The sequence below is a fragment of the Bufo gargarizans genome, chromosome 6 (assembly GCF_014858855.1).
Source record: "Bufo gargarizans isolate SCDJY-AF-19 chromosome 6, ASM1485885v1, whole genome shotgun sequence".
Taxonomy (NCBI): Eukaryota; Metazoa; Chordata; class Amphibia; order Anura; family Bufonidae; genus Bufo; species Bufo gargarizans.
The window spans coordinates 51,444,107-51,502,104 of record NC_058085.1 but is presented as its reverse complement, the minus strand read 5'-3'; the positions used below and the strand labels follow the sequence as shown (position 1 = coordinate 51,502,104).

The window sequence follows — 57,998 nt, the reverse complement described above, 5'->3', positions numbered from 1 at the left end:
TCACTCTACTAAGTTGTGTTTTATGGAAGCAGAGAGGCCAAAATAGGTATTTGAAACAGTTATATAATATTACTACTGTTAATATAGTGATTAGAACTGTATACTGAACCAGTTATGTGTGTTTACTTACAGTTCCACTTATTGCAAACTACAAAGTTCACAATTCAAATTCCATATAGTTACTGCTAACTGCCTACTGCAAATTGTGACTAAATTCAGCAAGCAAACTATTAGTTAGACCTCAGATATACCTCTCAGAGAGATCATAAAGTACTTAAATAACTTAAAGTGAGAGTACAGATGCTCAAGAGAGAAATATATCCACCATTTTATGTTGAATCACAAGATTAAACAGTTGAACCACCATTTTATGCATAACCCCATTTTGTGATATCTTTTCAACACGTGTTATGTACATGGACTATCTGCTGCGGAGGTGGCAGTGTTATATGAAGAAAAGTTGAAGTTAATAAAGAAGTTATTTCAAGCATTTGGTGTGCTCTTTAAACCTACTGTTTACATAGACCGGCGCTAGAGAAATTACAGAGTAACAGACAGTCTGGTTAGACTGAAAGTCAGAGATATCGGAATTCTTCTAATGCCATAGCGCAAAAGGCACTTCATAGTGCTGCGCCGGCCACAAGTTTGCCTTTTGGGAATACTTATTTAAGGTTCCAATGTCTTGTTTTGGCCTCATGCCGAACCATCTAGGTTCTTTACAGACAACCACGGAAAGATAAGTATGAAAAACTGGACCTCAAGCAGTAGCTTGTTGACTTAAAGGGACCAATAGAAAAGGCGAGGCTACAAAATGAACCACAACCATACAACCTAATACAATGATGATGTGTCAGATGTTGTCTCCAGAAATCCAACCCCCTGGATTGCTCAGAGAGACCCCACTGACAATGAGTAGGCTCTGGTGAGGTGGTTAAACTCTCCTGAAATTAATGTAAGAAATGGAAATGTACTGGTAAGGACTCTTGTCTATTTCTTTGACTTTACGCACGTTAATATAGAAGAACAATGTCCACTTCAACAGTTGAACCAAGGATGGAAATCTCCTGATATCAAAATTGGATTGGGACCCCCTAGTCATAAATGGGAAATTCTAGAGATGCAGTTCCTTAATAAGCACCTTATGTGAACTTAAGACAACCAAAACTTCATTGGTGGTTTAGGTACAAACTAAGACCTAAGAGATGTTGGCGCATCTTCTAGGCTATTCGTCCTTCCACCCTTTTGTTGCCTTAGACCTTCCTATAGATGACTGCTTATATGGTAGGTGACTATTTCATTGTTTGATTTTACTCCATACATTTATTGAGAACGGGTAAACAATAGTCTAGATATGTTATAATGTGCCCAGTGTTTTCAGTTGCACCCCATGTGTAACAAGGCAGTGTATCTGCTCAGTCTTATCCAGAGGAGTTCTCCACACGTGATCCTGACGACACAATGGTTTTATAAGATAAAGGATTAGATGAGCAGATTACAGGTGATTTATTCAGACAGAAGCAAGGACAGGGGAATATGTACAAGATTATATCACCCAGCAGGCAGGAAGCTAAAGGCTTATCTAGAGAACCAGTATTATAATGGCAAGGAACCTTATGACTACAGGATCAGTGAAAAAGTGCTGAAACCTCCTCATTACCCTAAATATCCATCTACATTAATAAAGGAAACTGAAGACAGGGAGGAGGGAGGTGAAGCTGCATTTGTCCTCAGACTCCATACTGTGAGAAGGGGAAGAGGAGCTGAAGTAAAATGACATCAGCATTAGAATCAAGGGTGGTTTTAGACCATACGTGGCCCTCAACCAAATTTTAAGTGGCGCCCAAAATAAAAAATATTGTAACACGCATAGAGTTAATATTTAGTTTTAAAAGATTAGGGGCAAATGGTTGATATGGTGGGGGGGGGGGAGAAACAGGCCCGTCTAGTCCAATCTTAATACTGAAATTGAACAAAACGTACCGTAGAAAGGACAATATTGCCAATGATACCACTAAACGTCCAATCCCTACACCTCTTCAACCTCTTCCTCTGCTTCTGAGTGAAGGCTGTAAAAGGCTCTTGGATGCCTGAGCGGTAGGTAGAGGTTGTGAAGCGCTTACTTTGGAGAGTTGAGGGCACTTCAGTTAGAGGGCCTGCTTTCATTGGAAGAAGACCGGGACCCATAGGTTCTCTGCTGCCTGAGGAGAAAATAGAAATGGCCCCCACCCCCCCTCGGGCCAAATTCTCATTCCATCTACCCTCCCCAGCCCTTCTGCTAAAGTCATATTTTTATGAACATTACATTCTGCTCTACCAAACATACAGGAGAATACAGCACCACATATGAATTACATCCAGTGATGTTTTCTCTGATGTACAGTAGAAGTCCTCTTTATTCTTTTTCTCTATTCAGACCAGACCGCCATGATGATTTATGTCAGCTGCATCTCGTCTCTGCAGAGTATGCCACACAGACATCTTCAGTTTCTCATTTTACCATTATCCTCCCCATCCTGGTGCCCCAACAGTGTTATCCTGGTGCTACCCCCAATACTGTGTCTGCTGTCCTCCCCAATGCCCTCAAATAATATACTGCAAAAATAAAAGTAGCATACAGATAGATCCCCCATAGTAATAGTGCTCCCAAAAGACCCACCAGTAGTAATAATTTTCTCATTAGTAATTGTGTACACAGAGAGTTATAATGCAGTGTCCCTTGTATTATGACTTCTGTAGTGCCAGCATACTGTATATAATGCTCCTCCACCCCCCCCCCACTGCCAGTATCTAATGCCCCCTACAGTTATAACGCCCCCTGTATAGTATAATGTCCCCTATAGTGACTCCATCCCCCCCATATTGCCAGTATATAATGCTCCCCCCACCCTGTAGTGCCAGTATATAATGCTCCCCCCATCCTGTAGTGCCAGTATATAATGATCTCCCACCCTGTAGTGCTAGTATACATATTGTTCCCCCACCCTGTAGTGCCAGTATACATAGTGTTCCCCCATCCTGTAGTGCCAATATATAATACTCGCCCCACCCTGTTATGTCGGTATATAATGCTCTCCCACCCTGTACTGCCATTATACAATGATCCCTCACCCTGTAAAGCCAGCGAGTATATAATGCTTTCCCACCCTGTAGTGCCAGTATACATAGTGTTCCCCCATCCTGTAGTGTCGGTATATAATATTCCCCCACCCTTACCCTGTAGTGCCAGTGTATAATACTCCCCCCCCCCCCCTGTAGTGAAAGTATATAGTACTCCCCCCACACCCTGAAGTGCCAGTATATAATGCTCTTCCACCCTGTACTGCCATTATACAATGCTCCCTCACCCTGTAGTGCCAGTATATAATGCTTCCCCACCCTATAGTGCCAGTATATATAGTGTTCCCCCATCCTGTAGTAATACTCCTCCCACCCTGTACTGCCATTATACAATGCTCCCTCACCCTGTAAAGCCAGTATATAATGCTTACCCACCCTGTAGTGCCAGTATACATAGTGTTCCCCCATCCTGTAGTGTCGGTATATAATATTCCCCCACCCCCACCCTGTAGTGCCAGTGTATAATACTCCCCCCCCCCCCCCCTCTGTAGTGAAAGTATATAGTACTCCCCCCACACCCTGAAGTGCCAGTATATAATGCTCTCCCACCCTGTACTGCCATTATACAATGCTCCCTCACCCTGTAGTGCCAGTATATAATGCTTCCCCACCCTATAGTGCCAGTATATATAGTGTTCCCCCATCCTGTAGTAATACTCCTCCCACCCTGTACTACCATTATACAATGCTCCCTCACCCTGTAAAGCCAGTATATAATGCTTACCCACCCTGTAGTGCCAGTATACATAGTGTTCCCCAACCCTGTAGTGCCGGTATATAATACTCCCCCACCCTAAAGAGCCAGTATATGATGCTCTCCCACCCTGTACTGCCAGTATACAATGCTCCCTCACCCTGTAGTGCCAGTATATAATGCTCCCTCCCCTGTAGTGACAGTATACTGTAGAATACCCCCTCACCTGTAGTGCCAGAATATGATGCTCCCCCACCCTGTAGAAGCAATATATGATGCTCTCCCATACTGTAGTGCCAGTATAGAATGCTTTCCCATCCTGTAGTGCCAGTATATAATGCCCCATCCCCTGTAGGCGCCAGTATATAATGCTCCCCCTATAGTGCAAATATATAACGCTCCTTCATCCCCCTACCCCATAAAAAAATAAAAAATACCTGAATCCTATTTGCCGCCACCAGCTGCGATGCAGACCTCTTCCGGCATGTGCCCAGATTTGTTCTGTCTCAGTGCAGGTGGTTACAATGTTATCACGGCGGCCCCCTGTGCCACGTCTCATGTGATTACGAACGCCTCGTGATCACGTGAGACCCAGCACAGGAGGCCATGGTGATATTATCACCACCTCCTTCACTCTGCTGTTTCATAGGCACTAGGCCTAGTTGTCTGTGGCCTATAAGGCTGAATGGCAGGGACGGGCCCTCCCCCATACAGAAGGGGACCACTTTAGGAATGGTTTGCAAATGTAGGCGTATTTCTGTTAATAAATTACCCCCTAAGTGTCTCATCAGTGGGGGGGGGGGGGGGCACCTCTGAGCATGAGAACAGGGCCCTATTATCGTTTCAATGGAGCGGCGGTCACACATGTACGCTGCTGCACCATTCAACTTTATGTGGCTGCCAGAGATGGGATCTGAATCGTTTGGTAACTGCATATAATAAAAAAAATTGTATAGCCACTGTAAAATGTATCTGTATAGTGCCATCTGCTGTTTGTTCTTTTCCTTACATTTCTGTCCAACTCACGAACATTCACCAACTGAGGTGGCCGCACATGTTCAGTTCCATCCTTCAGCTGTAATCAGTCCTATATTTTGTTAGAAGCTGTTACAGGAAGAGAGCTGTAGCAGAACGGCCACACCTCCAGAGAAAAGGCACACCCCTTGACAAAGGAAACGCCCCTGAGGTGCCAGCCTAAAGAAAATCTAGCAGAGCAATGAGATCTCTGGATCCATATGAGGTACAGGGCTGGATGTACCTTTATTAGAAAGAGATTGTCACGTACTCTGATGTCTGATTTTTCATTTTTTTATCATAAGATAACTCCTTTAATGCTTCCTCGTAGACATAACATAGACTTTATTGTATAGTTCACCATTTGAATTATGTGACAGAACCAAATGCTTAACTGGTGGGTGACATGGACAATGGAAACAGTTGACTCATTACGGATTTATTTTGCATCTCCATATCCCTCTTCCCCCAGTAAAAAAAATAAAGGAATTTTCACCTTATTTACTTGTTTCTCAATGTAATCAGTAGGGTACGACCAAAAACATGGGAGAAAGCTCCTCCCAGGCTTTCCAAGACTTTTATACTGATATCAAGCTTTCAATAGACTCTTTAAATACATTCTGGATTTTGTGTTCTATTCGAAGACCTGCTGGGAAGGACACTGTCAATGCTGAATGAAGATGGATGACTGTCAGAGTCGTAGGTGACCCAAAATGCAAAGGGGAGAGATTTGACACAAATCTAGGAGAGAATATCATTTGTTTCCAGACATTGTCTGTTGTAGCTATCACACCTTAATGACACTAGGAGAGGTAGCAGATGTACAATCTGGTGGTTGAGAAATTTGGTGGAAAAAAACAAAACAAAAATTGGCAAAATAACGACATACAGGAGAGAGTAAAAATTAGAGAAATGCTCATTCTCCCAAGCTGCCATGACGGGTTTCTATTGGTTGGGGTGGTTGCAGTGTGTGTGTGCAAGCTTTTGGTTTTGGCAGGGGAGAATGCCAACAGTTCAGCACAGAGACCTCAGAGAAGAAGAGTTGGGCGACCTTGTCCTGTAGCAATTCCTACGCACACTACATTTCTCTGTAGCGACCAGACAGGAAATAAAAACAGGCTTGGGCAAGGGGGCAACTGGGGTCTCTAGATGATGCCATACTGGGCCAATTCGTGCAGCTCCAAGTGGCTGAAGGCCTCCCAGGGGCAGATGACGGTGATGTCTGTAAAGACAAAATACACAATAGTCAGAAAAAATAACAGACGCCTATATTGTTTCACAAACTAATCTCATGTCTGGCCAGTAGAAAGAATTTTCTTTTTGAGCCCTACATTTTCAGGTTACTTTCTGCATTTAAGGGCACATGCATACCTAAAACATAGGTGTGCGAGGATGAAAAGAGCTGAACCTGGACATACCTCCATTTTCACCCTGGGAGCCCCCCTGACAGGACCATTGGAGCAGTTCATGCTCCGATGCTCTCCTTTGCCCTGCACTATCGCACTGGGCAAAGGCATTTTTTGGAGATCTGGTGACGTACCGGGGCTCTCTATGGGGCTGCCAGGAAGCCCGGTGACGTCACCGGCACTGATGGGAGGGAGTTATCAGTGCCCTAGCAAGCAAAAACGGCTAGGGCAGCGCTAAAGCCCGCCCCTTCAGAGCCGGTGACGTCACTGAACACACTGCCGGGCGGAAGTTACCGCCCGGCAGTGTGATTGAAAAAAAAGAGCCTGTGTCCTGCGCGATCTAGCGCAGGGCAAGGGAGCGCATCAGAGCATGAGATGCTCCGATGCTAGCCTCAGGGAGGCTGCATGGGTGAAAATAAGGGTATGTCTGGGTTCAGCTCTGAACCCAGACAACCCCTTTAAGTGTTTTGCTCAGATTTATTTTTATTTTTATATCCTCTGCCTGATCTCAAAACAAGGAAAACGCAGATGTGACTTGAATGGAGCCACGGATCGTTATTTGCGGGCAATAATAGGACATGTTCTATGTTTGAATGGAAATACGGAAACGGAAAGCATACGGAGTACCTTCCGTTACTTTTTGCGGATCCATTGAAATGAATGGTCCCGTATACGGAATGCAAAAAACAGAACGGGCAGGAAGCCTTAATCATTGTAATTGAAAAGTTCAGCACCTTTCTAATTTACCTTGTCTTCTAAATAACCAGTGAACGATAACTAAAATATCTGACAGACTTTCTCTTAATACCCTTTGATGTTAGAATAAATCAAGGCAAAGGCAAAGATTGTAATACCTGTTCCAAGACCTTCCATTCCAGGGATATCATCACCAAATCTGTAAGGAAAGTACGGAGGAGATATTTAGGGTGAAGAAACTCGTGTCTATTGCAGTTGATGGAACTAGTCACATAGACATAGATATTGATTCAATGCACACAGTGTAATACTCCGTTTCTCCTGTGAAGGCACTGCAGGGAAATTAAACACTTCCTTCCTGGTTCCTCCACAGGTTCTAGCGGACATCTACAGGTCCCTGCATAGAATACCTTGTGGAGCAAATGTATCTATGATCAAACTGTCACAGAGAAGTCGCAAATGTAGGTGCAAGTCCCCTTTTGCGCCCAGATGTGTGACTCTTCCCCTTTCCAACACCCTTGATACTTTTTCAAAAAATGGGTGGTCTATAGGGGGAACACGTATCTCACAGCGGTTTTTCATTTTGAATCCTGCAATCCCACTTTTGGTTGAGCTCCATTGAATGGTGATAAAAAGCGAGCAGGCTCTTGCTGCAGTTTCCCATAGTGCGCGTACTACATGTCCATTCTTGGTGTGGTCTGGGAAAACTGCAGAAGATAAATCTTCAGCTGCGTTAACTGCGACACGACCTCTGAAAAATAAGAGGTGGTTTCAGCATGCCCCAGGGTTTTCAGCATGGAATCCGCACAGAAAACCTTGCCAAAAATCTGACATGAACCTACCCTAAGGCCAGGTTCAAATGTGAATGAAAATATATAGCGGAAAAATCAGCTGTGGATTTTGCTAGGATTCCACTGCAAAAAAACACAACAGAACCGCATGTATTACAGGGTAACAGCACACGATGCAGATTACATGTGGTTTTTCATGCAGAAAAACCGTATAGTAATTCAGTACAAGCAAAGTAAATGAGATTTGACATCTCATGTTATTTTTTCCGTATCATTTACGTGCAGAAATTGACCTGCCATGAGGATTTTAAAATCCGAAGAATGTCAATTGTTTGTGTGAATCCAGTGGTTTCCCCATAGACTTCAATGAGGTTATCATAAATAGAAAATCCACAACATAAAAACCGCTGCAAAACAAAACTGCAATAGTGTGGATTTAATGTGTGTGTTTTAATGCAGTTTTCAGGAATATTTTCTGCATACAAATCTGAACCGTGTGCAGATAGCCTGATAGTCCTTGAAGTATCCTTGGTGGAATATATGCCCGTGATGCCAAGTACTAGCTAGGTATGTTTTCTTACCCCTGAACTCCTTTCTTCGGAGGTTTACTCTTAAACTGCCTGGTCTGTCGCTGCTTGAATTTTGGTGGTCCTTTCCGTGGGGTGGCAGGTCCCCCTGTCACACGTGTGGCAGATTTAATGTCAGGCTTTGCCGGCTCAAGATTCATGGCGAGTTTGGAACCTCTTTGGCTCCAGTGGACTCACAGGCAAAGTGGATAAAATCTGGGTGACTCCAGGTGAAGGATGGAATTCTAGGACCACCTGGAAGGGAGAACATTCTGTAAGCACTCAAGTGTCATCTTAAACAAATGTAGGTCAATAGTATGCAGTGTCTGGTGACCGTAATACATATGGTAGAGTAGACTAGATGTCTACGATGGAATGCATAATAGGCATTATCAGGTTTGTATTTATACATGTGAACCTCATTCTCTACCTACCCTTAAATTATTCTGGCAGGAAGCAATTATCACTCAGTAAAAAACGTGAAAATGGTGGGCGTCCAACTCTGTGCTTGGCTACTTTCATCAGAGCCATAGACTTGAATACTGCGGCACTTGTTGTTTGAACTTATTCCTCCAAAATGGCCATGGCTTCAATGATCTTGGACCATAGCAAAACACATCCCCATGCCCTGTCAGAAGGACCTGTTTCTTCATCCCCCATCTTATAAGACAGAAGGCTATATGAATTTTGGGTTGGTTCCCCTTCCCTTGTTTGCTACCTCATCATACCTCTGAAATCGCAGAATAGGGTCAAATGGAGGTGGGTCTTGCCTGTGATCAGTAGAAGCCACATGGACTATGGTGTGTGTTTCCTAGCATGTCCTTTGTTTTTTACTAGGACTTATTTAACATTTGAGATCTGCTCCTATCTGATGAACAGGGCCCAGAGTGGACAGAGAACACAATGTGAATGCCTAGCGTCCTTTCCGTTGACTTCTATGGGACTTCTGGCTGTTTTGGGAGATGGCAGTGAAAGGAAAGGACACAGCACTTGTGTGGCCACTCCTCGATAGCCAAGCCAGCACTAGTATATTTTCATCCCCTTGCAGTTAATGGAGGAAACCACGCATGAGCAGCTTGTTCTTTATTCACTTTGAGACCTGTTCTTGAAATAAGAGCAGGTCTTAGGTGCGAATCCCACCTCTAGTGGACATTTATGGCATATCCTATCAACATGTCATAAATGTCCAGATGGGAATACCCCTTAAAGCCTAGATTACAGTGGTTTTTGACAATTGGTAGACTGAGAACATTTTGACAGGATGAAAATTGATGTCCACGGTGTACCATGTGTGGAACAGTCAGGAGGTCCTCATATACATTGTTGGTGATGCCACCATAATTGAAAGGTTCAACTGACTTTTAAATAATAAATATGGCAAACGGTGCAGCTTCATAGCCTGTAGGAGCCTCACTAATATTATTAATATTATAGTGCACACTTCCACCAGTGGTGTACATAGAAGAAAGGAGGTTTCATAACAAACATAAAACTGGACCCTAATTTTGGTGACTGCTTTTGCTACTCATGTTCTTTTCTAAACCTTTGGGCCAGTTCCTCATACCCTTTTTTTTGCCAGCAATGCAGTTCCTCTTCAGAGGGGAGTCCTCTAGATGTACTGGAAAGGTTTATTGGAAATAGGGCTGGACTAGGCCCCTCTCTTCAGGACTCAAGGCAGTCTATGGAGCATACTCCTTTATGTCAACTCAACAACAAAAAAGGTAGAAGATAAGAAACCTCAGGTTGGTTCTTCTCCATCATTGGTTTGAGGCTATTGTATAGACCAGAATCCCTGCGCAGGTTTGGAGTGCCCAAGTGGAGGGCATTCATATATTTAATCTTCTGAACCAAGGTGATTACATAAAGTAACGAAAAATCCTAACACTTCAGAAATACCTGAGGAACACTCTTTTTAGATGACCTTGCTCAATTTAGACCACACTATTATGAGAATTCTTCTATTTAAGTTACATTTAATCATGTAAGGTTAGCATTGCCCCATACCGCATGGCATAGTGATTGCCATTTCTTGCTACACTTTGGTCCTACATTTCTTAAGAACCAAGGCAACCAATCAGACTCCTTCCTTTTTGTGACCCATTTTTTTTCTGGTGCAGTTTTAATGGGAAATTGTAATCTGCGTTGACCTGTGTATTATCTTGGCTCAAGGCTGATCCTCTTAACTCAAGGACGTGAGAGGCAATTATGAGAATGTGATGTGTAATAACAACAAAAATACTGCAAGAGTCAGAGAGGAGACACTCCAGGAACGCAGCACACAATAAACATCAATGGACGGCATCTCAAGTGTCATTCTACACATAGTGTTATAGCAATAGTCCTCTCCCCACAGCAGAGATGATGGCACAGGTCGTAGCATGTTCTTGTACATAGGAGATAACCTATGTGTGAAGCTATTACTGCCATTTTTCTGGAATTTTGCTTTTGTAGTGGCATTTTTTTGCACCTGTGTTTTCTTGGTGTGTTTGTTACCTAAAGGTCTGTGGGTTATTAAATACACACTTTTTACTATTTTGTCCATTAGATGGCTCAGCATGCTAGAGCTGTTGGCATTTTTGTTTTTCAGGTGGTTTCACATTACCTTCACTATAGGGGAAACATGGCTATTAAAATGCTGGTGGGCAAACGCATTGCTTGCAAAAATAAAAAGCGGCAAAAAATAAATGGTGCCCTAAAAACGCCAGGCAAAATCTGTGTGTGTGGGCCCCTATAATAGTTTTATTCTTGTACATAGGAGGCATTATTGGGGTCCATTGACTTGTCCGCAGAATGGGTCCGAATCCGTTCCGTAAATTGCGGAACGGGTACGGACCCATTCATTCTCTATGGGGCAGCAATGGATGCAGACAGCACACAGTGTGCTGTCTGCATCCACGTTTCCGGAGCGCGCCCCCTGATCTTCCGGTCCACGGCTCCGGAAAAAAATAGAACATGTCTTATTCTTGTCCGCAATTGCGGACAAGAATAGGCAGTTCTATGGGGGTGCCGGCCAGGTGTACTGCAGATTCGCAATACACTACGGACGTGTGAATGAACCCTTATATTAGTTATATTCTTGTACATAGGAGCAGTATTATAGTAGTTATATTCTTGTACATAGGAGCAGTATTATAGTAGTTATATTCTTGTACATAGGAGCAGTATTATAGCAGTTATATTCTTGTACATAGGAGCAGTATTATAGTAGTCATATTCCGGTACATAGGAGCAGTATGATAGTAGATATATTCTTGTACATAGGAGGCAGTATTATAGTAGTTATATTCTTGTACATCGGAGCAGTATTATTGTAGTTATATTCTTGTACACAGGAGCTGTATTATAGTAGTTATATTCTTGTACATAGAAGCAGTATTATAGTAGTTATATTCTTGTACATAGGAGGCAGTATTATAGCAGTTATATTCTTGTACATAGGAGCAGTATTATAGTAGTTATATCTTTGTACATAGGAGGCAGTATGATAGTAGTTATATTCTTGTACATAGGCGCAGTATTATTGTAGTTATATTCTTGTACATAGGAGCAGTATTATAGTAGATATGTTCTTGTACATAAGAGCAGTATTATAGTAGTTATATCTTTGTACATAGGAGGCAGTATGATAGTAGTTATATTCTTGTACATAGGCGCAGTATTATTGTAGTTATATTCTTGTACATAGGAGCAGTATTATAGTAGATATGTTCTTGTACACAGGAGCAGTATTATAGTAGTTATAGTTTCGTACATAGAGGCAGTATTATAGTAGTTATACTGTTTAACATAGAAGTAGTATTATTAGTATTCTTGTATATAGGGGGTGGTATTATAGCAATTATTTTCATGTAGATGGAGCCGTATTATAGCAGTTATACAAAGGAGGTAGTATTATAGTACTTCTAACAAAAACATATTTGCATAGAGACTTCTCCACCAGGAGCCAGGACAGGATTTGGATCTCTAGTCATCTGAAGACTAATCCGTTTTGGTGGAAAATTTATTGGACATTATTATATTGGACTGGGACCCTCAAACTCTTAAATGAAGCAAGCTCTCCTCCAATAATGGGGATCCATTGTTTTCCTCATATGTGGTGGTCTATTCGATCCTCACCAGTATAATTTTATGTTGTGTTTTGTTTTTATGGAAATACCATAACCTCTCTTTTTAAATCTGACCAAAATTCACCTGACCTACCTAACATATTAAAATAAAAAAGATCTTCCTCTTATCTAATCTACCCATCCATATGTGAGAGCAGATAGAATATGGAGATGATCATGTTACTCAACCCCAGTGTTAATGGGTCAGTATTGACTGATTAAGTAGGGATGGTTTATAATTTAAATAATTCAAACCTAATTCATAGTAGCGCATATACAGTATATGGGAAAAGTATTGGGACACACGTCTTAATCATTGGCTTCAGGTTGTTTTATTCACTGCCATTGCCACAGGTGTATAAAATCCAGCCCCTAGCCATGCAGTCTGCCATTAATACAGATGCATAAATTCCAGCCTCTAGTCATGCATTTTGCCTTTACAAACATTTGTGAAAGAGTGGCTGGTTATAAAAAGCTCATTGACCTCCAGCATGTCCTGTAATAGGATGTCCCTACTGCTACAAGTCACTTCCTGGAATTTCTTTCATCCTAGATATTTTACCATTAACTGTGAGTGGAATTATTGTAAAGTGGAAGGAACCACAGCCACTCAGCCACAAAGTAGAGACTACAACGCCTATATGGGAACACCCAAGCACCCGCATACAGAAATAACCACCAAAAATGGATCAAAACATAATGTTATTCAAATATTAAGACAAAGGTATAAAATACACATGAATTGGCAAAAACAAACACACAAAGGAGTGTGCCATCAAAAAAAGTGGGTCAAAAGTAATTGTACATAATAAAGTGATAAATACAAACAGAAAGGTTAAAGGTATATCACCATGTGGTTAACCTTCCTGAACAAGAAAGCTATCAGAATCACAAGACTGAAGTACAGATCCGATTGATGGCACCTGCAAAACCCCAACACGTGTTTCGCGTCAGCTTCCTCAGGGTGGTTATTTCTCTATGCGGGTGCTTGGGTGTTCCCATATAGGCGTTGTCTGTTATAGGCACCTGTGATTTCAAATTTTTGGTTGATATTTGGCTCCTCATTTGAGGGGTCGCCAAATGCATAAAAGCCACCAAAGCTCTGCTCAAACAATAAATGCAGAGTCCAAACTTCCTCTGGTACTAACATCAGCACAAAAACTGTGCTATGCTGGGAGCTTCATGGCATGGTTTTCCAATGCCGAGCAGTGGCATGCAAGCTGTAAGGCCCGTCAATCACCTGCTCGTTAGAGGAGAATACAGCTGCTATTACATGCAGCGATCTCCTCCTCAGAATAGGGACGAGCGATGCATTAAAGCTCGCTCGTCCATATACTGTCACATTGTTTGCCGGCAACACAACATTGCTTGCTCGTTCATCGGATAATTGGCGGCAGTATTACACTGCCAGATGATCGCTAACGAACATTCATACGAACACTCGTTAATGATTATCTTAACAATAATCTGCCCGCATAAAAGGTCCTTTACATCACTAAGCACAATACTATTAGGCTATGGAGTAGTGTATGGGTGCACTCGCACAAGGTGGAAGTTTCCGCCAGAAAATCCACAGGTGCAGATTTTTTGGGGTGAGGATTTTGTTGCAGATTTTTCCACAGTGTTTTCCACTACAGAATCAGTTTCTCATTGAATTGAATGGAGAGATTCTCATACAGGAAATCGGCAACACAACATTTTATTTATGCTTCGGAATGTAAATTCTGCAGCCGAACACAACGCAAGAATAGACAATTTTCTGCTTTATAGATAACGTGGGGGAAGTCTTGATGTTGGGGATTTTCTGGCGGAAAATTATGCCACATTTGAGTGCATCCTTAACGTGTTCTGTGGAGTGATGAATCACACTTTTCAATATGGACAAGTCTTATGGATAAGTCTGGGCGTGGTGAATGCTAGAACATTACTTGCTTGACTGCATTTTGCCAGCTGTTTGGTGTAGGAGGTATGATGCTATGGGGAAGGGGGGAAGGGGGGGGGGGGTGGTTCAGAGGTTGGCCTAAGTCCCTTAGTTCGCCTCAAGGGAAACTAAGACATTTTGGACAATTGTACAATTCCAACTTTGCTGGAACAGTTTGGAGAACTACCTTCTCTGTTCTAGCGCTCCAGTGCACAAAGCTAGATCCATAAAGGCATGGTTTGGTGACTTTGGTGTGAAAAAACAGCCACACATAGTCCTGACCTCAAGCTCATCCAACACCTTTGGGATGAACTAGAACAGAGAGAGTCATCCTGGCCCCCTCCACCAATGTGAAAGATGTTTTAGCTGCAAAGGGGGGACCAAATCCATATTAATGTCTATGGATTTAGAGTGGTTATAAAAGCTCATGTAGGTATAATATGTAGGTATCTCAACACTCTTTTCTCCATATAGTGCATCAAGAGTACTGTACACATTCTATGCCTAATATCTCCTCATAAGTGAAGATGAAGAAGGTCACGGCACTCCAAAAGCTTGTTCAATGTTCTTTAATACACCAAAGGTTCAGCAGCAACGTTTCGACAACAGTCTTTATCAAGCTACATACATGTTTACAAGTGACTCATAATATATAAGGGTACTAATTCATACTAATTACTCAGTGGGTGTGCTCCAACAATAATCCCGCCCCCTCTCAGGTACCAACAATCATATGATTAATTCATCCTATCAACCACAGTGCATATTAATATAAGGCTTACCAGGCGTTCATATGAGGGCTATTACTCTGCATTGTGTCCATGGTGTGCGGCGTCTTCCGCATACAACTGCGGCTGCGCGAGTATTCAAACGGGATTCTCATGTATCACATCGTCAACTGAATAGTCACATGATCAGTGACGCTATCATCGGTCACCTGACTGGTGACGCGTCAAGGCGTCTAATCGCTGTCATGGTGACCACAGGTCCTATAGAGAAAATATATCCTTCCGTGTGAAGCTCTTCTTTTGGTATTATTTCAAATGCGTATAACTAGCTGTAAAGACGCCGGTCACCACGGACACATCAGAGAGGTGACATTATTTAATGACAATATAGGTTTGTTTGACAGTGACATAGGAATCGATCCCAGCAGGATATCTCAAAAAACCAAATCATATCTATATTGCGGTTCAGTACCTAACTGGGTATATGTAAAGCGGAAATGTATAACACCACACATAAATATAGCCAAAACAAGTGGATCCTTCCAAAAAAGCTCGGGGCTGTTCAAAAAATGTGGTCCTCCTGACGCTCACTTATAAAAGAATGTGTTCAGAAGTGGCAAGAATGGCATATAGGGTGAGATCCCGTGCTTTGCACGGTACAGAGTACTCAAACCCACCCAATAATAATATCTTCTCATAAGAGATGGGTGTGACTGCAAGTCTTTGAGGGATGAGAGTGGTGAAGTAGATACACATGCAAGTTCCTTTGAAGGAGCCAATGGCTACCAACCAAAGGCAGTTGAGAAGAGCACTGTACAATAGAAAATGGTAGGAAGATGTAGAAGTTGGGATGCTCCTATCACGCTTGCCCATCATTAGGTAAAGTCTTGCTTGGTGTTCCTGTCTAAGAACCTCAAAAATTTATTCAGAAAGGAATTCCGAACGTTCGAAAAGGATTTGTCCAAAAGTGCACATTTCCTATAAATAATTATACTGCACCATGGGCCATGGAAACCATCATGCTACTTCTCTACAATGGTCATTGGTTCCTCAGGAGTATCTTAAAATGGTTGTCACCCAGAAATATGGTAACTCTCATAGTGGGAAGGTATGATGTGGGCTGTTGTCTTTTACATGATAGCATCTGTTCAACCAGTTAATTCTTGGTTGTCTATCATGATTTCATGATCATCTAAACCCATGATGAATTATGAATGACATTGATGCTTTTAATTACAAGAAAACATAATCCATTATGGAAGCCGGATTTATAGCACTGACTCCTGGGAAACGGCACTGATGACATCACTTAGCATGTAATCCTCTTAAACAGTACTGAACTGGTCATGTAGACGTATTCTCATACATAACCCCAGCAACGTAAGCACAGTAGGGAATTATTCTGGCTCCTACAAACATTGGACTGCCTTGGGTTGTTGAAACCATATGGAGGCTCCTTCAATACACAGTATATCATAAATTGGTTATGGATCTGCATAGAAGGGAGCTCTTCTGGTTGCTACCAGGCTTACTGAGAAGATTGGGGTTCCAGCTTAGGTTGAATCCATGCTCTGTGAAGGGCCACCCACCTCCCAAAGTCATATGATTACACCATAAGGACCCATGGAAATATACTGTATCTGACCATGCACATGGCTAAGCAAAGATTGTAGTCGCACCTGCTTCCTGATGCCTAAGAGATCCCACAGGCCCCTCTGTCTCTGAAAGAAGACATCCGTATTATAAATGGAACCTAGTAGGTGGAGACTTGATTTAGGGTTAGGGTTTCAAGTTATGGCTTTAGTCATGAAATCTAAGTCTACCATGACTCTTCTCTACCCCATTAAATTACTTTTTAAAACAAAATGTTCTTTATCCAAGACCATACAGAAAATCCAGAAAATGTGAGATTTGAGAACTATTACTGTACTTGTACTGTTTTTAGTCCGGTCTGGTTCTTTCCTTAGAATTACATAAAATGTCTGTGGAATGACAAAGAGCCAGGTATGCAGGAGCCCTGTAATATTGTTAGCCAGACTTGGTGACCCCATAACAGGGCCAACCCCAGAACTTCCATTGCCAACCGCTAAGGCTGAGTTCACACCAGCGTTCAGCCTTTCCGTTCTCCTGCTCCGTTATAGTAGCAGGAGAACAGAAAGGACGGATTGGGCACATAACTGAGGCGAGCGGAGCCTACGGACACGATAGACTACAATGGGGTCCGTTAGGTTTACGCTCAGAAAATGATTTTGGAGCGGAGATGAAAGTCCTGCATGCAGTACTTTCGTCTCCGCTCCAAAATTATTTTCTGAGAGTAAACCTAACGGACCCCATTGTAGTCTATGGGGTCCGTAGGCTCTGCTCGCCTCAGTTATGTGCCCAATCCGTCCTTTCCGTCCTCCTGCTCCTATAACGGAGCAGGAGAACGGAAAGGCTGAACGCTCATGTGAACGAGGCCTTACCAGTTCATGCTGCCACGAAGATTCTCCCTACGAGGATGAACTTCTGATAAGTTTTCCAACTATACGGCTGTTTCACACGAGTGTGTGTAGTCCAGAAATCACGCTCCCAATGTGAGCATGATCCTCCGTTCTGGACAATGTTTGTCTTGCAGGAGCGCATAGCATTATACTGATTTATAATGTTGTGTGCATCTGCATGACCTTACTTTTACAGGATGATACTGACCTAAAGCTGTCACTATGATTCTGTAGCAATAAGGTCATGCAGAGGCACACAGCATTATAAATCAGCATAATGGTGTGTGGTCCTGGGAGACTAACATTGTCCTTAAAGGAGGATCACTCTCACACACAGAACGTGTTTTCGGACTTCAAGCACTTGTGTGAAACTACCCTAAGAGTATTCCCAACTCAGATGTTTATTTAAAGGGGCTTTCTCAATCCAGTAGGTGGCATTTATCATGTAGAGAAAGTTAATACAAGCCACTTTCTAATGTATTGTGATTGTCCATATTGCTTCCTTTGCTGTCTTGATTCATTTTTCTATCACATTATACACTGTTCGTTTCCATGGTTACAACCACCCTGCAATCGAACAGTGGTGGTCTTGCTTGCACAATATAGGAAAAAGCACTAGCCTATGTGCGGTCCCAGGGTCCTGGCCACCAGAGAGGCTGACGCTTTTTCCTATAGTGTGCAAGCACGACCACCACTGATCGATTGCAGGGTGGTCTGTAACCATGGAAACGAGCAGTGAATAATGTGATGGAAAAATGAATCTAGCCAGCAAAGGAAGCAATATGGACAATCGAGTACATTAGTAAGTGCCTTGTATTAACTTTTTCTACATCCTAAATGCAACTTACTGAAGGGAGACGACCCTTTTAATATCCACAGGGTCTAACAGATGCGAGTCCAACCTCCTTTGCGGAGAATGTAGATCCCTGCAACCTCCACGATGCTCAGTTGTTTCTGTAACTCCTACAGAAGTGAACTGAGAGAACCATGTGCAGCCCTGTTCATGTATTACCCGCCAGGAGGCTTTGGCTGCCTTACTAACCGGGCTGGTGAACCCCTGTTCTCCAAATAGGTGCAGGTCCCAGAATCCTTGCACTAGTAACTTGTGGCACATGCCAATGTCAGATTGTGGTTATGGATTTGCCACTGCTTTAATTTAATGACTGCATAATATAAAAAATGGAGTCATGGTTGATATTTAGGAACATTTCTGTACATAAATCACTGTTAGGCCTCTTGCATACGACTGTAAGGGGCCCATGCTGTGGACAGCAAATTGCGGTCTGCAATGCACGGGGACCGACCGTGGGGCAGCCGCATGCGGATTGCCGACCCATTGACTTGAATGGGGTCAGTGATCCGTCCGTTCTGCAAAAAGATAGAACAAGTTCTATCTTTTTGCGGAACGGAACACCACAGAAGCACTCCCATGGGGTTCTGTTCTGCACTGCATCTCCGGATTTGTGGACCCATTCAAGTGAATAGGTCCACATCCGTGATGCGGAATGCACACGGCTGGTGACCCGTGTATTGCAGAACAGCGTTATGAGGTCCGCAGCATGGGCACGGAGCTCTTAAGTTCGTTTGCAAGAGGCCCTACAGCGTGGGATTAAATGGACGTTCTGCTGAGGCGGTAAAATAACTTCACTGCAAGCGGCTTATGGGTGACACAAATCCATGACTAGAACAGGCCAGTCAAGTGCCTGGAATTTCATCTCAAATGATGTCCTTTTATACAAGGCATAGAGTGCATTTGGAAAGTGTTCAGTCCCTTTCACTTTTTGAACATTTTGTTATGTTGCAGCTTTGTACTAAAATAAAAATAAATTCTACATCCCCCCATCAATCTGCACTCAATCCCCCATAATGAAAAGTGAGAACAGAACGTTAGAAATCTTTGCAAATTTATTGAAAATGAAAAACTAAAATCTTGCATTGACATAAGTATTCTCACCCTTTATTCAGGACTTATTTGAAGCACCTTAAAGGGAACCTGTCAGCGGCAAAAACTACCCAAAACCGCCAGCAGTACCTTCAAGTAGCCGGCAGTGTGTTTCTAATGATTATTTTCTTCCTGCAGTCAGATGTGGTAAAAGCAGGAAAAAAACATTCTTTTATTCCCTGCCTGAGCTATTTTCTAACAAGAAAATGTGTAGTAGGACAGCGCCACTTACTTGAGACCATTCAAATGCTTGCGGCGGTGCTCGTGGCGTCAGGTCCCGGCCTCAGGGACCCCACAATAGCCAGAATGAATTGAAGAAGGTCACGGCACTCTCAAAACTTCCAGGTTCAGTGTTTTATTACACCAAGATATTCAGCTGAATATCTTGGTGTAATTAAAACACTGAACCTGGAAGTTTTGAGAGTGCCGTGACCTTCTTCAATTCAATCGAGCTATTTTCTAGTCACGCTTCAAGTCAAGGTAACCACGCCTCCTTCTCTGTGACTGACAGCACTCATGCCTGACAGCTAGCTGTCAGTCACCGGAGAAGGGGCAGGGAAGGGGGTGCTTTTACCGCATCTGACTGCAGGAAGAAAATCATAATTAGAAACACACTGCCGGCTACTTGAAGGTACTGCTGGCGGTTTGGGCTGACAGGTTCCCTTTAAGCAACGATTGCAGCCTCTAGTCTTCTTGGAGATGATGCCACAAGGTTTGGATTTGGGGATTTTCTGCCATTCTTCTCTGCAGATCCTTTTAAGCTTTGTCAGGTTGGATGGTGACCATCGGTGCACAGAAATTTTCAGGTCTCTCCAGAGATGTTCCATTGGGTTCAAGTCAGGGCTCTGGATGGGCCACTCAAGGACATTTACAGCGTTGTCCCTAAGCCGCTCCTGTGTTGTTTTGGCCGTGTGCTTAGGGTCATTGTCTTGTTGGAAGGTGACCCTTCAGCCCAGTCTGAGGTCCAGAGCTCTGGATCAGGTTTTTATTAAGAACATCTCTGTACTTTGCTCCATTCAGCTTTCCCTCAACTTCAACCAGTTTCCCTGTCCCAGCCACAGACAAAAAAAACTGTTTTCCTTTTTCATTAAGGGGTATTGAGTGCAGAATGATGAGTGAAAACTTTATTTATTTTTTAGCACAAGGCCACAACATCAGAAAATGTACTGTATGTACCCAACCAAGTTTCATTGAAGTTATGAGTATCCAATGGAAATTTACATCTGTTCCATGCCAATAAACAACATGACAGTCCCATCAGTTTGATTGTAAAACTGGCAACTCCCTTGTACCAAGACAATAAACTATATATATGGCAACTTATGACCTTTTCCTTGTAAGGCCAATAGACAATATGGCTACTCTCTTGAACTAGACCAGTGGACAACATGGTATCTTCCGTGCACCAGGCCAAAGTCAATGTAGCATCTCCCACATACCAGGCCATAGACAACATAGCGACTCCTTTGACAACATGGCAACTCCCTTGAAGTGGGTCTTGCTTGTACCAGTTTAATAATCAAGAAGGTATATCAAGTGTACCAGACCATAAACATGGAAAATCCTTAGTACCAGGACACAGCACACAACTCCATTGTACCAAGCAATAGACAACATGGCTACTTCTTTGTGCTAGGGCCTAGGCCATACACAAAATAGGAACTCCCTTATACCAGATCCTAGACAACATACAGTAGCAACTGTCTTGTACCAATTTAATTTCCATTCCTAGAAATAGGATGTCACATATATATTGCAGGAAGGTACCTGGAATCATTGTGGATGGAAGGTATGTGTCACCGAGGTTCCTGGCCTTGGTGAAGTAAGAGACTGTATTTTATGTGTCAGCAGCAGCTATTGCTAATTGACACCTAAAGATTAAGCATGGCTGATCTAGGACAGCTCTTACTGGTAGTAGTCAAAGTGCTGGGTGGGTGACTACTCCCCATGTTCCAGGCCGTTTTTTTCCAGGCATAAAAAGCAATCACAGGGAACAACCTGTTCTAAAACGTAGCCTTTAATCTAATTTACATAAAATAACGGACTCCCACGAACATACATAAAACAAAGAAACAAAAAAGAAAGAAAAGATATAGCCTTGATGGCATGGGATAATACTGTAATGTCCAGATGGCAGGCTCGGTGATGGACAGGGTGGACAGTTGTAAATTCTAATCTGTCCCTATGCCTAACCCTAGGCTCAGACCCCTGCCTAGGAACGGAATGGCCGCCCTGATAAGGACGATCCCGTGTTCTGGAACCTCCTGCTGAGTCCTGCGTATACCCTACAGTGTAGGTTGTAACCTCGGTCAGGGCCTACTCTAGGTATATAGAACAAAAAAAAAAAAGGAATTACAGTGTATTGAGCAATTGATCTCCCACAGTCATAAGAACTACGTACTGTGGGTGAGCAACTACTCCCAAAGATAATATCATGCCAAATTCGCAAGATACCACAGGTGTTATTACCTATGGATCTATATGTCATCAAAAAAATGATCTCAAAATTGCCGTACACAATTTGTACCTGCCGATGTATCATCAATATAGATATATATGCTGAACACCAGAAATACTGCCTCCTAGGTTGGTGGCGTGTGGTCGGGTGTATAAAAAGCAGCCAGCACTGCCAGGTGTGGTGGATTTACCTCTCTCTGACAGTGGAGCTCAGGAGTCTGTGTGCTGTGAACTGAGGGCCTTGCTGGGATTTGAGGTTTGAGCCGGACTGGAGGACTCAGCCCCTCTAAAGGCGAACAGGCCGCCTATGGACTTGATGAGGCTGCGCGGCTAACAGGGTGTGAATTAACACCCAGGAGAAAAGGTGACATTTATTGTTTATGGACTTTCCTTGTGTATGAACAAACACCAAGCCACCTTATCTGCATGTGATACACATTATCTGCATTTTGTTCTACACCAATGTGGGAATAAACCCCGCTGTTTGATTCAAGAACTGCGTACTTTGCCTCTATAATGCATCTGCTCCGCTCCCCACTATATATATATATATATATATATATATATATATATATATATATAGAGAGAGAGAGATATATTTATTTCTAGATATTTTATTATAAAGTGTTCTACACATCAACTTAGAAAAAAATCAGAATAAATCAGGCTAAAGTGGGCACTGGCATAATCAGCCAAGCTAACTTTTTCTTCCTTTGTTGTCATCGTATTGCCAATCTGTGACTCGAGTCTATGAGCAAACTTGCACTGAGTGTAGTACAGATAGGACTATGCATTACAGACTCTTATTGCCTTATTAATCAGATTTTTTAAAATAAATTTTTAATGGAAAGTTTTTCCTAGTATTTTTTTTGTATTCATCAGTATATCAGCCCTGATGTCAACCCTTAAAGGGGTATTCCCATCTCAGACAATGAGGGCATATCGCTAGGATATGCCCCCATTGTCTAATAGGTGCGGGTCCCACCACTGGGACCCGCACCAACGAGAACGAAGCGGGAAGCGCTGTGGCTATATGCCCCCATTGTCTGAGAAGGGAAAACCCCTTTAACATATCTAAAATGTAACCCTGGGGAGCAATATTATCCTCTTCTTGGGTATAATTTTTTTCATTCCTACCATCATACAATTCAGTGTTTGGTGGTTGGTTACCCATTTTCCACCACTAAAGATCTTTCCATTGAGCTGCATGGCCAGATTAAGATCACTGAACCGCAGGACTTTTTTTTTTTTTTTAGGAAACTGTAGCATTCAACCAAAACCATCTCAGTTGGCTGGTGATATGATGGAACCATATTCACGAAAACTTGGTCGTGCTGTAACGGACCATATTTGGTGACCTTTAGGACAATAGAACCTTCCAAAAAGACTACCTCTTTGAGAAGACCACCCCTTTATATTGACCCAATTTACTGCTCAATCATATACTATGTCTACTGACCATCATCTTTCAGAGGACCGTTCGTCTACAAAACCATTTTTAAATGCAATTTTGGATGGTTGTCTCAAAGAGGTTTTACTGTAGTTAACATGGGTATATCTAATGTACATAAGGCCGTAAATTGGTTATGGATCCTGGAGCTTAAAGGACAACAACCTTTCCCAAGAACTACCACTTAAAAGAAAACAACTTTAAATATGTTCACATGAAATAGACCACCATCCTTGAAGAATGTGCATTGACAATGGATGGAGATATAAAAAAAGGTGGGTGATGGCCTGATGGACCCAAAAGGTTCTGAAGAACCTGTTAAAATCTACAGTATAGGGTTTTCACAAAACTTACGATCTTGCCATCTCCTTACCTTATGTAAACAGTTTTCACATATCCAGATGCAGAGATATCTGGCACTCAGTGGTCAGCCCCTTCATGTGTTCTTCTCTAGGAGTTCACTGATTCGCCCCACCTCGGAGGCTGTGGATTTATTAGGCTCAGAAGTAATAGGATTACACTTCTCTATCTCACATGGTAATCTGATAGCCCATCTGGGGACACTGAGTGCAATGCTGTGAAGAGCTATAACCCTTCCCTGCAGTTGCTTCCCTTATTTCTTACCATGGCCGCACACTTCAGATGGCTCTTGGCTATCTAAAGAGGGGGTAAATATCTGCTCTGGTGGTGGCTTATCTACCCCGAGAAGCCTCTTCATAGTATACAGAGTACTATTTCCTGGTACTGCAGCTCAATCCCATTCACTTGAATGGGACTGAGTTGAAAATGCCAAGAGACTGAGGGAAGTGGTGTCATAGGTCGAGGAAGAGGCCTCAGCAATCACTAAAACACTGCAGCTGCTTCCAACTGATCTGAGAGTGCCAAGAGTAGGACTACCCCAGATTTAGATGCTGATGACCTACCCTGAGGACAGGTCTTAAAGTAGCACTGTACTTTCAGTAAACTTTGATATTTCATAGGGACATATTAAAAGTCTGGATCAGTGGGGGTCTAAGCGCTGAGACCCTCTCCGATCTCTAAAACGAGGGACGAGTGTCTTTCCTCACTGCATGAGACGGGCCCATAGACTTTTTATCGAGTCAGTCTCACTTCCAGTCCTGCAACGAGGAGAGTGAGTGCACTAAGTGAGCATTTCTCTTCCCTCGTTCTCAGGGCTCAGACCCCCACCGATCTAAACATTTCCTATGTACCTATGATATGTTCTTTTTGATCAGCCAACAGCATTCAGAACAGTCAACAAGAGTCCAAAAACACCACCTTCTTCTTCGGATTCTTGGAGAATGATGCATCTCGGAAATGATGAAGGACCACTAATGGAAGAGAAGATACCTAAATATACTTATAAGCCATTTTAAGAGCGTTATTGTGATCCAAATGTGGCTGTAGTAGCTGTTTGCATACATGTGCCCTGTGGGTGGCCTAGAAACCTCTCATTACCCAAGTCCCAAAATAAGAGACCATACTGTTATGGTGGCACTCTGGCTGGTCCTGTAAAAAGTGAAGTTATGGGGAACCGTGTCTGGTCCTGTTAAGGGGGACACTGCAGTTATCACTATTATGGGGGTCCAGAAGCAGGCTCTGTGAAAGGGTTCTCTCTTGAAAAATCTTAATCATATTAGTTTGAAGCCCCCAACACCACCGATCTTGTGACTAACTCGCCCCTCTGTGCAGTCACATAGCACAACCTTGCTATATCCAAACTCACAGATGTGAGGTTCACTTATTTTACTCTCCGTCTAACGAAATACTCCTTCACTTCTAATAAATATATATTTTACCTTAAAAAACACCATATTGATAACACATATTACACTCAAAGTTTGGTACAGAAACCGTTTAGTACAGTCATTTGGACATTAGGAAGACATTTAAAGGGGTTGTCTGAGATTTTTTGACCGATAACCTGTCCTCTGGATAGGTCACTAGTATCTGATCGGTGGGGGTCCGACACGCAGGACTCCCCGCGATCAGTTGTTTGAGAAGGTAGTGGCGCTCCGGCCTTCTCGATGCTTAACATAGACCATGTGATGTCATGGTTATCAGTCACATGGCCTAGGCGCAGCTTAACCCCATTGAGGTAAGTGAGGCTGACCTGTGATACCAAGCACAGCCACTATACAATGTACGACGCTGTGACTGGTGAGCAGACAGAAGGCTGCTGCTCTACTGTGAGTGTTGGTACCTTCTCAAACTGCTGATTGGCGGGGGTCCTGGGTGTCGGACCCGATCAGATACTGATGACCTATCCAGAGGACAGCTCATCAGTTGAAAAAATCTCAGACAACCCATTTAACCCAAAGTCCCTTTAAATCCACAATATGGCTGCCTCCATAGTCAGACAAGTAGACTTTTCCACACCTCCACACTACAACCATGGCTCAAGTGTAACATCACAAACACCTAAGGATGGGATTTGCTCTGAATTCGAAATCTTATCTCCATCTTTATAAACATCTTAATGTTCTCATCATCTATCTGCTTGTGCAAGGCGGCCAGGGCTCGCTCTTCCCCATCTTTGTACAGTTCTAAAAGTTCTTCAGCATACGCGATCCACACACAGTTATGGCAGCCGCTCATACAGCAGTGAGTGGGAGGAGGAGGAAGAGGAGGCTCTTCAAGATTGTGAGGATCTTTAAGGAGCGGATCTGTGGTCTTGAGGGGGTTGTTATCTGCAGGAGGCAGAAAGTTTGGGTTCTCTGCATCTTGATCATTTGTTCTTATGGATCTTCTAGAATAAATTGCTTCTCTAATAAGGAAGACAGAGGCAGAAGAGGTGGACGAGGGAAGTCTTCTTAGGAGGCAACTCAGCAGCTGCAAGACACAACAGACTGATGGTGAGGAGTATGGCATGGTACCATGTGTCAAAAAGAAGAACTGTAGGAATTTGGGCCCTGAGATCGCAGCATGTCATTGACCAAGGGGCCGACATCCAGAAGTCTACGTGCTCCTCCCTCTACATGGATGAAGACATCTCCGTGTGTTTCCTCTCATGCTCCTAATCTGACCAATAAAGCTTGACTGTCTGGACTCAGGCAGTGGGTGACTACATGCAAACATGTGGCTATCAATACAAGAGAGCTGACATCTGCCAGGAGCTGGAACCACCTATACTGTGACCATCACTGTTATGGGGGCGATGTGACTGATCCTGTTATGGGGCATCAAACATATCGTTCATATGCAGAACCGTGGCTGGCTCTGTTACAGGGGTGCGGTGCTTTATTATGGGGGCACTGAAGCTATCACTGATATGGGGTATAGAGGCTGGCAATGTTATGGGGGCATGGTGGCTCTCACCGTTATGGCAGCACTGAAGCTAACACTGTTATAGGGCTACTATGGCTGGAAATGTTATGGGGGCACTGTCCCTGCCTCTGAAGCCACTGTTGTGATGGGGCTACCAAGGCTGGCACTATCATGAGGGGACTGCGGCTGTCATCACTGTTATGGGGCACTATTATGTCGGGACTGCGGCTGTCAGCACTGTTATGGGGCACTATTATGAGGGGACTGTGGCTGTCAGCACTGTTATGGGGCACTATCATGAGGGGACTGCGGCTGTCAGCACTGTTATGGGGCACTATTATGTAGGGACTGTGACTGTCAGCACTGTTATGGGGCACTATTATGTAGGGACTGTGGCTGTCAGCACTGTCACAGGGCACTATTATGAGGGGACTGTGGCTGTCAGCACTGTTTTGGGGCACTATTATGTAGGGACTGTGGCTGTCAGCACTGTTACGGGGCACTATTATGAGGGGACTGTGACTGTCAGCACTGTTATGGGGCACTATTATGTAGGGACTGCGGCTGTCAGCACTGTCACAGGGCACTATTATGAGGGGACTGTGGCTGTCGGCACTGTTATGGGGCACTATTATGTAGGGACTGCGGCTGTCAGCACTGTTACGGGGCACTATTATGTAGGGACTGTGGCTGTCAGCACTGTTATGGGGCACTATTATGTAGGGACTGCGGCTGTCAGCACTGTCACAGGGCACTATTATGAGGGGACTGTGGCTGTCATCACTGTTATGGGGCACTATTATGGAGGGACTGTGGCTGTCAGCACTGTTATGGGGCACTATTATGAGGTGACTGTGGCTGTCTGTCAGCACTGTTATGGGGCACTATTATGAGGGGACTGCGGCTGTCAGCACTGTTACGGGGAACTATTATGAGGGGACTGCGGCTGTCAGCACTGTTATGGGGCACTATTATGGAAGGACTGTGGCTGTCAGCACTGTTATAGGGCACTATTATGAGGGAACTGTAGCTGTCAACACTGTTATGGGGCACTATTATGTAGGGACTGCGGCTGTCAGCACTGTTACGGGGACCTATTATGAGGGGACTGTGGCTGTCAGCACTGTTATGGGGAACTATTATGTGAGGACTGCGGCTGTCAGCACTGTTATGGGGAACTATTATGTGAGGACTGCGGCTGTCAGCACTGTTATGGGGAACTATTATGTGAGGACTGCGGCTGTCAGCACTGTTATGGGGCACTATTATGGAAGGACTGTGGCTGTCAGCACTGTTATGGGGAACTATTATGTGAGGACTGTGGCTGTCAGCACTGTTATGGGGAACTATTATGTGAGGACTGTGGCTGTCAGCACTGTTATGGGGAAACTATTATGTGAGGACTGCGGCTGTCAGCACTGTTATGGGGAACTATTATGTGAGGACTGCGGCTGTCAGCACTGTTATGGGGCACTATTATGGAAGGACTGTGGCTGTCAGCACTGTTATGGGGAACTATTATGTGAGGACTGTGGCTGTCAGCACTGTTATGGGGAACTATTATGTGAGGACTGTGGCTGTCAGCACTGTTATGGGGAAACTATTATGTGAGGACTGCGGCTGTCAGCACTGTTATGGGGAACTATTATGTGAGGACTGCGGCTGTCAGCACTGTTACGGGGCACTATTATGTAGGGACTGTGGCTGTCAGCACTGTTATGGGGCACTATTATGTAGGGACTGCGGCTGTCAGCACTGTCACAGGGCACTATTATGAGGGGACTTTGGCTGTCAGCACTGTTACGGGGCACTATTATGTAGGGACTGTGGCTGTCAGCACTGTTACGGGGCACTATTATGTAGGGACTGGCTGTCAGCACTGTTACAGGGCACTATTATGAGGTGACTGCGGCTGTCAGCACTGTTACGGGGAACTATTATGAGGGGACTGCGGCTGTCAGCACTGCTATGGGGCACTATTATGGAAGGACTGTGGCTGTCAGCACTGTTATAGGGCACTATTATGAGGGAACTGTAGCTGTCAACACTGTTATGGGGCACTATTATGTAGGGACTGCGGCTGTCAGCACTGTTACGGGGACCTATAATGAGGGGACTGTGGCTGTCAGCACTGTTATGGGGAACTATTATGTGAGGACTGCGGCTGTCAGCACTGTTATGGGGAACTATTATGTGAGGACTGCGGCTGTCAGCACTGTTATGGGGAACTATTATGTGAGGACTGCGGCTGTCAGCACTGTTATGGGGCACTATTATGGAAGGACTGTGGCTGTCAGCACTGTTATGGGGAACTATTATGTGAGGACTGTGGCTGTCAGCACTGTTATGGGGAACTATTATGTGAGGACTGTGGCTGTCAGCACTGTTATGGGGAAACTATTATGTGAGGACTGCGGCTGTCAGCACTGTTATGGGGCACTATTATGTGAGGACTGCGGCTGTCAGCACTGTTATGGGGAACTATTATGTGAGGACTGCGGCTGTCAGCACTGTTATGGGGCACTATTATATGAGGACTGCGGCTGTCAGCACTGTTATGGGGAACTATTATGTAGGGACTGCGGCTGTCAGCACTGTTATGGGGCACTATTATGTGAGGACTGCGGCTGTCAGCACTGTTATGGGGAAACTATTATGTGAGGACTGCGGCTGTCAGCACTGTTATGGGAAACTATTATGTGAGGACTGCGGCTGTCAGCACTGTTATGGGAAACTATTATGTGAGGACTGCGGCTGTCAGCACTGTTATGGGGCACTATTATGTGAGGACTGCGGCTGTCAGCACTGTTATGGGGCACTATTATGTGAGGACTGCGGCTGTCAGCACTGTTATGGGGCACTATTATGTGAGGACTCACGGCTGTCAGCACTGTTATGGGGAAACTATTATGTGAGGACTGCGGCTGTCAGCACTGTTATGGGGCACTATTATGTGAGGACTGCGGCTGTCAGCACTGTTATGGGGAACTATTATGTGAGGACTGCGGCTGTCAGCACTGTTATGGGGCACTATTATGGAAGGACTGTGGCTGTCAGCACTGTTATGGGGAACTATTATGTGAGGACTGTGGCTGTCAGCACTGTTATGGGGAAACTATTATGAGGGGACTGCGGCTGTCAGCACTGTTATGGGGCACTATTATGTGAGGACTGCGGCTGTCAGCACTGTTATGGGGAAACTATTATGTGAGGACTGTGGCTGTCAGCACTGTTATGGGGAAACTATTATGTGAGGACTGCGGCTGTCAGCACTGTTATGGGGAAACTATTATGTGAGGACTGCGGCTGTCAGCACTGTTATGGGGAACTATTATGAAGAGTCTGCGGTTGATGTCCTTATTATGAGGTACTGTCAGGTGACTGCAGCTGTCATCACTGCTAGGGGGCGCCGTGGTTAGCTCTGTTATGGGGGCACTAAAGCTACCACTGTTATAAAGGGGTTTAAGCAGACACCGCTATCTAGACACTAAAACGGACACTCTATTAAGTAGGAACTGTAAACTTGGTTACCATGGTAACGCTCTTCCTGGCACCGTCTGGGTCATGTATCCCGCTTCCCCCCTTCTTTTGGGGTTTCTAATCCAATTCCATGGCATTGAAAAACGGAAGTGACGCAAACAGACGCAGAGGGTAGGCTTCCAGTTTCAAATATGGCGGCTATATGTCGTCATTAACACGTGCGACGGGCGAGAAGGGCTAGAGTGCCCCGGTTTCATGATGACGTCTAATATAGCAGCCGGAAGTTCTTGTTTTTGCGCCCCACGTGTGGTTACTGACTTACTGTACCGACAGTGCGATGGGGAAGCGGCGGGCGATCAATCCTCCAGGGCCCTCTGGTCCCGGTGCAGGCAAGGGGCAGCATCCAACTGGCAAACCCTCTGGTCCCGGTGCAGGTTCGGGGAAGTTACGAGGGTAACTCATTTTCTTTGGGGTTATGGAGAATAATTTTACTTTACCTCGAGATTTTTTTGATAATGCCCAACAATGTTATCAGAACCAGTTCAAGTGAAGTATTAGTGGAGATGCCACCAATCAGATCACTGTTTTCATTTAGCAGAAGGCCTCTGACAATTGACACCTGGCATCTGATTGGTGCTGTAGATCTTATGTCTATGATAAGGTTTCTGCGTAACTCCGCCAATGGCTGCACGATATATTGGCTTAGTAGCGGTATTGGCTCCAAATTTGTGCACCGTTCACTGACATGAGTGGGTGGGGCTTTGGACATAAACGGCAGCTGCCCCATGATGGAATATTGGGCCCTGGAATGGAGTTACCCTTTAATTTCGGATGATTCCCTCATCTAGAGTCAGAGATTGTGTCACCTATGTATAATGAGTCAGTTATAACTCACTGGGTTATTTGTATCTAGACCTGAAAAGAAGAGAACGAATAGTAAGCCGAAGGACCTGGACACCCAGGAGATCCCCTTCAAGCTTCGAGAGATCATGAGGAGCCGCATGGAGATGAAGAATCCATCAAAGATGAAGAAGAAGAAAAAAAGAGGTGGGGGATATGGGGTTCTCCTTAAAGGGGTTGTCAGCTTTAAAAACTCCATCTTATATACTCTTTATTAGTGTTGAGCAAACTTGTGTTTTAGGTTCCGCGTCTAAATTTCAGGTTTTGGTTATCGAAGAATCGCGTTACGGATTCCGCTACCACGGACCATAACGGAATTTAGAATCCATAACGCGATTCTTCGATAACCGAACTTAAAACACAAGTTCGCTCAACACTAGTCTTTATGTAATAGTTATCAGGAAGGAGACCTTCATTCAGGACCCTCCTCTATAAGGTCTCTTTCACACGCCATTTAATCACATACGTGTGCTGTCCGTGTTCTCCATGGACCACTCATGCATCCATTGACTTTAATGTGTGTATTCCGCAGGGCTGTACATAGAAATCATTGGGCCACCCTAACTCCGCCCTCTAGCCACCCTGGCCCATCCCACCAGTTTTGGCTCCTCCCCTGCCACACCCCTTTGTATACCTACTGACCCAGAGAATAGAGGGCACAGGTCAGTTTTGCGACAAAGGGAACACCGTAGGAACAAAACCTGTAAAATTGTATAGGATTTTTTTTTTCAATTCCACACCATTTGGAATTTTTTGCCTGCTTCCCACTACATTGTATGCCATATTAAAGTACAACTTGTACCGCAAAAAATAAGCCCTCATATGGATATGTGAACGAAAAAATTCAAAAGTTATGGCTCAAGGAAGATGGGGAAGAAAAATGAAAATACAAAAATGAAAAAACCTCCGGTATCTTAATGGTTAAAAGGGTTATCCAACCTCTATTATTGCCCCCCCAAAATGCAACAGTTCTTCACCCTTATGGCCCCAGAATACACCAAATGAGTTCCCCTCACGGCATCTGAGAGAGTTAAAAACCGGAAGTGTGGGATTCCTCTTCAGGCGCACTTTCCCCCAGCGGAGATCGGGTAAAGGGCCCTGTTCAAAAATTAAGTCACAGCCTGTACTCTGCTTCCAGGCTTATTGTTAGGATATCCCAGTTTAGGCCACTAGGTGGCAGCACTGAACTGTGATATAGTGATTTCTATACAGAGTAATGGAGCAATTTACATCTGATAATTGTAAGTTGTGGTCCACTTGGGGGACCTAACAAAAAGTAAAAAAAAAAGTTTTGAAAATATTAAAAAAAAACGTAAAAATTAAAATCGCCCCCATTCCCCAAAATAAAAAGAAACAAAAAAAATAGCATTATGGGCATCGCCACATGCGAAAACTCCCAAACTATTAAAATATATAAAAAAAGTTAGCCCATATGGTGAATACCGTAAGAGAAAAAGTTTTAAAAAAAGGCCGATTCGCCATTTTTTTTCATTACTTTATCTCCTAAGAAAAATGAATAAAAAGTGATCAAGTCGTACACAACCCAAAATGGTATTGTCAAAAATAACAGATCGTCCCATAGAAAATGAGCCCCCATACATCTCCGTAGACATAACTATAAAAAAGTTGAGGGTCAGAATATCGCGATGAAAAGAAGAAAATCATTTTTTATGACGTGAGTCCTGTGTATTTAAGTTTTATTTAGACTCTATTTTTAAAATGTTTTTATGGGGATTTGAACCATCTACATTAAAGGCAAGAACCTTAACCACTGGGCTATAGCGCTTAATGCTAAGTTATTGCTGAAAAACCTCATAGAAGTTTCTCTTGTATTAAAAACCTCATAGACGTTTCTTTTGTACGACACAAGAGAAACTTCTATAAGGGGGTTTTCAGTAATGACTTCGCACTGAGCTCTATAGCCCAGTGGTTAAGGTTCTTGTATTTAATGTAGATGGTTGTGAGTTCAAATCCTCACAGAAACATTTCAAAAATAGAGTCTAAATTAGACTTCTATACACAGGGTGTTCCACAAGCATAGTGACCATGCTTGGGAATACCCCTTTCACGTTCATAACACTGACTCCATATACAGTGGATATAAAAAGTCTACACACCCCTGTTAAAAATTTCAGGAAAGACCAACTAGAGCAGCTGAACTTTATTTGGGGTTAATCAGAGGCACTTTACATGATGGCCGGTGTATGCTGACTCCTATTTAACAGGATTGTGAATGTGATTGCTTAATTCTGAACACAGCTACATCCCCAGTTATAATATATTATATATATATATATGTGCAATTATGTTAGTCTTTATTTTAGTTTTATATTTTTTCTTCCTTCCACCTAAAAGATTTCAGTTTGTTTTTCAATTGAGTTGTACAGTTTATAGGTCACATTAAAGGTGGAAAATATTCTGAAATGATTTATCTTTGTCTCAGTTTTTTACAGCACAAAAACCTGACATTTTTAACAGGGGTGTGTAGACTTTTTGTACCCACTGTATGCACATATTTGGAGTCAGAGCAGTGACTCCTAAGTCAGGAAATTCCCCACTCAGGGGCCCCGACTGAGCATAGGGGAAGCAAGCAGGGCCCGAAACAGAAGAAAAGTCGGCAGGGCCTTCCTTGCGCTCCAGGCCCCATAGCAGCTGCGTGGTCTGCCTATATTGTCAGTACGCCACTGGCCGTGGGTATGAGGCGACACCACTGGAGCATGCACAATTTTTGTCCATGATTACAGATTCCTCACGCACATTATATTCTATGAGTCAGTGAAAACCGCAGATACAACACGGATGTCATCTGTGTTTGCACGGACCATTGGTGGGAGATGCCCTGGAAACTGATTTTCAGCCTAGCTCTGTATGTGGAATATGGATGACAAAAAAATGCAGGTCAAAAAATGGACACATGGACCAAACATGTATCGTTCATGGACATAGTCGCTGATGAACCACTGACCATCTTGTCACAGGTGTCAACATGGACATGTGCATTAGATCTTAGCCAGGACAAAGAAGGGCTCTGAAGGACCCATCACATCCTTGTGTATCATAGACATCACATTGATTCCAATGACAATTGTGTACTGCTTTATTTCTCCTGTGGTGGAGCTGCAGGGAAATTGAACGTTTTGCAGCTGGGTGCTTACATAGAATACAGGGGATTTACTTGGGGTCTCAGCAATGGGTTTCCTTGTACAGTTTTTTTTGGGGGGGACTCTATAGACTTATAGTCTAGTCATATCTGACAACCTCTAGGGGCACTGTATTAGCTGCCAATAGTGGTTGACACCAGTGATGTGGCATCGTTGGCAGACCATACATGGAAATTAGTGAATGTATGATTGAGACATTCTGATGGCAACTTAGCTGTGACTTTGCCAATCCTATTTTCAGCAAAGAAACAAGGTCCAAAGAATGAGGAGCTGCAGACGGACATTAAGGTCCCTAAGTTCAAGCAGAAGAAACATGAATCTGTTTATGCTTATCTGGATCGAATGAACCGAGAAACTAAACACGTCTTGTTCCTGAGCAAGAACCAACCGGATCGGATGCCGGAGAAGGAGGTGGATGAGCAGGGGGAGCCGCTGAAAGATGTTCCCCAGAAGGAGAAGTCACAGAAGAAGAAAGAGTGAGTTGTGTTGAGTTAGTGGACAACCTCATCTCATGTCAACACAGTAGACTTCATCTTCTAGGTTGTCCATTATGATCTTCCCACAAACTCTACCTAAAACTCAGAAATTCAGATTTTGGTGGAGCTTTAGGTATTAATGGTGCTTGGTTATGGAAATCAGTGCTGTCTTCTCCGATGTTACTGATCTGTGTAACCACCACAAACTCCACTTAAAACTCAGAATGTCAGTTTGGTGGAGCTTTACTTTTGTTCCCTGGGCCCAGATAGACCTTTTTCTTAGGCTACTTTCACACTCGCGTTAATGTTTTCCGGTATTAAGATCTGTCATAGTGTATCAATACCGGAAAAAACACTTGCGTTTTGTCCCTATTCATTGTCAATGGGGGACAAAACGTAACTGAACGGAATGCTCCAAAATGCATTCCGTTCCGTTCTCATACCGGAAAGCAAACCGCAGCATGCTGACGGTTTGCAGTCGGTTGTATTATCAGTAACGGAAGCGTTTTTTCTGAGCCCTGCCGGATCCAGCAAAAACGCTAGTGTGAAAGTAGCCTTAGGCTGGCAAGGTCCTGGTGTGTGTAGACAACTGTAGGCTCTTAACCCTAAAATTGTCCTACAGTTTACAGGATAGATGAAGATACTTCTAAACATTGTGTTCTGTTTCAGTTTTGACCGAAGACGTCTTGATAAGTTCATAAAGAAGAAAGAGGACAAGAAAGAGACTCGTTTAGAAAAGGACCTCTTTACAGGTGACTTATGAGAAACGGACGTTCCCACCAGTGTCGGAATTATGGAGTTTTTGAAGGGGCTTTGCCAAGTTTTAACCTTCTTGGCTACCTACAGGGTATGGGATAAGTGTCTGATTAGTGGAGTTCTTACTGCAGGGCCCCCCATTGATCATGAGCATGGTGGTTCTCTGTCTGCCCGTATAAATGGAGCAGTGTTCGAGCATGCATGTTGCTGCATCATTCATCTCTGTGGGAGCGGCAGAGATCCTAGAGCGCTGTACTTCACTATCTCAGTCAGTCCCATAGAAATGAAAGTGGCAGTGTGCATACTTGACCATCACACTGTTCATATGAGCAGACACCGGACCCCCTGTTCTTATGACCGATGATGGTCCTAGCAGTCGGAACCCAACCGATCAGACACTTACCTCCTATCCTGTGGATAGGGGCTAAGTTTAAAACAACACGCAACCCCTTTAAAGGGATATTCCGGTTAGAAAAAGTTATCCCCTATACACAGGGTAGGGGAAAACTACTAGGCTGCTGGGACTGCCACCCGTCACAAGAATGACAGCTCTATACCCCGTAGAGCCCCCCTGAAATGGATGGAGCTGCTGTTTGGAATGTGCACCTCCACTCCATTAATTTCTATGGGAGCGCCAGAGATGGTGGCTAACTTTAGGTCACCCATCTACCGACCCACATAGAGAGGCTCTCTTCTGTGCTCTTCTCCTCCATGTCTGTTAGTATTCACTACTCCTTAGTCACACCTCTGCCTTCTTTGACAGAAGGTAAGATTGCCCACATGCATCACCCTATCAGGGTAGTATGGCAGTATCTTTTAAAGGTACAGCACTTCCCCTGTGAAAGTTGAGTTTGTAACCTGTTTCCTTTCTTTGAACAGACACGGTGATGTTTGGGGAAGTGGTAATGGCGCCTCCAACACTCACAGTAAAGCCAAGAAAAGGCAAAGCCGAAAGTAAGGTGAGACAACGCTTCCTGCGCACTTCATGACTGGATTGGTTATTAGCCCATTGGAAGTGTAAAGGACAATATCTCTGGAGGGTCTCTACGTGGTGGGACTTCCACTCATTTCTAATTTGAGAACCTCCAGTTCTTGCTGGATCTCCAACTCGGCTCTTAAAGGAGGTTGAGATATAAAGTTATAAAGCCAAGTGCGTGCTCTGCTTCTCTTCTGCAGCCCATAGAGGGAGAGCGTGCTCAACCTGCCATTTCGTTAATATGGGGAGACCCAGGACTCTCATTCTCGGTGGGGGTCTTAATGGTTTAACCCCCACCTATCAGATACGTGTCTTCTATCCATTGGATATGGGATATGTTTATATCTTGGGGAAACAACATACCGGTACCCTTTCAGGACGGCCATTTTCCCTTTTTGCATTTCTGTTTTTCACTTCCTGCCTTCCAGAAGACATAACTTTTTTTTATGTTTCTGTTCACATGGCCGTATGAGGGCTTCTTTTTGTGTGACATGTTGAACTTTCTAAAGGCATCATTTAATATTGTATACAATGGTACAGGAAAGCTGGGGAATTTTTTTTCAAATGGAGCAGAATTGGGTAAAAAAAATGCAGTTCCGCCATAGTTTTTATGGGTTTCGCTTTTACGCAGTAAAACTGATCCATGCCCTTCATTCTCCAGGTCAGTATGATTACAGCGATATTTTTCCTTGTGTTTTTAATACTGAGAGAAAATAACTTTGGAAAAACTTTTTTCGTAACGTAGCGCTCCGTTGTTTTTATTGATACAGTTTTGGAGTGTATGACTTTATAATCAAATGATTTTTTGGGAGATGAAGCAGCCAAAAAATGGCAAATTGGTCATTTTGATTATTTTCCTGCCTGGCATTCACCATACGGGATAATTAAGTTTATATCTTAAAAGGGGCTATCTGAGATGTGGCCACGATCACATGCGACCGCCACTTTTGGGATCATGTGCCATGCGTTCGGCATGTGATCGCATCCTGGTACTAAAAACATGCAACGCAAAGTGCTAGTGAGAGATTCGGATGCAGCATGCGCTGCAGGTTGTAATCCCAGTATAGGATCATGTGACCCCTGAAGTGGTAGCCACACAGGATCCACGTCGCATCTCTGATTGCCCTTGTAATAGAATGGGCATTTTGGGACAAGGCAATGCCTATGGTCTTTATTTTCTTTATTTTTATTATGGAGAAAGGGGCGATTTTTAAATTTGTTTTTATTTTGTAAAAATATTATTATTTTTTTTACTTTTAAGTCCCCTTAGGAGACTTGAATATGCGATTTTCAGATTGCTTCTCCCTTACACTGCAATTAATTACCATTGCAGTTTATGAAATATTAGCTTTTTTTTCTATGGAGCCCTGCCACTTTCAGGCCTCCATGGGAACTACAGCTGTAATTGCCTGGATTCTAATTCACAGCGGACATCTGAACATCTCAACAAAAAACATGTGCATTTACACAGTTAGTTGCTCCATATGTGTGCTGTCGCAGTTCTGGGAAGGCACTTTTTCAAGATTTTTGATGTTTGCTGCAGAGATTTGTGACCGGTTAGCCTCAGGACCATTAGCGAGGTGGGCACTGATATTGTGTATTAAAGCTTCACCATCAGTGTCCCACAATATCTTAAGTTCAATTCTATGGAAAGGTTTGCAGTGCTCTAAAATGCACGCTGAACACCATAATGGCCATGTTTTAGCACATTCTTAATCAGATGTTTCTCCTAATTTTCAGGTGCCAAACCATTGAAACTTGAAATATCTTCTTACGATTGCATTACCTAAAGCTTCTTGCTAGTTTCACAAGTGTCTGTTTGATAGTCTTATGTTTGTTTTTTTTTTTTATTTATTTATCCATTTATCTATCATCTCTAGCCTGGAGAGAAGCAGCTCCTCTTGAAAAGCCTCTTCGACAAATCCAGCTCCTCAGCGCCCCCACCTGCTATGTCTTTAGCAAGAAAGAGACAGTTGGAGGATGAAAGGGAACGTGTCGTCCAGGCATACCGTGACCTTAAAAAGAGAAAGCAACTCCAAAGTGAAGCCATGATTAAACCCTCCAAAGCTCAACATACATGACCTGAGGCCATCAAAGAAGGCCATATACACCATGCATTACAATGAACCTTATAGCAAGAAGGGTCATGAATGAGTTTTGATGGATGCTATGTCATGTGATATTTCATGGCTGTTGGGAATGGTTGAGTTGGATCTACTTGAGATGAACACCCTGGTGGGACCAAGACCTTGTAGTCAAGTGTTCTCCATGTAACTGCTGAAACATTTGGAAATGGACACAGTGGCCATCTTGCTTATTTTACTTACATCTATTGAACATTGGGTAAGACCCTCAGAACAGCCTGAAGTCTTCGAACAAGAAGTGTCTCCAACAAGGTGCTGAAGGTCCAGCTCAAGGGAGCGCGGCATCTTCTTCATTGTTTAACCATCCACGTTATAAATGCAGCTCAATCTCATTTACTTGATCAAATATGGATAGCTTTTCTTAAGGATTGGATATCAATATCACTGTTGTGAAGAACCTCTTTACTGAACAGTTAGACTTAAAATAGCTGCAAGTGGTCACTGGAGCACACAAAACAAGCTGACACTTCTAGTTTTCTGCAGTTTACTTGTGTGTTTTGCTGTATAGACGGAGAAAGCATCAGCAGAGGGCTATGGATAGGATGACAGTCTAGTTATATTGCTGGAGGCCTAGATAATGCAAGCTATTAATCAATATACACACAAATGAAGCCCTGTATGCAGCCCTCCTGCCTCTCATTGGTTTCTGGGGAGGGGCTGCGCTCCATCACTATTCATGGTAGTGATCAGATTACTTACATTTGCAAGAAAAAGTATGTGAACCCTTTGGAATGATATGGATTTCTGCACAAATTGGTCATAAAATGTGATCTAATCTTCATCTAAGTCACAACAATAGACAATCACAGTCTGCTTAAACTAATAACACATAAAGAATTAAATGTTACCATGTTTTTATTGAACACACCATGTAAACAGTCACAGCGCAGGTGGAAAATGTATGTGAACCCTTCGATTTAATAACTGGTTGAACCTCCTTTGGCAGCAATAACTTCAACCAAACGTTTCCTGTAGTTGCAGATCAGACATGTACACCGGTCAGGAGTAATTCTTGAACCATTCCTCTTTACAGAACTGTTTCAGTTCAGCAATATTCTTGGGATGTCTGGTGTGAATCGCTTTCTTGAGGTCATGCCACAGTATCTCAATCGGGTTGAGGTCAGGAGGACTCTGACTGGGCCACTCCAGAAGGCGTATTCTCTTCTGTTTAAGCAATTCTGTTGTTGATTTACTTCTATGCTTTGGGTTGTTGTCCTGTTGCAACGCCCATCTTCTGTTGAGCTTCAGCTGGTGGACAGATGGCCTTAAGTTCTCCTGCAAAATGTCTTGATAAACTTGGGAATTCATTTTTCCTTCGATGATAGCAATCTGTCCAGGCCCTGACGCAGCAAAGCGGCCCCAAACCATGATGCCCCCACCACCATACTTCACAGTTGGGATGAGGTTTTGATGTTGGTGTGCTGTGCCTCTTTTTCTCCACACATAGTGTTGTGTGTTTCTTCCAAACAACTCAACTTTGGTTTCATCTGTCCACAGAATACTTTGCCAGTACTGCTGTGAAACATCCAGGTGCTCTTGTGCAAACTGTAAACGTGCAGCAATGGTTTTTTTGGACAGCAGTGGCTTCCTCTGTGGTATCCTCCCATGAAATCCATTCTTGTTTAGTGTTTTACGTATCGTAGATTCGCTAACAGGGATGTTAGCATATGCCAGAGACTTTTGTAAGTCTTTAGCTGACACTCTAGGATTCTTCTTCACCTCATTGAGCAGTCTGCGCTGTGCTCTTGCAGTCATCTTTACAGGACGGCCACTCCTAGGGAGAGTAGCAGCAGTGCTGAACTTTCTCAATTTATAGACAATTTGTCTTACCGTGGACTGATAAACAGCAAGGCTTTTGGAGATACTTTTATAACCCTTTCCAGCTTTACGCAAGTCAACAATTCCTAATCGTAGGTCTTCTGAGAGCTCTTTTGTGTGAGGCATCATTCACATCAGGCAATGCTTCTTGTGAAAAGCAAACCCAGAACTGGTGTGTGTTTTTTATAGGGCAGGGCAGCTGTAAACAACACCTCCAATCTCATCTCATTGATTGGACTCCAGTTTGCTGACACCTCACTCCAATTAGCTCTTGGAGATGTCATTAGTCTAGGGGTTCACATACTTTTTCCACCTGCACTGTGAATGTTTACATGGTGTGTGCAATAAAAACATGGTAACATTTAATTCTTTGTGTGTTATTAGTTTAAGCAGACTGTGATTGTTTACTGTTGTGACTTAGATGAAGATCAGATCACATTTTATGACCAATTTGTGCAGAAATCCATATCATTCCAAAGGGTTTACATACTTTTTCTTGCAACTGTATATTTTAACTACTGCTTAGAAAAAGCCCTGCACAGGGAATTGAGTCAATGAGCTTGATCTTTTGGTGGTCAGGCAGAGTGCTGATTATTTGCCCTAACCCTAGAGAGCCCCTGTTGCTGTTCGGTCACAGTCCACTCTATTCAAGAAGTAGAAGCTGAACGCAGGGAAAGCAGCTAAGAAAGATAAGTAACCCGCATTAGGTATAAAGTAGTATCCCCATCTCAGCCCTAGACCACCAGGGTTACAAACAGTAACACCTTCTTGGCCCTAGACCACCAGGGATGCAGGCAGTAACCCATTATTTGCCTTAAACCACTGGGGATGCAGACAATAACCTCAGCCCTAGACCACCAGGGATACAGACAGTAACCCTTTTTTTTTTGCGCTAGACCACCAGGGATCCAAACAATAACCTTCTCAGCCCTACACCCTTAGGGTTGCAAACAGTAACCCATTCTCTTCCTATGACCACCAGGGACATGAATCCCTTCTCTTCTCTAGACCACCAAGGGTGAAGATACTGTATTAGCCTTTACTCTTCGCGAGACCATCGGGGAGGCAGACATTTTGCACAGCTCTGATAACTATTACTTATGAGCTGTGCACCTTTAACTATTTCACTGCACTCAGTGATGTTGATATTAAACCCTTCAGTGCTGAAGACCTAAGTTAAAGCTCCAGGGCCTCAATGCAAAATCTGGAACAGGGTCCTCCACCTACCATGTGCCATTTTTAATGCCGATATCTTCCTATGAGGCCTTTGAGCCCCTACGCACCAGGTGTCACCCTAAATTGCCAAGGATGCTGTTAAACCCTTCGCTGCCCCAGATCACAAGGAATGTTAAAGGGTAACTGTCATATTTTGGTATTTATCATGTAATTGGATTGGTCTGACTAAGTTTGCCTTAGTTCCCTAGTTAATACTTTTGTATGGGTATTGAATTAGGCTACTTTCACACTTGAGGCAGAGGATTCCGGCAGGCAGTTCCGTTGCCAAAACTGCCTGCCGGATCCGGACGCAAACGGATGGCATTTCTCAGACAGATCCGGGTGCGGTTCCATCTGACAAATGCATTGAAATACCGGATCCGTCTCTCCGTTGTTATCTGGAAAAACGGATCCGGTATTTATTTTTTTCACAGATTTAATGGTCTGTGCATGCGCAGACCGGAAGAACGGATCAGGTGAATGCGGCAATTTTAAATTTCAATGCCAGATCCGGCATTCCGCCAAGTGTTCAGGAGTTTTGGCTGGAGAGAAAACTGCAGCATGCTGCGATATTTTCTTTGGCCAAAAAAACGTAAGAGGGACTGAACTGATGCATCCTGATCGGATTGCTCTCTATTCAGAATGCATGGGGATAAAACAGATCAGTTCTTTTTCGGTATAGAGCCCCTAGGACGGAACTAAATACCGGAAAACAAAAACGCTAGTGTGAAAGTACCCTAACCCAGTAATTGCAGCATGTTCTTTCCTTCCCCCAGTGGTGCAGCTAAAACAGCGTTGCCAGTTGTCCTCCGTCTCCTATCTTCTATATACAGAAGATGGAGGACGTAGTAGTGGACAGTCCCCGAACGCTGCGCGCACACTCCCGTCGGACCGGGATAGTGACGATATTCGCGATAAAAATTAGCGATTTAGAATATTCAAGATCAATTATTTAGGAGGAAGAAGGCGCGTTTAAGTCTGGAGAAAGCCAATTGGTTGGGGTGAGGCTGCGCGTTCCTGACATGAGCCGAATTAATTCTGGGTAGTTAGTGAGGGAGGTCGTAGCTTTAGGGCAGGCATCCTCAAACTGCTGCCCTCCAGCTGTTGTAAAACTACAACTCCCACAATGCCCTGCTGTAGGCTGATACCTGTAGGCTGTTTCGGGCATGCTGGGAGTTGTAGTTTTGCAACAGCTGGAGAGCCGCAGTTTGAGGATGCCTGCTTTAGGGTAAGGGCATTGGCGGCTATCTTCAGAAGATAGTCAGAAAGAAGTCTTGTAAGGAGCGGTTGCTATGGATGGAATCTTATTAAACAAGTGGTATGTGAACACAATAATTAGTGATTATGGATTATCACCACAGCAGCAACAACATATAGGAAAATCGAAATTTGAGTGAAAATCTGACTGTAACATGTTGTCCTGCCTTATTGTGCAGCACTGCAATCTGCACGGGTGGTATTGACCTAGACTCCTAGCCTCAGGCATTGACCTTTGAGGTTCTCTCAAGTATGCGCACCCTGCGTCCAGCATTGTTTTGCTAAAGGGGGTTGGCTCATCTCTAGTTTTTGACATTGACGGCATCTCTTAGCAAAATGGCAGATAGGAGCAGGTTGGAATTGTTGTAGAGATGAATGGAGAGCATGCTGTGAATGCGCAGTGTGGTCTCCTCCACATTAGAGGCACAGTTGTGGAGATAGGTAGGACCTTAGAGTGTGAGCCCCATTGAGGACAGTTGGATGCTAATGTCTGTAAAGAGCTGCGGAATATAGTGGCGCTATATAAGTGCATAAAATAATAATAGCCTGCACCTATTTGACATTGATGGCATATCCTATCCTAGCAACATGCCTTCAGGAGAGCCAACCCCTTTAAATACCTGTCAAGACCGGACCGGTCCCTACTAAGTTCATTTTAGCATTTTCAGATCTAATAACTTCCGATTTTTTTCTGCATTCAGAATTTCTTTGCTGTGTTCTAATAAAGCTTGTGTGCGCTCACCATACCTGTTACTTACCAACAGGGGGCAGCAGCGTCCCTGAACTCTACCCTTATCTCGCCTCTGCCCACTGTGTTATCATACTAGTAAATCCTATTGCGAACATTGAAGGGGAACGAACATAGTGACTGTAATATTAAGTCTCTGCTCGGAACACAAAATAGAAATGACATTAAAAGAGAAGATTTTGCTACTAGGCAAAGCCTGAGGCTGCACTACTGATGACGTGATGTGTCAGGTGCAGTGTGTTCTTGCAGATGAAACTGCATCCAAATCAATATCTAATAATAATCGACTAAAGCAGCGGCAGTTATATATATATATATATATATATATATATATATATATATATATATATATATATATATGTAATGTGCAACTAAACACGTGTAGGTGGCCCATGGTCAGGTGATATCGCCGGCCACCCTGCCAGACGACCCTGATAAATGACAGTCTAATGTCCGGGCACCACCAGATCCCCATTCAGTATAATGGGATTTTCTGGAGAAATAAGGTCTCATGAAGCAGCATTTCTCTGCAGTTACCAGCTCTGTCCACTACACAATGGATGGTGCTGTGTTGTTCCGGTGCCGGAACCACTCGGAAACAGTGGATTGGAATGGGTGTAGTGGTTTGTTGAGAGGGGACATGTAGTTTTACATGTAAAAGGAGGGTCCCACACCTGCCAGACAGATGGTAGCTCTCAGTTTGGACTCACGGGGGGGGGGGGGTCTTGAGCCGGGGGGTAGGCCTCTACAACCCCTTTAAAAGTCATAAAATACTTCTGCTTTCTTCCAGCAATAGCGCCACACATGTCCATACGTTGTGTCCGGTATTGAAGCTCGCAAAAATAAATGGAGTTGTGGTGCAATATCACACACAACCTGCGGACAGGTGTGGCACTGTTGAAAGAAAGCAACCATGTTTTTCCAATCCTGGATACACCCTTTAAAGGGCATCTGTCAGCAGTTTTGTACCTATGACACTGGCTGACCTGTTGGCAGCTGAAGGCATCTGTGTTGGTCCCATGTCCATATGTGCCTGCATTGCTGAGAAAAATGCAAATGAGCCTCTAGGAGCAACGGGGGCGTTACCATTACACCTAAAGTCTTTGCTCTGGAACTGCCACGCCCGCTCCACTTCGACAGGACCAGGCATGATCACGTTAACGCTTCCTGGTCCTGTCAATCAAAGTGCAGAGAGTGCGGCAGTTGCAGAGAGCAGAGCTTTTAGGTGTAACAGCAATGCCCCTGTTGCACCGAGAGGCTCATTTGCATATATTAAATTATCATATTTCTCAGCAATGAGGGCACATATAAACATTGGACCAACACAGATGCCTTCAGCTGCCAAGCGCACATGTAACAGGTCCGCCAGTGTCATAGGAACAAAACTGCTGACAGATGCCCTTTAAGATCCAATTTGGCCTGCAAATGACTAGCCAGGGAGTAATGCCTCTTGCAGTAGTATACCCTGCCTCTATAGGCGATATGCCGCTTAGTCTGTGCCAGCTGTAGCCCTACCATTGCCATCATGAAGGAGCAGGTACATTTTGTAGGACCATGTGCTCCCCTTACACACCTTCCGGATGCCCTACGTTTGATGCTAGTGTCTTGGGCTCAGTGATATCGACTGGTGCCTCGCTCACCTTATGGCGATACCCTAGAAGACATCAGGAGTGACTGGGTGAAGCTGCGGAATACTTTGATTGACCCGGGGGTTAAATAAAGAGCACTGTTCTAATTAAGAGCCCCAGGCATGCGGCGTGTCAGTATGAGGCGAGTCGCGGGTGATTACGGATTGGACATGGCATGTTATAAGATGTAGACAAAGTAGGTTAAAGGGCCCAAGACGCCTTAATCCACATTCCACGACCTCGGCTTAAAAACTACAAAACTAGAATTTCAACGACGTAGTGAAACTGAGGAACCTCGTCTTTTTGTCCTCGGTGCATCATGTCACAAGCAGAACTGTACAAGTTTCGTGAAGACGTAGTGGCTAATGGAAACCGTTTATCACAGACGCCCTTATCTGTGGGGGAATCTGCCAGCAAGTTTGTAAAGGGGTCTGGGATTTTAATATTGATGGCCTATCCTCAGGATCTGATAGGTGGAGGTCCGACTCCTGACAGCCCTGCCGATAAGCCCTTTGAAGAGGTTGTAGGGCTCTGGTGCGCGCTGCAGCTTTCTCACAGTATACGGAGTACAGCGCCATGCATTGTATAGTGGCTGTGCATTGTAGTGTAGCTCAGCCTCATTTACTTATTATTTATTCATTAATTTATTCCATAGCGCTGTACATATGATAAGCGGTGCACATACATATTACAGACAATCGCACTAATCATAAACAAGATGAGTTACAGACTGGTACAGAAGGAAAGAGGGCCCTGCCCGTGAGGGCTTACAATCTACATCATGGATGTCAAACTCATGGCCCTCCAGATGTTGCAAAACTACAACTCCCATCATTCCCTGATAGCTGTAGTATGCCCAGGCATGATGGGAGTTGTAGTTTTGCAACAGCTGGAGGGCCACGAGTTTGACATCCCTGATCTACATGGTATGGGAGAAGGACACAGTAGGTGCGGGTGAAGCAGGTCGTGGCGGTATAGAGGCAGCAGGGTCACTGGTTGTAGGCTTGTCTGAAGAGGTGGGTTTTCAGGTTTCTTTTGAAGGTTTCCACGGTAGGTGAGAGTCTGATATGTTGTGGAGGGAGTTCCACAATATGGGGGAAGTACAGGCGAAATCCTGGAGTCGATTGTGGGAAGAGGCGATAAGAGGAGAGGAGAGAAGGAGGTCTTGTGAGGATCGGAGAGTGCGTGTGGGGATGTATCGGGAAAGTAGCTCAGAGATGTAGGGAGGGGACAGGTTGTGGACGGCCTTGTAGGTATTTGTTAGTACTTTGAAGTGAATTCGCTGGGCAATGTGGAGCCAGTGAAGGGATTAGTCGGGCAGCAGAGTTGAGGATAGATTGGAGGGGTGGATGAGTGCTAGATGGAAGGCCACAAAGGAGAGTGTTGCAGTAGTCTAGGCGGGAGATGATGAGGGCATGTACAAGCATTTTCGCAGATTCCTGGTTAAGGAAAGCGCGGATGCGGGAGATGTTTTTGAGTTGGTGGTGGAAAGGGCTTGGATGTGCGGTCTGAAGGAGAGGGCAGAATCTAACGTCACTCTAAGGTAGTGGACTTGGTTGACCGGGGAGAGAGATAGTTATAGATAGGTCTGTTGGGGGGGTTGAGCAAGATGGGGGAAAGATGATAAATTCTGTTTAATCCATGTTAAGTTTTAGAAAGTGAGAGGAGAAGAAGGAGGATATGGAAGATAGACATTGTGGGATTCTTGATAATAAGCTGGTGATGTCTGGACCAGAGAGGTAGATCTGTGTGTCGTCAGCGTAGGAGTGATACTGAAAGCCATGGGACTCTATGAGCTGTCCCAGGCCGAGGGTGTAGATAGAGAACAGCAGGGGTCCTAGGACAGAGCCTTGTGGGACACCAACAGAGAGGGGATGAGACGAGGAGGTGGCGTGACGGTGAGAGTTCACTTGAATGGGACTGAGCTGCACATAGGCCATTTGACCAATGAATGTGACGTTATTGGCGTAGGAAGAGGACAAGGCTCTTCAAACAGCGGATCAGCAGGATGCCGGGAGTTTGACTCCAACTGATCAGCTACTGATGACCTATCCTGAGAATAAGGCATCAATATAAAAATCCGGGACAACACCTTTAATTTCCCCACGCGCCACCACAGGAGGAACTGAATTTCCATGCTGTGTCTAGTAAACCTCGGACACGTCGGGTCCTCCAAACCTCCATATAATCGTTCTTGACTCTAGCTAATAGAAGACGGTCCTGACCAGACATCCCCTTTATCTCAGCATTCTCTAATAAATCCTTGATACAAGGTATATAACAAATTGCTATTTAAAGGGGTTGACCACAAATAATATTCTACATTTTTCAAACCAGCACCAGGATCTGAATATTTTTGTAACTGCATATAATTAAACATATAGTATAGTCACTGAGCTATTCAATAAAATGTATCTGTACAGGGCCACCTGCTGTTTGCTTTTTTTCCAATTTTTCTGTTCTGCTCACTGAAGTGGAAGCGCATGTTCAGTTCCATCCTTCAAGTGCCACCAGCTGCAGCAGAAAGGACATGTCCCCTGAGTTGCAGCAGAAAGGACGTGCCCCCTGAGTTGCAGCAGAAAGGACGTGCCCCCTGAGTTGCAGCAGAAAGGACGTGCCCCCTGAGCTGCAGCAGAAAGGACGTGCCCCGTGAGCTGCAGCAGAAAGGGCGTGCCCCCTGAGCTGTAACAGAAAGGATGTGCCCCCTGAGCTGCAACAGAAAGGACGTGCCCCCTGAGCTTCAGCAGAAAGGACGTGCCCCCTGAGCTGCAGCAGAAAGGACACACACCCTGAGCTGCAGCAGAAAGGACATGCCCCCTGAGCTGCAGCAGAAAGGACACGCCCCCTGAGCTGCCAGCTTGAAATAAATCTTGCAGAGCAACTGGGGCAATGAACGGGGAGATCTCTGGATCGATGTGAGGTACAGGGCTGGTTCTAGCTTTGTTAGTAAGGTATTGTCATGTCTGATTTTAATTTTTTACATTCATCATTGGAGAACCCCTTTAAGTTTCTACATATACATGAATAGCTATTCCCACACATATTAGGGCATCAGATAACATGCGTTTGATGCTCAGCTAGCGGTGACCTGAGGAGGCCAGGTGATTCTCCAGCCATACAGTCTCCATTTTCCTTCCATGTTGCAGCCCCCCTTCATCTTTGAGGGACAGATCATGCATTCAGCTCCTGGAAAAAGCCCCCATTGATCAGAAGATCTAAGAGGAAACAAGATGTGGTTTGGGTGGGAGCACAGTATAGATGACGCCTTCATGTTGCTGACTGACGCCGACCGGGTAGGAGGAAGTCTTTGATATCTTCTACCACCTTCCATGGATCTGCTTGCAGAGAGGAACCTGATGCTGGAGGTGCTATGAAGAGGAAAAACAGACTGTGTTTCTAAACCATTTACATACCAGAACTATGTTCAGTTCAATGTTCTCAGCTATATGTGCTCCAGATTCCTCCTGTCAAGACAGAAAGCTATGTCAGCTCTTATGTGGCTGCTTTTAATGTCGCCACTAGGGGGAGCTCACTGCACACAGATGTGGACAGACCCCATGGAGTTCTTTAGTAGCTTTATAAATCCATATGCAGGGAGTGACCTCTAGTGGTGGCTGCAGACAGCGCAAGTCAGACAAAAAGAGCTCCCCTATATAGATATATTATGAAAAAAAATCAGGGCGAAGAAGGAGCTTTAAAGTGTAAGACCTCTTTCACACGACCATGGCAGATTGGCTCCGGATGCGTTCTGGGTGCATAGAGTGAAACTCGCACCATTTTTCAAGCAAGTTCAGTCAGTTTTGTCTGCAATTCTGTTCAGTTGTTCAGTATTTTTCCACGGGATACAATGCGTTTTGATGCGTTTTTCACGCTCGTGATAAAAAACTGAAGGTTTACAAACAACATCTCTTAGCAACCATCAGTGAAAAATGCACTTGCTTGTGGATGCAATGTGTTTTTCACTTAAGCCCTATTCACTTCTATGGGGCCTGGGCTGAGTAAAAAAACGCAGAATGTGCCCTGTAACCCTGTGCATGCGCCATAGATTTTGAGATCAGTGCATGCACAGATGTCTTTCTATGGCGAGATGATCCTGGCAGTAGTGGAAACTCGAAAGGAGATAAATTATGCATGCACCGATCACAGAATCTATGGCACATGCACAGGGCTTGGCAGAATGTAGATGCCCGGCCCTGTCAGTCAAATGAAGGTGGGTATAGTTAAATAGTGAAAATGGAGGAGCTGCGGTGCACTGAGTGCTTATACTACACCACTCGGTGCACTGAAGCCCTAATTAGCATATTAATTAAAAGTAAAATAAAAAAGATTTGTCCGACAAAGATATTTATTATATAAGTAAGCAAAATAAAAACAAATAAATAAAGGTATCATTTTAATAGGAATCAACCCTACCAGTATAACATGGTTCAATAGGGTTGATACTGCTGACAGGTCCTCTTTAATAAAAACGTGGTACAGAGCTCTGAGAGCGTGACTTTTGCTGTAAGGTCCACTGTCCCCCTCCGATTTCTATAAACACGTTCTGCTGCCCGTAGAATGAGAATTGGTATTATGTACCAGTTAATAGACCCAGAAAATTTGCATAAAATTCTATATTTGCATTGTATTCTTGGCACAGGGTCCTAACACCTGCTGCGGTTTTTTCCACTTTATCAGCCACGGTCCTCGACAGATGTCAGTCCATTCAGCTTTGTTTTAAGCACAATAGGGGGTGGCTTTACACTGGAATTTAAATCATATGTCCATCTACAGCCCCAATTCCCAAAAAGTTCTTAAGCTGCGTAAAATGTGAATAAATGTATATAAAAACGGAATACAAGGATTGGTAAATCTCATAGACCCATATTTTATTCACAGCAGATCATAGGACACATATGAGATATTTTAGCATTTCATGAAAAAAAAAAAAATTAACTAAAAAAAGTGGAGACGGCAACAAAAGGCTGAAAAATTAAAGGGGTTGTGTCACGAAGCATACTCTACATTTTTCAAACGAGCCCCTGGATCGGAATACTTTTGTAATTGCATGTAATTAAAAATATAGTATAGCCACCAGTGATGGCCCGTTCGCAGTGTTCGCCCACGAACATATGCGGGCTGCCATCTTTTTTCACAAGTCTGGCGAGGCACAGGTAAGCCCTTACCTGTGCCTGTGCGCGAGCCGGTCTGAAAACAAGTGCGGTCATCAGGAGCAGGCAGTTCCGAGAAAAGCCAGATGAAGGCCCCCGGTGGCTGTTCTCGGAACTGCCTGCTCCCGCTGACCGCACTTGTTTTCAGACCGGCTCGCGCACAGGCACAGGTAAGGGCTTACATGTGCCTCGCCGAACTTGTGAAAAAAGATGGCAGCCCGCATATGTTCGCGGGCGAACAATGCGAACTGCCCATCACTGATAGCCACTGAGCTATTCAATAAAATGTATCTGTATAGCGCCACCTGCTGTTTGTTCTTTTCCTTCATTTTTGTCTGTCTTAGGCCTCAAGCACACAAACGTTTTTTGGGTCCGCATCCGAGCCGCAGTTTTTGCAAAAAAAAAGAATAGGCATGTCTACAATGGGCTGCCCGTTCCGTTCCGCAAATTGCGGAAGGCACACAGGCGGCTTCCGTTTTTTGCGGACAGCAAAAAACGGAAGCCGCCGTGTGCATGAGGCCTTACTGAACCGGTCTAATGTGCTCAGTTTAAGAGCTGTTCAGTGCTGCAAAATACGGAATGCACACGACCATATATATTTTGCATTTTGACATGACTGAAGCAAACAATTTCAGAATAATGTTCCTCAGTGTAAGGCCTCTTTCACACTACCGTATGGCTATTTCAGTGTTTTGCGGTCCATTTTTCACAGATCTGTTGTTCCGTTTTTTTGTTTCCGTTGTGTTTCCGTTTCGGTTCTGTTTTTCCGTTCCGTTTTTCCGTATGGCATATACAGTATACAGTAATTACATAGAACAAATTGGGCTGGGCATAACATTTTCTATAGATCGTTCCGCAAAAAACTGAACAGATACGGAAGACATACGGATGCATTTCAGTACGCATTCCGTTTTTTTGTGTGGACCCATTGACTTTAATGAAGTTACGGAATGTGATTTGCAGCCAAATATAGGACATGTTCTATCTTTGCACGGAACGGAGATACGGAAACACGGAAACAGAATACATACGGAGTACATTCAGTTTTTTTGCGAACCCATTGAAATGAATGGTTCCGTATACGGCCCGCAAAAAACGGCCCGCAAAATGGTAAAAAAAAACGTAGTGTGAAAGAGGCCTAAAATTGTGAAGGCTTTGAGTATCCGACCATCTACAGGACATAATATCATCAAAAGATTCTGAGAATCCAGAGAAATCCATGTGCACAAGGGACAAGGACCACTATGGGCAGTACTGGTGCATTAACCCCTTCAGGACATGGCCAGTTTTCACCTTCCTGACGAGGCCACTTTTTGCAAATCTGACATATGTCACTTTAAGTGGTAATAATTTTGGAATGCTTTTGCTCATCTAAGCCATTCCAAGATTGTTTTCTCGTGACACATTTGAGTCGATATATTTCACCTTTACTTTTAGAAAAATCTAAACTTTACCAGCAATTTGCAATTTTCAAAATGTCAGTTTCTCTGCTTTTAAGATAGATAGTGATACCTCATAAAATAGTTATATCTTTACATTACCAATATGTCTACTTTATGTTGGCATCATTTTGTAAATGTAATTTTATTTTTTAGGATGTTAGAGTTCAATTTTTATTTTTCATATACATGTTTTAGAAAATTTCCAAAACCTCTTCTTAAAAGACCAATTCAGTTATGAAGTCGTTTTGTGGGGTTAACATAATAGAAATCACCCATAAATGACCCTATTTTAGAAAATACACCCCTCAAGGTATTCAAATATGATTTTTTACAAACAACCCTTTAGGGGTTCCACAAGAATTAAAGGATTTTCCATTGTAATTCATTTCTTCCTGTAAGGCAGCAAGGGTTAACAGCAAAACAATACTCAAAATTGATTACCCTGATTCTGCAGATTACAGAAACACCCCATATGTGGTCGTAAACTGCTGTATGGGCTCACGGCAGGGAGCAGAAGGGAAGGAGCACCATATGCATTTTGTAGAGCAGATTTCACTAGGATAATTTTAAGTTGCCATGTCACATTTGAAGACCCTCTGATGCACCCTACAGTAGAAAATCCCAAAATGTGACTCCATTTTGGAAACCACGGGATAAGGTGACAGATTTATTGGTACTATTTTGGAGTACATACGATTTTTGATTTCTCGATATTACACTTTTTGTGAGCCTGGGCAACTAAAACATGGCTGTTGTGGCACAGTTTTTATTATATTTTTTTTTCACGGCATTCAACTGACAGAATAGATCATGTGTTATTTTCAAAGAGTAGGTTGTTACGGATGAGACAATACTAAATATGTCTGTTTTTTTTTTTTTGTTTCAGTTTTACATAAAAAATATTTTTGAAAAAAAAATCATGTTTTTGTGTCTCCATTTTCCACGCTTTTGTGTCTCCATTTTCCACGTTTTTGTGTCTTCATTATCTACCTATCTATCTCTCTCATATCTATTATCGATCTAATCTATCTGCCTACCTATTTTTATCCAGTATCAAGTCCCAGCCAGGAGAGGGTTAATTTGCTGCTGCCGCTGGATTATGTTGTCAGATAGGATTTAGGGTGTTGTTTGTAGGAAACTATGGGTCTGTGTAAACTAAAGAGTAAACTGCTTGATTCCATAAGTGGTGACAAGTCCCTGTCATCACCTAAAGAAACTGAGTGTAAGCTCCAGGTGCGAGTGATCAGGGGTGTATTACCACCAGGGGGTATTGGAGAGCAGAGCAGGGTAATCTATGTAAATTGGGAATAGGGCTAAAGAGGGACATGCTCAAGTGACAGCATTATTGTCCAGATACATGGATGATCACTAATCTATCTATCTATCTATCCATGTATCTATCCATGTATCTATCTCATATCTATCTATCTATCTATCTATCCATTTATCATCTATCTATGTCATATCTCTCTCTCTCTCTCTCTCTGTCTATCTATCTGCTATCTATCTATCATCTATCTCATATCTATCTATCTATCTATCTATCTCCTATCTATCTATCTATCTATCTATCTATCTATTTATCTATCCATGTATCTATCTCATATCTATCTATCTATCATCTATCTCATATCTATCTATCTATCTATCTATCTATCTATCTATCTATCTATCTCCTATCTATCTATCTATCTATCTATCTATCTATCTATTTATCTATCCATGTATCTATCTCATATCTATCTATCTATTTATCTATCTATCGTGCCTTGAAAAAGTATTCATGCCCCTTGAACTTTTCCACATTTTTCATGTAACACCCACAAACATAAATGTATTTTATTGGGATTTTATGTGATGTGATCCATCATCCAAAAATGGAAGGAGTATGGCACAACTGTAAACCTACCAAGTCGTGTCCATCCACATAAGCTGACAGCCCAGGCAAGGAGAGCACTAATTAGAGAAGCAAGAGGCCAATGGTCACTCTAGAGGAGCTGCAGAGATCCACAGCTCAGGTGGAAGAATCTCTCTGAAAGACAACTATCAGTCGTGTACTCCACAAATCTGGCCTTCGTGGAAGAGTGGAAAGAAAAAAAAGCTATTTTTTAAAGCAAGCCATATAAAGTCCCGTTTGCAGTGTGCCACAAGCCATGTAGGGGACACAGCAAACATGTGGAAGAAGGTGCTCTGGTCAGATGAGGCCAAAGGTGAACTTTTTGGCCTAAATGCAAAATGCAATGTGTGTTGGAAAACTAAGGCTACTTTCACACTAGTGTTCGTCGGTCCGCTCGTGAGCTCCGTTTGAAGGGGCTCACGAGCGGACCCGAACGCAGCCGTCCAGCCCTGATGCAGTCTGAATGGAGCGGATCCGCTCAGACTGCATCAGTCTGGCGGCGTTCAGCCTCCGCTCCGCTCGCCTCCGCACGGACAGGCGGACAGCTGAACGCTGCTTGCAGCGTTCGGGTGTCCGCCTGGCCGTGCGGAGGCGTGCGGATCCGTTCAGACTTACAATGTAAGTCAATGGGAACGGATCCGCTTGAAGATGTCACCAATTGACTCAATCTTCAAGCGGATCCGTCCCCCATTGACTTTACATTGAAAGTCTGAACGGATCCGCTCAGGCTACTTGCGCACTTGCGAATTTTTTTAAAGTTATTAATGCAGACGGATCCGTACTGAACGGAGCCTCCGTCTGCATTAATATGAGCGGATCCGTTCAGAACGGATCTGCCCGAACGCTAGTGTGAAAGTAGCCTAACACTGCACATCACCCTGAAAACACCAGCCCCACCATGAATCATGGTGGTGGCAGCATCATGCTGTGGGGAGGCATTTCTTCAGCAGGGACAGAGAAGCTGGTCAGAGTTGATGGGAAGATGGATGGAGCTAAATACAGGGCAATCCTGGAGGAAAACCTGGTAGAGGCTGCAAAAGACTTGAGACTGGGGTGGAGGTTCACCTTCCAGCAGGACAACGACCCTTAAAGGGAACCTTTCACCTGGATTTTGGGTATAGAGCTGGGGATATGGGCTGCTAGATGGCCGCTAGCACATCCGCAATACCCAGTCCCCATAGCTCTGTGTGCTTTTATTGTGTCAAAAAAACTATTTGATACATATGCAAATTAACCTGAGATGAGTCAGAGCTTGAAAATATGACTCTTCTCCGGTCACACAAGTAAGATATGACTCGTTTATGTTAATTTGCATAAAAGGCGGGAAGTACGAAAATGCATAATACTTATTGTATTCGTCTGCAAATGAAATTAAAAGTGTAATTTCTATGTTTAGGGTAACACAATGAATATTTAGAAACGCTCAGTGAGGGTAGCATAGTAGAGGTGACAGGTTCGCTTTAACATCCAGCTAGAGCTACAATGGAAGGGTTTAGATCAAAGCATATTCATGTGTTAGAATGGCCCAAAGTCCAGACCTAAATCCCATTTAGAATCTGTGGCAAGACTTGAAAATGACTGTTCACACACGCTCTCCATCCAATCTGGCTGAGCGCAAGCTATTCTGCAACGAAGAATGGGCAAAAATCTCAGCCTCTAGATGTGCAAAGCCCAAAAGACTTGCAAAGAAACGTGGTCCTACAAAGTATTGACTTAGGGGGGCTGAATACAAATGCATGCCACACTTTCTAGATTTTTATTTATCAAAAATTTTAAAAACCATGTATCATTTTATTTTCACGTCACGCATACTTGCTACTTTGTGTTGGTCTGTGACATAAAATCCCAATAAAATTTAATGTGGAACAGTTCAAGGGGTTCAATACTTTTTCAAGGCACTGTAATTATCTATCTCATTACTATCTGTCTATCTTTATATCCATCCATCCAGTGCAAATTTCACCTTGGACCCAGAAATACTGACCACTACTACATATTTTTACTGCCTGGTGTGAGAAGTGGAATGGCGCACCCATATCCCTAAACTTGAGATGGACACAGTACAAGGCTGGACTATATTTCTGACTGTATAGTTTCACATAGTTTTTCATAGTTTTCTTTCTGCATTTTTTGGCCTGAATAAAACACCATATATTTCATGTCTTTTTTACAAGTATTTTTTGTGACTTTTTTTTATTCAGACCATCTTTACTATGATTTTTTTCATATATTATATGTTGTATTATTATAAATATATTTTTTTTATTCCAGAGAAGCCTATGGGAAAAAGCCTGAAAAAATTCCATACCCAGAACACGTGCTCTTGCTTCCAGGCGTGGTACCCTCCAGTGTCAGCTACAGTGCTGGTAATCTGATGCCACCCTGCTGAATCCACAACATTTTGGAGGTAGGAATTAACCATTAAAGTCCCATGTGGTCCCATTTTCTCCTGTGTCCTCAGCAGGCAGATACGCATGACATGTAGGTAGACTATAGGTGTTCATATAGTAGGTGGAGATATGCGTGGAATGCTGCAGCTCTCGTACGTGTGTGGCGTCATGGGAATATATTTGCTTTACCTGGCAATCTAGAACAAAAGAAGTTCTGTGTGGCATAGGGACGAGGAATGCTCAAGGCTCAGCCCCACCAGCCTCCTAGATGTGTATCTGGCCCTGCTCAATCATGCAAGAAGGCTCACTGTCACTCTGTGTGTATTGTTTGTGTGAAGAGTATTTCCACCTAAAATCCATGGAGGTATTCAAGCAAGAAGACAGCATCACGGGCAAGTCCTTCAAGTCACTTTTGGGTTAAAGTCCTAACCCGTTCCTACACACATTCATTCATGGCATCCACCTACAAATATCTAATGTATATGGCCACCTGAGATCTTCAAGACATCCACAGTGGTGACAACCAGAGGTACGACCTGGAGCTCCTGGATTCCAATGCATATTCTGACCAGGCACCCCACCATTTATAATACCGGTGTCCACTATAATGACCCGGTAGACCACTCACTATAGTAGCACCGGAAGGTCTTTGCTACAGGAAACTCCCTAGGTAGCCCCTGAATGGTGGCAACTGCACTACAGGAACTAGTAGGGGTCAATGTGTAGCCAGACGTCAAGCTGAAAGTGAGGTGGTATCAGTACCTAGGAGCAGACAAGAAACCAAGTCAACGTTCAAGACGTTACATTATGCCCCAAACAACCCAGCGGGATATTCCTGGTTTTCAGCCACTGTTCTGCAGATGACTCACATATGTCCAAATTTCAACGTGGACGTCCACCCACTGAGGTGGTCGCACATGTTCCATCTTTCAACTAGCACTAGCCTTATCTCGTGTTAGAAGCTGTGACACTTCCAAGGAGGGAGCTGCAGCAGAAGGCACATGACTCATGAGAAAGTACATGCCCCCGAGGTACCATCCTGAAGAAAATCGAGCAGAGCAATTGGAGGAATGAAAGGGGAGATCTCTGTTTCCTTGTGAGGTACAGGGCTGGTAATAGCTTTGTTAGATTGTCATGCATTATATGATGTCTGATTTTCGATTGATATAACCCTTTTAAGAGGGCATCATACGTGTGGGGAGGCACTAAGAGGGCATTCTGCTGTGTAAGGGCACTAAGGGGGCATCACTACTGTGAACAGGGTCCTAGGGGTAATCTTTAATATGAGGGGACACTAAAGCAGCATCATAAATGTGAGAAGGCTCATCATTACTGTGGGGCACAAATGGGACTGGGTACAGTTAGAGGTATGACTTAACGTGTATTATAATAGTGGCCCTAGGCTTCATAGCAACCTGTTAAATCTTATTTGCTAACAGATTAGATCTGATCGGATGCTAGGTTGCTACATGAACCAGTTTTCTTGTGATAACCCTAAGCTTCCAGATCACCGGACCTAGAAGGGTTGTCATGGGGACACAAACATAGTGTTTCCCCACAGGAAGCCTCCGGTAATAAGCCAGATATTTTTGAAGTTTAATACATAGATGGGTGTGAAGGCAGCATAGTGGGGACCCAAATTTCTCCTGTATGAAGGAGACCATTGTTCTGCTATCTCACTTGTGGCCTGGTGTGCGGTGAGTCACGTATCTTCTGGCAGCCACATGGTTAAGCCACAGCTGGGTTCCCGGTTGTGTTTGGACTTGTCGTCAGCTTCTGCTTGAAGAAGCCTTTTACAGAATTAATTGGCCCCCAGGCTGCTGTAAATAAGCTTCATTATCGGGGTGTGGGCCCCGGTGGAGCGCTCCTCGGGGAGCCATGTGTCTTCATTAAAGGAAAGCGTGTTAAGTGCAATAAACAAACAG

At 43.7% G+C, this 57,998-nt stretch overlaps 2 protein-coding genes across 2 annotated transcripts; one reads left to right on the top strand and one right to left on the bottom strand.

The window, feature by feature from the left end:
- Positions 1 to 5,837: 5,837 nt before the first annotated feature.
- On the bottom strand, positions 5,838 to 24,423 carry PDE6G (phosphodiesterase 6G). Its single transcript, XM_044298682.1, has 4 exons — positions 23,742 to 24,423; positions 8,300 to 8,539; positions 7,086 to 7,126; positions 5,838 to 6,047 (listed from the first exon to the last, which is right to left on the bottom strand). The coding sequence occupies exons 2-4, from the start codon at positions 8,443 to 8,445 to the stop codon at positions 5,971 to 5,973; spliced, it is 264 nt and encodes an 87-aa protein (XP_044154617.1). The 5' UTR covers positions 8,446 to 8,539; positions 23,742 to 24,423; the 3' UTR covers positions 5,838 to 5,970.
- Positions 24,424 to 30,407: 5,984 nt separating this feature from the next.
- CCDC137 (coiled-coil domain containing 137) lies at positions 30,408 to 39,145 on the top strand. The gene is made up of 6 exons (XM_044298717.1): positions 30,408 to 30,568; positions 31,029 to 31,162; positions 34,418 to 34,652; positions 35,322 to 35,404; positions 36,288 to 36,367; positions 38,265 to 39,145. Exons 1-6 carry the CDS (start codon positions 30,453 to 30,455, stop codon positions 38,463 to 38,465), a joined length of 849 nt encoding a protein of 282 aa, XP_044154652.1. The 5' UTR covers positions 30,408 to 30,452; the 3' UTR covers positions 38,466 to 39,145.
- Positions 39,146 to 57,998: the final 18,853 nt, after the last annotated feature.

Excerpts from the sequence above, each read along its gene's own strand:
- PDE6G (XM_044298682.1), bottom strand. The coding sequence starts at position 8,445 with ATGAATCTTGAGCCGGCAAAGCCTGACATTAAATCTGCCACACGTGTG. Across the intron at positions 7,127-8,299 it reads CCGAAGAAAGGAGTTCAGGG|ATTTGGTGATGATATCCCTG; the intron begins GTAAGAAAACAT and ends CTTTCCTTACAG. Across the intron at positions 6,048-7,085 it reads AATGGAAGGTCTTGGAACAG|ACATCACCGTCATCTGCCCC; the intron begins GTATTACAATCT and ends TTGTCTTTACAG.
- CCDC137 (XM_044298717.1), top strand. The coding sequence starts at position 30,453 with ATGGGGAAGCGGCGGGCGATCAATCCTCCAGGGCCCTCTGGTCCCGGT. Across the intron at positions 30,569-31,028 it reads GGTTCGGGGAAGTTACGAGG|ACCTGAAAAGAAGAGAACGA; the intron begins GTAACTCATTTT and ends ATTTGTATCTAG. Across the intron at positions 34,653-35,321 it reads AAGTCACAGAAGAAGAAAGA|TTTTGACCGAAGACGTCTTG; the intron begins GTGAGTTGTGTT and ends GTTCTGTTTCAG.